A 71,478-nucleotide genomic window follows, 5' to 3' on the forward strand; every position below is an offset into this window, starting at 1 on the left:
TCAGGTATGGTACACAGCATGGCATACATTATAGAGCCTATGGCTGAGGCATAGGGGATGACCTTCATCCTTTCTCTTTCTTCTGTCGTGGTCGAGCTTTGAGTCCTACTCAACTTCACACCTTATAATACAGGAAAGAACTCCTTCTTTGACTAATCCATTTTGAACTCCTTCAAAATCTTATCAAGGTATGTGCTCCGTGAAAGTCTTATCAGGCGTCTTGATCTATCTTTATAGATCTTGATGCCTAATATGTAAGCAGCTTCACCCAGGTATTCCTTTGAATAACTCCTTTCAAATAACCCTTTATGCTTTCCAAAAATTCTAAATCATATACAATAAACAATATGTCATCCACATATATACTATCAGAAATGCTATAGAGCTCCCACTCACTTTCTTGTAAGTACAAGTTTCTTCATAAACTTCATATAAACCCAAAAGTTTTGATCACCTCACCAAAGCATATATTCCAACTCCGAGATGTTTACACTAGTCCATAGATGGATCGCTGGAGCTTGCATACCTTTTTAACATCCTTAGGATCCACAAAACCTTCAGGTTGCATCATATACAACTCTTAAGGAAAGCGCACATCCATCTGCCAGATTTCATAATTGAAAAATGCAGCAATTGCTAACATAATTCTAACAGACTTAAGCATCGCTACAGGTGAGAAAGTCTCATCATAGTCAACCCCTTGAACTTGTCGGAAACCTTTTGCGACAAGTCGAGCTTTATAGACGGTGACATTACCATCAACGTTTGTCTTCTTCTTAAGGATCCATTTATTCTCAATGGCTTGCTGATCATCGGGCAAGTCCACCAAAGTCCATACTTTGTTCTCATACATGGATCCTATCTCGGATTTCATGGCCTCAAGCCATTTGTTGGAATCCGGGCTCATCATAGCTTCTTCATAGTCGTAGGTTCGCCGTTGTCTAACAACATGACTTCCAGGACTGGATTACCGTACCACTCTGGTGCGGAACGTACCCTGGTCGACCTACGAAGTTCAGTAGTAACTTGATCCAAAGTTTCATGATCATCATCATCATTAGCTTCCTCTTCAGTTGGTGTAGGCATCACAGGAACTGCTTTATGTGATGTGCTACTTTCCAATTCGAGAGAAGGTACGATTGCCTCATCAAGCTCTACTTTCCTCCCGATCACTTCTTTCGGGAGAAACTCCTTCTCTAGAAAGGACCCGTTCTTGGCAACAAAGATCTTGCCCTTGGATCTGTGGTAGAAGGTATACCCAATGGTCTCTTTAGGGTATCCAATGAAGAGGCACTTCTCCTCTTTGGGTTCGAGCTTATCAGGCTGAAGCCTCTTGACATAAGTGTCGCATCCCCGAACTTTGAGAAACAACAGATTATGTTTCTTGCCAAACCACAACTTATATCATGTCGTCTCAACGGATTTAGACGGTGCCCTATTTAAAGTGAATGCGGCTGTCTCTAATGCATAACCCCAAAATGAAAGTGGCAAATCGGTAAGAGACATCATAGAACGCACCATATCCAATAGAGTACGATTACGACGTTCGGACACACCATTACGCTCTGGTGTTCCAGGTGGCGTGAGCTGTGAAACAATTCCACATTGTCTTAAACGCATACCAAACTCGTAACTCAAGTATTCACCTCAACGATCAGATCATAGAAATTTAATTTTCTTATTGCGATGATTCTCCACTTCACTCTGAAATTCCTTGAACTTTTTCAAATGTTTCAGACTTGTGTTTCATTAAGTAAATATACCCACATCTACTCAAATCATTTGTGAAGGTAAGAAAATAACGATATCCACCGCGTGCTTCAACACTCATCGGACAGCATACATCGGTATGTATTATTTCCAATAAGTCACTTGCCCGCTCCATTGTTCCGGAAAACGGGGTTTTAGTCATCTTGCCCATGAGTCATGGTTCACCTGTATCAAATGATTCATAATCAAGTGATTCCAAAAGTCCATCAACATGGAGTTTCTTCATGCGCTTTATACCAATATGACCTAAGCGGCAGTGCCACAAGTACCCCCTTATCCAGGACACCGTCAACGAGGCAGCGCATTACCTCCTGTACGAGGACATCGCGGCGAAGGCAGACAGAGGCGGTGGACGTAATCTCCACCGGCGATGTTGACGGCCAAGTGGCGGACTTTGGTGAGGAAGAATAGGACGTGACCACGGCCCGCGAGGAGTAGACTAGGGTCGGTTACTTTTTCTATGTAAATTTACAAAATATTAAAGAAAAATGTTGTGTCCGCTTTCATTTGGTGCACAAGGTTAGATGGTTGTGTCCAATTTGGGTTATACAGTTGGAGATGCCCTTAGAATGGGGCATCAATGTGATACAAACACAATGTCCGGCCTTTATATAATTAGGATGCATACAACCAACCCGAACGCGCACACACAGAAATCACACCGACATCTAGCAAAGTCAAACAAGACGGAAGCTATGTCTTGATGAAAATGGCGTTTTGGAGACCGAGCTCCATGGAGCCCTTTATTTTTAAAAAATTCAAATTCAAACTTTTATGTTTCAAAAAATTCTGAAAAAATATGCGTGTATGTAAGGATGTAACCCACGTGTGTATAAAAATTCATGATGAAATATCTTGAGTTGCGACCTGTACAAAAAAGACAAATTCATGGCCTGGGAGGATGGATAGTATCATGCGTTAAACAGCCCCAGTTTTTTTTGCACAGCCCTCATTTCAACGTATTTTGCCTTGAAAATTTACACACATGTGTGTTATTCCTTCATGTATATCTATGTTTTTTTCAGAATTTTTTGAAACGTAAAAATATGAAATTTGGATTTTGAATTCGGAGGCCTCATTGGAGCTAGGTCACCAAAAGGGATTTCCGTGTCTTGATGGAGTAAAAGGAAAGAAAAACTCCGAAGCGATATAAAATATACAACGGCAACCATATCCGCACTAACTATTTCTTGACATCACCAGTACAGCGAGAAGGATTATTGAACAGCCACACCTTCATGATGGAAACGGCGATCAAACGCCATCCTCGCCGCCGGATCCAGCCAACAAAGGTCAGATCATGGGTTTTCATTTCACCATGAAGAACAAGAGGGCATCAATGGAGTTGGAGATCTGTTCAGATTCCCAGGTGCAAAAAATGCTGGCCTTCAAGCTCTTGTGGTGCTGAACATGGAGGGATCGCATTGCTGGAGTTCCTGCTGAAGAATCCCATGATGGATGATGAAATTCATGTTGTCAAGCTCTGAACAAGAAAAAAGGAGTGGTGCTATCTTGCTTCATGTTTGTCCTTGTGACCTGAGTTGTAATGGCAGGTGTGAGTTTCTGGATGTGAACTGAGGATGAGTGCTGGTTTTAGTTCTCTTTAGTTTTAGTTTTCTAGTTCCTGGAACTGCAGTTTGGTTAGAGGATTTGTTGGTGCTGGTTTTGTCTCTTTATGAAATGGAACAGGGGGCTTAAGCCCCTTCTGACCGGAAAAAAAGATAATTACAGAAAGATCTTCCAAGTCCAAGAAAGAAAGAAAAAAAAGGTGAAAGATCATGCCTGCAAGAGCACCCGTTAATCAAATGACAGCTGAATCTTGCTTCAGGGAAGAACATGTCAATGCCAAATATGGAAATGGGAATAGCAACGCAAGTGGTAATAACTTGACAAAACAACACACTCGCTGAACCTGGCCATGGTTTTGTCAGACAGCCATCCAGAAATGCAACATGCCTTGTGCTACTGTAAACCGGGAAGAGAAAATATTCTTGAGCACAAACTGTGATTTTATGATATGGTTATTAACGCAGATCGGTGCCTCTAGCCTATGATTAGTTAGTTAAACAGTAAAAGTACACTCCAGATTTGGCAGTATGTCTGTCCAATCCATGTGTTGATGGTCAGATTCAGGTTAAAATAAATAGTTCCATCAGGAATGGCTACATTAGCCTGCTCAGAGACACCTCCAACACCCAACATTATGATCAGGTGCCAATAGCAACTTGTAACAGGTTTGTCCATTTGCAATCATCAAGAGACAGGATGCATCATGCAAAGACAGAGCCACATGGCCTGCCTGGTACCCATCATGCACATCATAACATGCATGGACAACAAAAGATGATAAACCCTTCACCTAAACACATGTTTTTTTTATGTAACACATGGATACTGGGAAATATGCAATTGCAGAAAAAGAAAAAGCAATTGCAGGTAAAAGAAAAGAACAATTGCAATATGAAAAGAGATGAGCATCAATAGGAATAATTTGACAAATGTCAACCTTATAGCACTTGTCATGTCAGGAATTAATAATCCTGTTTCAAGACGCAGGAGTTATCATATCTTTCTACTTGAGCAATAAATGATAATCTCCTGAACTGAAATACTAGTGTGGACGAGTGTAACATAAGAAGTGCCGAGTCTGAAACCTTATAGCACTTGTCATGTCAGGAATTAATAATCCTGTTTCAAGACGCAGGAGTTATCATATCTTTCTACTTGAGCAATAAATGATAATCTCCTGAACTGAAATACTAGTGTGGACGAGTGTAACATAAAAAAAACTCTTATTATACCCCCAAATATGGACAACTCACCAAGAATAAACAACTTACACCAAGAGTAAACAATATATATACCATAAAAAAGAATTTCGACAAACCAAATGATTCCATATAGGCTAGAGCTGCCTAGGAAAATCCATCAAAACTATTTGCAGGAAAGCTGCCCGTTTATCGTCAAAACTGTGACCTGTAAGAAGCCAGAGGCTTGACATACCAGTGCAAAATATCACATGTTCTTTCTTCTGGACACTCGGCTGGACACCGGCACCATTGACTCAAAGCTTTCATACCCATCATCGAACACCCTGCTGCGACGCTCAAACGCCCTGCTGTGACGTAACAACTGGCTTGCTGAATCATACCCCATGAGTAAATGAAGTGCCGAGTCTGAAACCTTCTTGCTACTTTGTGTGGCAGCAAGGGATGGTCCAGCTCGATTAGACAAGCTTCTTGTGAAAGATGCTCCATATTCTTCACTTACACTGACAGGATAAGAAGCACTCTCCGTTCTAGCAACTTTTCTGTTGTCAGCCTTGCTTAATTTTTGGGTTAGTTCCTTACTGGCATTTGCATTGGCGTGATTGACAGCAGGAACAGACAATACAATAACCTTGGAGCACTTACCACACTGCATTTTCCCAATCTTTCTTTTTGACATGTAGATATCTGATGGCATTTGAACCAAAAAGAAACAGCTGTTGCAGACGGTATATGGTGAAGCACCTGACAGAGGCCGCAAAATATGCTTTCTCACCACACGCTTCTGTTCCTTGAAGCTTGACTTGAGCGAATCGTGGTCAGGGATTGAGCTACCAGCTTGTGAGGATTGGTAATATGAATTCAACTCCCAAGCATCAAAGTTGTGCGGGATGTGCGCTTGCACATGTCCAAAATGGCAGTGTGCACATGAATGGGGTGGTGAGAAAGGATTTGGCGGGGGGTACCTTGGTGGCTTTCCATGACCATAATAGGAGTCTAGAGTACAAGAACTTGGGATGGAATCAGTATCAACACTTCGAAACTGTTGCTCAACATCATAGGTATTCAGTTGTTGTGGCTGGTATTCCAGGTCTTTCTTCTGATACCTTTTCTCCAAGCCCTTGTTGCTAGAAAGCCTATTTAGCTGATCTCTTAGACCATCCATCTTCTTGAGGCGCTCAAGTTGATCAACAGTCTTGAACTTACTTGATGTTTTTATCGACAAATCCCCTTGACTAGGTGACCCACTTGAGAGAGAACTGGAGGTCCCATCCATTTGTGATTCAATAAAGTTTTGGATTGACCTGAAGTCTTCAGAATCAAGAGAAAGTCCTTGACGAAGTAGACTATCTCTGTACCTGCATGATATCTCTTCTTTTTTCTTAGTGAAGCTGGTTGGTTTGCAATGAATCCTCTCATTTGACAAGCTTGAAAAACCAGCATCAGCTACTGGATTGTCAGCTTGAACACATATAGTGGTGTTGTCATCTTCCGTACGGCCCTGCTTCTGTTCTTCAGTGCCATCATTGGAAGTTACCTCATGTTGATCAAAAATTTGTCCAGATTTGAGATGTTCATCATTGAATGAAGAGATGTCCTCTTCACATAGATTTGCAGTTTCAGTCCCCAGGTACTGTGGATCCTTATCATGCTCATTCTCATGAATTATTTCTGCAACGTCCTTATCTGCAACCACGGCATGCTCATTCGCATGAAAGCAGTCGATCTTATTGTCATCTTCAATACAACCATCTTCCTTCTCTTTAGGGCCTTCAGTTGTTAGCTCGTTTTGTTGGAAGCTTTGTCCAGATTTCAGATGTCCGTCACCAAAGGAAGAGATGCTTCCTTCACATGGCTTTGCACTTCCAGTGTCCAGGTATTGCGCATCCCTATCAATCTCATTCTCATGAATTGTGTCTGGACTGTCTGTGTTTGTAAGCACGAAATGCTCATTCCCATGAACACAGACGATCTTATTATCATCTCCAGTCCAACCCTCTTCCAATTCTTTATTGCCATAAGCTATTAGCTCATTCTTTTCAAAATTTTGTTCAGATTGTACATATTTGCCATCAGCTTCACATGCATTTGCACTTTCATTAACCAGGAATTGTGGATTCTTATCATGCTCCTTCACATGAATTTTCCCTCGAGTGTCTGTGTCTGCAACCCCAATATGATGTTCTGACAGTTCATCTCCATCACTGAAAGCCTTTGCACTTACACTAACCAGGAATTGAGGATCCTTATCATGCTCCTTCACATGAATTTTGTCTTGAATGTCTTTGTCTGCAACCGCAATATGATGTTCTAACGGTTCTTCTGGATCACTGAAATACCTCTCCAGTTCTTCAATCAATCGACCATGAGGATCACTTCGAGGGCTATCATTCATTTTGCCCCCTGACAAAAACCTTTGGCTACCAATTTGATTATGCAGAGCATCATTAAGCCCATTATTGTCTGCTACATCTGAAAAGTCTTCCTCATCATCACTTAATGATAAAGACCTCTCCAATTCCTCAATCAGATCTTCATAAGATTCAAAACATAAACCCCCATATGGTTCCAACCTCTCCTCTCTCCGAGCCACCATGTTAATGGATTTAGCCCCATCATCCTCATACAGTTTGTTTGTCTCAGCTGCCTCATGGCAGTTCATATTTTTATTGCCAGCAGAATTTTTTTGCTCAGACATGCTCTCTATTTCTCCTATCACATTGTTACCGGAATCATCTCCCAGTTCCTCACCTGCAATGCTATGGACAGTTGCAGCTTCGCTGGCAACACTAGCATCGTTTGCATCATCCATAATACAACCCTTTTCCCCATCTGCATCTTCACTTATTTCAACACTCTGTACATTTTCTATTAGTTTCATACTAGAATTAACTGTAGCACCTTTGTCATCTGCCTCTTCGATCATAAACTCGGGGTCTCGGGCATTGCCAACACTCAGGGAACAATTCTCCTCACCGTCAACCTCGCCAGATGCTGCACTCTCTCCAACAGACATAGTCCTTTCTGCGTTAACATTCTCACCGGAGATGGCATGCTTGCCGACAGAGGAAATATTTCCCTCAACCAAATTTTCACTAGGCTGCATATCAGCAGAGACAACTTTCAGTTCATCGGAACAAATAGACTTGCTGGTCTGAGGGGACCCTTCCAAGCTGTGTGGAAAATTGTTCTGTTCACCGGATACCGAATCAGGCTGAGTTACTTGCGCACCTCGATTTTTCGCTGCATCAAATATTCAACGACTATAAAAAAAGTCTGAAAAATAGAGATACTGCTTAGCCAGGCAAGGAGGATAGATCCTATGATTTATACCTCTAAGAATGGTGCCGCAGCCACCACACTGGTAAACCGGAATGGACGGGTACTCCACGAGAAGCTGGAGGCATTTGGGGCACCTGACGAACCGAAGATTCTGAGCTTCCATGGACATGATCTCCTCACCGCCACAGTATATCGGTTACAGAAGGTAGATGCACTTCAGTGAAAAGGTACCAGCATCACCCCCTGATGACAATAATGAACTTCACCACAGTTATCTTCCACTCTCTGGCATCAAAACAATATATTGTTACAAAGAATGGATATACTAATCAAGGAATAAGGATAATGCAGCAAGGAGGAACTCCACCACAATATATTTTCTTTCCCAGAAAAATAGACATCAGACTATTGTTTTTGATAGATTCATTTAGTCAACAACAGCTAGCTCAAGTTCAAGAATATAGATATATGTATAAAGAAAAAAAAACGCCACCTATCGCATCAAAAAACATGGCAGCAAGAAATCACATGGACCACGGATCAACCAAATCGATCAGGGAGCGCTTGCAGATCTAGGAAGGGGAGAAAAAATCTAGAGCCGTACGCAAGAGAGGACCGGGAGGGAGAAAAGAACACGAACCTTGTGCTCGTAAGACCACGGCACCGGAGAAGATCATCTCACGCCGCAATGTCTCGCCCCTCCTCCCGCCTCCCCAGGCGAGAGCGAACTCGGAGGGATCGCGAGGGGGGCGGTGAATCTTGGGCCACGGAGGAGGAGAGAGACGGAGCAAAAGCGAAAGGGGGAAAAGGAGGCTATGGCGTCAGTGATGTCCAGCTGAGCTCAGGGTCGGGCTGTCTGGTGAAAGTTGGAGGAGAGAGAAGGGGGGCGGGGGAGGGAGGAGACCATGGCAGGGGGACCAAGAGAAAGGGAGGAGACGAGGGGGAGGAAATGGTGGTGTGTGATGCTGTGTTTGGGGATGAGACAAGGCACGGTGCTGTCTGCTTGGCGGCATGACCACTTGACCACGCCAGTTTACTCGCTGGAAAATGTGTGTTTGTAATTAATTGCACGTGGACAAGTCAAGAGCTCCAAAAGGACGCGGGTTTTAAGGGGCAGCTAATCTAGAGCATCTATACAACTTTAATGGACTAATTTGGCCTTTTAGGGCTTGTACAATGGTGGCATATGGATACATATGCCTCATGACAAAAGTTAAGGCACCTACATTTACTTTTTCTTTCCAATGCAAGCTACCACCAATGGACCTCATTAAAAAATAGAAAATAAAGACTCTAGTACACATGCATCTCTACTTTTCACTTCAAGTTTTTCAGCTTTTGTCACCGGACCACACTTTTTCTTTTCAAGCCCCCGCCTCCTGGAGAGGATCCCGCTTCCCTATCCGAACCTACTTTACGTCATATCCGATCCTACATGGCATGCGAGGCATCACCTTGAAGCTATGCATTGTACATGCCCTTATAGTACGTCCAAACGGACACGCACCGAACCGCTGTCCTGACGTGTCCGCTTTAAACTCCTATTTATCTGGGTTTACAACCATATCCCTTAAATTGTCCATAGTCATTTCAACAAACATGTTGTATGCGACACCGCCGGAGCATGTAGACAGCACGCACATCAGCGGCATCATGACAAGATCGCGAGGGGAGCGGTGAATCTTGGGCCACGAAAGACGATGCAAGCCAGGCAGCACGCACGCGCCCAGCCCCGGTGCCGTGAGAGGGGGGGTCAGGAGCAGGAACCCGAGGGCCGGGGGGCATGAGATTCGGTTGAGCGAGTGGCGGCGGAGGCCGCGCGCTCATCCAACATGAGAGAGAGAGGGGTGTGGCTGTCGGGTGGGGCCTAGTTGGGTTGGGTGGGTTCTGGCATGACGTGGAGGACGTGTCTTGGGGGGTGTCAGACAGCCAGGGCGTATAGGAGGGAGTGAAGGTCTGGTTGGATGGACTTATTTTTTCTTCTCTCTTCTGTCTGGTCTGTCTGTTCGGACATAGAGGGAGAGTGGGAGGTCAAGTTATAGATGCTCTTACAAGGCGTCGTCTTGGGTCATTCATATCTAGGTGGATGATCCATGTGTCATGGTACTGGTGCTGGGGTAATGATCCTCTTCCCTGCTCCTTGGGGTGGTGGCGTTGCGGGCAACCAATGGCTGAAGGTCAACCCATGAGGACCATGGTGCTGATCTAGGCCATTTTTCGCTGCAACGATGAGGTTGTGGCATCCTTTCCCCCCCTTGGGTGCTTCTCTAACACAACAAACTAGCGGTCCGTGCTCCTTCCCCCGCAACGGCGTTCTCTCCATCGTTGTTGCGAGGCTAGCATGTGTTTTGTTAACGAGGTGGTTCGGTTCTAGGATTCCAATCTACATAGGACTTCTAGGTTGATGGCTTCTTCTCCGCGGCATTTGTCCATCTATACCTTAGCATGACAACTTTCAGACCGCGTGATACAATGTGAGTTTGGCTTCGATGATGGAGCAACGGCACACCTTCAACTTGTGCTGGAGATTGAGTTTGTTTGGCGCTCTTAGGACCTGGTGGTGGGACTAGTGGTTGGAGAAAACGTGTTGAAAATGGCTGCAAGCACAATACCCCACATGTCAATGATTTTGTACGTGGGAACCAGATCTTAGGTGGATGGTTAGGAAGGTAATTGTATCCCTAGAACACAAGCTATTTGGGATCAACCCCTACATTGACACTTTGATGTCTCATGTAGATCAGTCGTCGCGGTATGAGATATTGAAGATATTATGTACTTGAAGGTTTGTGGATTTTACCACCAGGAAAGAATCTTGAGTATTCATAGTGGGCCCCACGGCATGTGGATATTGAGTTGAACTTGATAAAACCTTTCAGAGTCCTCCGTTGAATTGTGGGAGTGACATCATGTAAATATATTTTGTTTAGAAAAAGGGAAACACTTGCCATCATCCGGCGGATCACAGCGGCCGCGTCCGCCACCTTCCCTGCGTGACACGCGTCCAACTGAGAGACCGCTACCATTCAGGAGCTATGTTTCTGAAACATATGCGGTGTTGCAAGGTCCGGCGGAGGCATTTTTGCAACAGAACTTCTCTTGCGAAGTTTTTCTGCAACAAGACCTCAGTTGCAAAAAAAGTTTGCAACAAAATCTCAGTTGCAAAAAACTGCAACAAAACAACTGTTGCAATTTTTTTGCAACAAGACCTGTGTTGAATAGTGAGGACGCGCTCGGCCACCTGATGCGGCAAATCTGACGGCTCGCAACCCGGCTGATCTTTGCCGGCGGACACGTAGCATGCCCCAAACTATAGGAATAGAACAAGACAAGACTGGTTCAACCTTAAATTTCCATACATATACGTTGTGTTGCATACTAGTCGTGAACCATTTAAAGCGGCACACAAACGCGGCATATGGCGGCTTGATGAACGCGAGGTTGTGGCCTCCTTCCTCATGGGTGTCTCTCCAACGCGACAAATTGTTATTTAGCGGTTCATGCTCCTTCCCCGTCATAGTGGTGTTCTCTCCAACGTTGTTGCGATGCTAGCGTAAGTTTTGGTAATGAGGTGGTTTGACTCTGGGATTCCAATCTACACAGGACTTCTACGTTGATGGCTTCTTCTCCGGGGTTTGTCCATCTGGTCCTTAGCACGACGACTTCTAAGCAGCAGGATACAATGTTAGGCCAGCTCCGACGATGGAGCAGCGGCGTGCCTTCAGCTCGTCCTAGAGATTGACTTTTTTTGACATTCCTAGGACCTGCTTGTAATTTCCTTGTTTTCTGGGTGTCTTGCATCGTTTGTAATATTTTCATATAAATATAGTGCCATATTCACAAAAAAACTTAAAATTCAATAACAAATTAGGTCCAAACATTTTTTAGCCTTGTAATCCATGGCTTGAAGGGGTACACATAGTAGGAAGTTGATGCAACATTGGCGACGGAAACAGTGTTGCGGCGTAGTTCCATACGGAATAGAAGAAAAGGGGGAGGGTAAGAAATACAGGGTGAACATGTTGCTATGGGACTGAGATCCGGTGACTATTGTGGGTGAGTCACCGGCGAATAGTACAGTGACTTGCCCCCTCCCTAAACCGTTTGATCTGGAATTAATGGACAGATCGGCATGAATAGCTGCCAGCTACAATGCACATCTACAATACGTGTTGCTATAGTGCTTGATATGGGCTGTTCATTTTGATCAATCGGATGGGTTGCCTCAAGTTAGTCCGTTGCTATGAGGGATGGGTGGTGGCGCATGATGTCTACATGTTGCAACAGTGGAGTTGGAGCTTGGGAAGGGGAAATGGTGATGGTAGTGCACTCGAGGAAAAAATGACTTGCTGGTGGGACCCATGGCCGGAGAAAACATGCTGAAACTGTTCGCAAGTACAATGCCCTACAGGTCAGTGGTTTTGTATGTGAGAACCAAATCTTAGTTGGATGGTTAGGAAAGTTACTGTATCCCACGAACCCAATCTATCTACATTGGCACTTAGTGGATTATTCGTCGCGGTAGGAGATTAACTAGTGATTTATAAAAGGTCCATGTCAATCTCTAAACCATAGGAATATAAGAAGACAAGACTGGTTCAACCTTAAATTTTCATATGGATATGCTGTACTACGTACTAGTTGTGAACCATTCGCGCACAAAGGGTCAAATCTGGTGAGGTAAATAAATAACACATTGTGTATTAATGGATTAAGAGTGGGACAATGTCTTGATCTTCTGCTTATTACTCCCTCTGTCCCATAAGATGTTACTAAAACTGATATACCATATTGTTGGGCACTTTCTATTCGGATGGGGCGGTGGTGGAGGGCCTACATTTACGATTATATACTCTTTTCTAGTTTTGTGGTGCTTACGCCTTGACTAAGTTGCCGCGGAAACACAAATTTGGAGTGATTGATATATAGTACTAGTATACAATTTGTTCATTCGTTATGTTTGTTGCGTTGTTGGTATCCGTTCACGTCTTGACCGTCACCACTCTCTTGAATTTTCATGATTGTGACATTTTTCTACTCATATTTTAGAATTACGAGTGTGACATTTTAACCATCTCATGCATGCCATTTGCTTCAAGAGGGAAGTATCATTGACCAGTTCCATCTCCTTCATGCCAAAAATGTAAAAATAATTAATTAAGATAATCAGCAAGGGCATCGCCAACGCAAGGCGCCTGATTAGATGCTTCATCATCATCAGTAATGAAACAAGAATTTTATTTCTAGCACCTGATTAGAGTCCTTGTTTCGAACGCTTCAATGCCATGTAAGAGGGCTACTCACATACAAAAAACAAATGATAAGTGCCACACATGGGCACAAAGCACTCCGGCCCTAACGTTTTTAAAACTAAAGTTGCCATTCAAAAAGAACAAACAAAAAAAACTGAAACTTGTTGTCCGAAAAGAAGTTACCATGTTTGACAACTAAAGTTGCCATCCTCATGTCACTAAACTTGCCATAAAAAATGTTCGAAGTTGGCATGCGTTTGTGCCACACATATGACACTTATCAGAGTCTAAAAAAATGACTAGTGCCCGGCCACTCGTGAGGCATCGACGTGAACCTAGTTCCTGGAATTGGACATGAATCGAGGAAAATGGCCAGGATCCTGATCCTAGCGCTAGGCCTTAATTAGCGCCTTCATTGTAGATGTTCCGAAGTGATTTATGAAAAACGAATCAAGATGACCATCTAGCTAGTTCATGCCATCGTTTGTGTTGTCTAAGAAAAATACTAACAAAGAGCATGTTTCTTTTTTTCCAAGGGAAGAACATGTCTTGTTGGTCCAAATTTGAACTAAAACCATTACGTGCCAATGCTCGGTGTGCTTGGCAATGTTTATCATGTGATTCTCTCTCTTTCTAATGATTTAGCTATATGCAACCTTGATGCCCCCACAGACTCTTTGAAGTCGTCTTATTACTCCTAAAAGGAATAACTAGTTTTGCGTCAAATAACTAACAATCTGCGATTCTTTCTCTCCAGTAAACAGTCGACCTCCTTTAAAACATAGAACCCATGCAATGTAATATTTGTGCCATCCAATAGAAGAAGGCACGAAAAATCTGAATTGCCTTGTATATGGATAAAATTTGTTCTACTCCAGGGCACGAAGACAAATAGGTACATGATGGACCAGACCACCTGGCCCATATTATCTATTGATGGACCACAACACTTGGCCCACAAAGTCAAATACAACAGACATCAAAATTTGTCTCCTCCTTTTTGTGGCATCTGTGTTTCTTGGAGGCCCATAGTTTTTCTTTATTCCCTACATCTAAAATAATAATATAAAGTGTGCATATTTTTCAAAACCTACCTTGATCAGCCACTAGTTTAAGATTTAGTATGTAACACAAAATCTATGCCATGTTAGAAATCAACAAGTAATAGGCTAAAATAGATCCAAAAATCTATACCAAATTTTTGCGTGGGAACTCTACTACATTGAAAGAAGTGCTTCAAAATTAGGGGCTCTACAGTAAGATGATAACCCATCACACACGGCTCACAAGAAAAGAAAATAAGGTAGAGTTAGAAATGGAGACCTAATCCATGATGCAGAGGACTCTGTCTAATGGCCTCGGCTACAATAGACGCTCGTGTCTCATGTAATAAATCTTGAGAAATGCGTGCATGTACTTCATATTTTTGGATGGGAGAAGTATAAGAGTACTGCAGGGTGCCTTCTCTTCAAGGTACTCCCTCTGTTCCATATTAATTGTCGCACTAGATCAGCGACAACTAATATGGAACGAAGGGAGTAGCATTTTTCAGACAATAAACAGTAAACCTTTCTTACAAACTAATCAATAAAAGCTACAGATTAGGATTGCAAGCAGTTTAGAAGAACACTACGGGGAGAAACTGTTGCTCAATGGATAGAATTGAAGGAAGTGGTTAATATAATATCTCTTACTGATTGCAAGGAGAGTGTGCGTGTTGGAAACTGGGTGCAAAAACAGTCTTCTCTGTCAGGAAGCTATATTTGCAACTCAAAGCAACTGACCTAGTTGGATACAGAGGTACATGGAAGATCAAAATGCCCTTGAAAATCAAGATCTTTCCGTGCCTTTTTCATTAGGAATAGTGTTTTGACAAATCTACTCAAAAGAGGGTGCACTGGCAACAATCAATGCTAATTCTGTGCACTGAGGTCATGCAAAGACAAAATCATTTGTCCCTTGACTTTAATCTTGCCAAGTTCACCTGGAGAGTGGTCTTTAGTGCTCTTAATTTGGTTGGACCTCCTGAAGATATTCAGGGCTTAATTCGTGCTTTGTGGACCCTGTGTTCCTCCTGGCGTTGGACCATTTGGAACACCAGAGATTCGACATATTTTGATAAAAAAAATACCCGATGATCAGGCAATAGTCGCCCCTCTTGTGTTTCAATCTGTACATTTCGTTTGTTTTGCATAAAAAGTTTGCTCTACCATGGTGTAGTGGCACTGTGGCCAAAAATCGATGAGGAGGCTTGTTGTTTTAAAAAATGAATCAATACGTTGGACAAACCTTTGATTCTTAGCCCGAGGTGTCCGATCGGCAAGAAAGAGTCAAACCACCTGATCATTCCAGGTTGGCATGCATGTGTTTTCTAGAGTGAAGTCGGCAGGTTACGCTCAAAAAATAGAGTGAAGTCGGCATGCATGTACGTGGAACAAGATAAAAACGCGCTACTAGTAGAAATCCACCCACGAAATAAAGGACAAAACACGTGTGGTACAACCCTGGGTGATGCAAGTTATGCGGAGGCCGCAATTCTAGTGCGTGCATAGACGTACCGTACGTGACAAATGGCGTACATACATAGCCTCTGTCCGTTGGACTTAGTCTTGCCTTGTCTCCATCGACCGGCTCACACTGAGTCAATTTTTTCCTTAGGATATATAGGACGTGATGTGCTGTGGACATCCATTTTCCTAAGATTTATGGGAGGTAGCAGGTGATTTCCCTGCATTTAGACTCGCGACTACTGATGTAAGTGCACTATTGCAGTGGTGACTTGGCCAATGCTTCTGGAAATAAACAACAAGACAAATTGCTTGGCCTCGCCGATATAAATAGCTCGTCACTAAAGGGCACGCAACCGTGGATAGATAGGCAGGCGCACAAACAATCGTAGTAGTACAAGTTATTGACGAGATGGACGCCGGCGGCGATGCTACCGAGAGCAAGGAGCATTTTGTCCTAGTGCACGGTGCCGGCCACGGCGCCTGGTGCTGGTTCAGGCTCCTGCCCCTGCTCCGGGGCTCCGGCCACCGCGTCTCCTGCGTCGACCTTGCTGGGGCAGCCGGCAGCCGCGTCGACCCCGGCTCTGTCCGGTCGTTCGACGAGTACACCGCGCCGCTCGTCGACCTCCTGTCCGCGCTGCCAGACGGCGAAAAGGTGACGACAGTAACCGTGTACCCACACCCCCTTCTTGTAATTGGATGCTTGCATGCATGCACTAGTTTTTTTTCTTCTTCTTTTTGGTTACTGCACTACTCTTTCAGTCTCAGGGGAACAAAATATAGCTTTAAACTGTACATTCTTTTAAGAATTACCCCCTCTGTAAGCTTTTATAAGCCGTTTTATGATCACACTTATTTTCGGTTGCTCTTTATTAGAAAACCACTTTCTATGACTTCCAACAGACTGATGAGCCGCACAATGGCCTAGTGTAACTTCCCTAAAAAAAACCTTTATAGCAAGGCCGCTTGCCAATTCCGTCGAAATAAGAAATTGTGCGCCTTATGGAAATCATGATAGATGAAAAAATGTGGCTTTGTGGGATAAAAGTGTATAGTATACTGAGAATCAAAGAAATTTACTCACAATAACAAGGAAATCTCGTGTTACTGATTGATACTAGCACAATAACAAAACTAATGGTAGCATATTGATTTCCTCAGGTGATTTTGGTTGGGCACAGCGCAGGAGGGCTAAGTGTGACCCATGCAATGCATTTATTCAGCGACAGGATTAAGCAGGCAATCTTCATAGCAGCAACCATGCTCCCGTTTGGCTACCAAACGGAACAAGACATCAAAGATGTGACTGCCTGAACTCTCTTATCATAAGCTCATTTAAACTCTTATTATGTCCGGTTACAGTAGCAGCTACTATTAGTTCTTCCTTTCAAGAATTTCAGCTGAAATTTAACAGGGCGTACCTGATTTATCCGAGTTCGGGGACGTGTATGACCTAGCATTTGGTCTTGGAATGGATCACCCGCCAACGAGTGCAGCACTGCGGCCAGAGTTCCAGCGCATGATCCTGTCCCAGCAAAGCCCCCAAGAGGTTGGTTAATGGAATTGCAACGCTGAATCATCTGCCAGTGTGTTATATGCCATGGTCGTGGAACTGTAACTACAAGATGTTTGTTCAGGACTCTGCGCTTGCCTCCATCCTACTCCGTCCATGGCCTGCCGCCTTGAGCGCAGCCAGGTTTGGGAGAGGCGGCGGGGACAGCAGCGCGATCGACCAGGTGCGGCGCGTGTACATAACAACGGCAAAGGATTGCATGGTGAAGCCGGAGCAGCAGGAGGCGATGATTCACCGGTGGCCACCGAGCAAGGTTGTGGCCATGGACACCGACCACAGCCCCTTCTTCTCCGCACCGGAGCGTCTCTTTCAGCTCATTGTCAAGTTACCGTGACCACTTGTACACCATGCATGCACGGTCTGGGTGACGCCTAGCTGCTCCTGCTCTTGTATTCTCCACTTCTCCAGTCTTCACTGTGTGATGTTACTTGCATGCCAATTAAGTTATCAACAAGGCTGTAAAGTTCCAGATGTACCACGCGTGAATATATCATGGTCTAAAACCAGAAATTAACACCGCAAAACATCCTCCGATAAGTTAGCACGTCCATAAGGGCCAAATGCCAAACACGATGCAGGGAGGAGAGAAACCAGCTGGTCCACACGCTATATCCTGCCATTTTACATGCAAGATATGCAGAGAGCACCTGGCATGCATCCATTTATAGTAGACCTCAATGGACGACCTGCTTGGTTTTGACATTTGGAACAGGCCGCACAAATGAAGTTGTCCCGGTGATTGGTACAGAGGTAATGATGCACTCAATAGGCAGATGCTGAACGGACATGGCAGGGGAGCATTTGGTGCTTGTTCATGGGGAAGGGCATGGAGGGTGGTGCTGGTTCAAGCTCCGGTGGCTCCTTGAGGGCTCCGGCTACCAAGTGACCTGCATAGACCTTGCCGGAGGCGGCGTAGACCCCACCGACCCCAACACTGTACGGTCATTCGAGCAGTATGACAAGCCGCTCCTGCGCCTCATCTCTGCCTTGCCGGAGGGCGAGAAGGTAGGATCCTGCAGTATTGCTGCTAATTTATAAACTACTTATGGCCACAAAGTGCTGAAGGTTTGTTGCTTTGTTGTGAAGCTGCTTAGGGACATTGTGTCCAAAATGATGAAGAGTTATAGGCGATTCGGTTTACCCTTTGAAACTCATTTTGATCGAATTTCAGGTGATTCTCATTGGGCATGGCAGTGGAGGGCTGAGTGTGATTCACGCAATGCATGAATTCGTTGACAGAATTAAGCAAGCAATATTTGTGGCAGCTGCTATGCTGCCATTTGGACTTCAGACTGATGAAGATAAGAAAGATGTATGTTTTGTTCCTTAAAAAATGTTTTCAGGCTGCACTTTATTTTGTCATGACGCATGAGCCACCTACCAAGTGCTGAGAATGTGTCATAACTAACAAACATATACATACGACAAAACTGAAATCCTTAGTACATATATAACTCAAACAGACATGGTAAAAACCAGGATAAATACGATGGGCAATGTTAACCAGGCACTTGGAATATTTCCTGAGAATTTCAGTTTGTTCTCGTTGTCGTCATTTGCATGATAGAAATGAAATAACAGGTTCAACGATTCTTGGAAAAATTTATAGAACAAATTCCACGTGTTGAAATTATTGAATAAGCTCTGTTGCAAATTTATTGCACATCTGGAAGCTTCCTTTCATGGTTATATACTGACTATGTCCGACTAATGACAGTTTCTGTATATTAATGTGTAACAGGGCTTACCAAGTTTGCCTGAGAATGAGACCGAGTTGACATTCGGTGCAGGAGCAGATGATCCTCCAACTACTGTCGCCTTGAGATTAGAATTCCAGCGTGATCGACTATCACAACAAAGCCCAGAGGAGGTACTATATGCATGAGCCAATGTGCTCATGAAATCCACATCTTTATCAAATTGTACAGATTCTATAATCTGAGCCCAGTATTATGAAATTTATTATAGCTATTTCCTGACAAGATATTGCTATCCCATGCATGTGTCTTGAACAACCTTCTCAAGAACTAAACATCATACACAATTAAGAGGTAACCAATGGTCCGAATTTTACTTACACATGTTTTATGAAAAAATCTTGTTCAGGAGTCAATACTGGCTTCAATGCTGATGCGCCCATGGCCTGCAAGTGCTATTGGTACTGCAAGCTTTGAAGGAGCTGATGAGAGATTGAATCGAATAAAGCGGGTTTTCATAAAGACACAGCGTGACCACATGCTGGACCCTCAGCAGCAAGATTCCATGATCAAGAAGTGGCCACCCAGCGAGGTTTTGGTCATAGATACAGACCACAGCCCCTTCTTCTCTGCACCAGAACAGCTCTTTAACCTAATAGTCAAATCTCTATGATGCAAATATGCAGATTACTGAACTCTCTATAGTGGGTTTGTTCAAATTCTTGTAACATGACATATACTAAGTATCCGAGTTAGGATAACATCTTTGTGAAGCATGTTTCTCAGGGAATCTTCAAGACAAATGGATAAATGGTTTAAGGGTGTAAGTAAAGCTGGTTTAGGGTAAACATTACCATTCAATTTGTAAGCAAATAACTCAAATCAGGCCTACGTAATTCCCATTTTAGATAAGCTTACGTGTTATTCCAAAAGAAAAAGGAAAATAAAAGGACCGAGTCAAAGGTGCTGAAGTGTATATATGGATTGCCATCATTTCGGACTTTTGGTTCCGCTGCCTAGACATGAAGCTTAACATGGTATCAGAGCCTAAGGTCTTGAGTTCAAGTCCTGGCTTTCGCAGTTAATCCAAAAATTGCTACTGCCCCCCTCTATGTCCATGTATAGGCCTCTTGAGCCATACCTCTGAGTCTATTCACATATTGACTTCCCGCGTCAAACGTAAGAGGAAGTGTTGAAGTGTATATGTGGATTGCCTAGCCCTTTCCATCAGTTCGGACTTTTGGTTGCGTTCAGTCTTTATCTTTTCTCAGGAACCAGCATTAGCCACTGATATACAAGCCAACCAAGCAGAATGTTTTACCTTAACCAAGCTTTGCAGTAACACTTTAATTGCTGGATCAGATAACTCATCAGAAGTTACTCTTCAATGGCCACTAGAGCACAGCCTCCTTGCCCCAGCTCACATACAGTGCCTCCTCCCTTTGCTGTAAAATGATAGCATCAACTCCATCTTGTGCCTTTTCCCCTTGCTGACCACGAGTTCTGGTGCCTCACAAAACGAGATGACAAACTCAGCTATCCTATGCAGAGATTCAACCTTTCCTTTTCCAGCGACACGGAGAATTTGCTTCATATAATTCACGATGGGAAATTAGGAATGCAGTCTCACATCATATAAACTGTGGAAAATCGTGGAAAAATTTCATTGAAACTCATGGCGTTCGCATCTCACACTGTTAATCATGGAAAATTTGTTGACGCCTAGGAATAGAACCTATCCAGCAAACTGTTTGATCGAACACAGCAACTCGACCACGCATTCGATCGAACAGGTGCCGTGCTACTGCCCTACACCACGGACAGCCCCTATCCTCAGCATGGTATAACTGCTCACCTGGCATGGGACACCTCCCTGGCGTCGTAGAGGAAGGCGCTATTGTCGAACGTGGAGGTCCGCGGCAGCGGGCGGCGGCGGGTGGCGGCGGCGGCCTCGTCGACGGCAGCAGTTGCTACATGCAGGCGGCGCCGCTCCACCATTCAGTGTTACTCTGCCGCTCTAATGTGAGACCACCGTGCGGGTCCCACACCCTGACCGCTTAAACACACTTCGACGCTGACGGGTGGGCCTCACGTGACAGGAAGGGAAACACACCGCGAAGCTTTGGCTAATCCAACCAACAGAGACGGCGCGCATGGCGACCGCGGCGGCGGCGGCGGTGGCGTCGCTCCGGTACTTCCCCTCCTCCGTCAGGAACCGCAGCTATCCCGGAACTATCGGCGGCGGCGCTGTGCTCACGTTTTCTCCGCGGCGGGGCCGCTGTGGGACGGCGGCCATGGCCGCGCCTTCGCGGGAGGCGGAGCCGGCCTCCTCGCTCGGGGACCTCACCCGCGTAGACTTCCCCATCCTCGACCAGGTCTCCCCTGCCCATCTCCGGCTCGTCTCGTTGTTTGGTTGTTCGTGCCATTCCAGTCCAATTTTGAATTTGATTAGTGAAATACAGTACTATTTACAGTCGCGCATCTAATTATGTTTGTTCCCAATAAATTATGGGATCGCTCTTGATTGCGGCGCGTCTAGTTACTCCTGATTACAACATGTATTGCTGCTGCCTAAAAATATTTCCATTTGTTCATAAGAGGGTCCATGCTTCACCGTACGGAGTTCGAATTGCTGTTCTAAGGCGGTGTGTACGCAATTGAAGCGAGTGGCCATGAGGTTTTTTTCCCAACATGGATGGCAGCATAACCTCCGGCCCATCACCTCCTTCGACATAGGCATAGTGACGGTCCTATTTGACTCTACTGGTGCCGATATGTCAATTTTCTGTCTTTTTTCAGACTGTTTGTGTTTGGCTGTGTGCATCCTAGCTATGCAGAGGCCGGGTGTTTCTCATCATGATTTCCTCTTGATGCTACGTTATGAGTTAATAAAAGCGCTCTTTATCGGAAAAAAAATGTTCATAAGATAGATATGGGCTTTTAGCATATCACCTTGTCTGGTGCAGTTACCACTACGGATAAGCTGATATAAGTTTCACTCAGCTTTCTCTTGATTCGGTCATGCGTGTAAAAGATCCGTTTGTAGGGCCCTCCAGAACAAAGTTGTTTTATTCAATGTGGATTCCGTAACTGCAAAACTATTGTTGGTTTACATGTTGGATTCTTTCGTTATTACTATGTCACAAACTTTACCTTACAGTTTGTTATGTATATACTTTTGGCATTCGAGTGAGGTGGTTTTTATCATTTATGATCATCGGAACTTGCAGGAATTTGATGGTAATAAATTAGTTTACTTCGACAATGGTGCAACATCACAGAAACCCTCTCATGTGATGAAAGCCTTAGACGACTACTACCGATTTTATAATTCGAATGTTCATCGTGGCATTCATGCTCTCAGGTAAATTTTTAATTTGTCCTTTATGTCTTAATTGGGTGTTGTAACTGTAAAATACCCACTAGTACCATGAATTTGGATGCATATTCTCTATCTCTAAGTGTGAGTAAAGCAAGGCTGTGGCCCTGATGTAATATCTGGCTCTAGACCCCTAGAGGCGTTGAGCTGTGCAGGAGAAAACCCTTTTTTTTAGGAACAGAAGATTGCCCTTTTACTCTCCTAGTAGGAATATGTATGTGAATCACCACAGAACACCCCCTACAGCACAAACTATTTTACATAATTACATTTCACTTTTCACCTTGCACGATTTCCTCTGTGATTTCCCCCATATATGACTTGTCTGTTTTGTGAGGTATGGTAGTGCTCACATAATTTTCTTGTATTGGACGATGATGCTATAGGTGTCGAGTTTTGCGATATATGATGATCAACTGCATGCATAGAAAGATATAGCAGTTGATTTGCTTCATAGTATGTTATTGCTAGGCTGCTAGTTTTGTGTCACTCAGTCAAGTAGGTTATCATATGCTTTTAGTGTTTGCGAGCTATGTGCATATGTATACATATGTTTTTGCTCCTACTGACATGTTTTCTTCACTATCATCAGCGCAAAGGCTACTGATGCATATGAGAGTGCAAGAAGGAAAGTTGCAAATTTCATCAATGCGGCTGATAGTAGAGAGATTATTTTTACTCGTAATGCTACAGAAGCTATCAATTTAGTAGCTTATTCATGGGGCCTATCTAACTTAAAACAAGGAGATGAGGTGAATCCTCCATCTTCCCCAGCTGATACTTCGTGCTCTACCTGCCAGTCATAACTTCTTTTTATGCTTCTACTTTGATGCATATCATGAATATTGTTCTTCAAACACTGACCTTTTTCATGTATTTATGCATCCCCATATTATTATTTTCCTCATCTCTTTCTAGCCTATTAATTGATAACGCTTCATATAGTGATTCATAACCTGCCGTTGTTCTAGATAAAATTGTTAAATTTATCTTATAAAAATTTCACCAAATATTGATTTTTATCATGATTCATAAAAATATGCAATTCGTTGTACACTTATTGATAGTAATTCATCTGCTATTTTTGCCGAGCAGATTATTCTTACAGTTGCGGAGCATCATAGTGCGATTGTTCCTTGGCAATTTGTATCCCAAAAAACTGGTGCTGTCCTAAAGTATGTTGGGCTGACTAAAGAAGAGGTTCCAGACATTGAGCAGTTAAAAGGGCTTCTGTCAAGCAAGACAAAGATTGTTGTTGTCCATCATGTTTCAAACGTCCTGGGTAAGAAGGTTTTTCCTTTTCAAATATTTATTTATTTAAGGTTCATGGAAACTATAAATCCCCCCCCCCCCCCCCCCTACATGTATACCATTATGTGGCAAGTGTAAATGAATGCCTTTCTTTATGAAAGGATATTAGGGCTAATGCAAGCCATGGACGTATGTGTCAAAGCGTGGCACAAAGATGGATGTCTATTGTGTGGAAGTGGTAGAGTAGAATTAGAATCAAAACATATCATAGTAAATAACAGAATGGCAACTCAATTAGCTGCATACACTTCTGCACTTTGTAGTTTTACTGTAGGTGAGCATGGTAATTGTAGCATCTGACTTCATTCATTTATTTCCATTGTCTCATGATGACGAGTTACAAATTATGACAAAGGGTAGTTTTATGGCAAATGTTCAATGGTTGGATCCCGTCATTCTAACTTTATTCATGTTATTTCTGTCTTAGAGAGAATAATTAGTGAGAACGACTATATTATATTCCTTCATCATTGCCAGGTTCAATGCTTCCTATTGAGGAGGTCGTATCATGTGCAAACAAAGTTGGAGCTAAAGTTCTTGTAGATGCTTGTCAAAGTGTTCCTCATATGCCAGTTGATGTTCAGAAGCTTGGTGCAGATTTTCTTGTTGCATCCTCGCATAAGGTTTGTGTTATCAATTATCTGCTAGCAACAAATTCATAGTCATCCCAGAACAGCAAAATGACCTTTACAAGTTATGGGCTAAACTTCTCAGATGTGTGGCCCTACAGGCGTCGGATTCTTGCATGGAAAATTTGAGATCTTGTCATCTATGGAGCCTTTCTTAGGTAAGATACTGCAAGGCAGAAGCAATGTTCTCTACTTCAGAGGATAAATTAGTTAGTTAGGTCCTCTTGTTGAAACAGAGCCTTCCTATTTAAGAGAAATATATTTATGTTTATCTTAAAATAATAGTTTCTTTGTAGGTGGTGGTGAAATGATTGCAGATGTGTTCGAAGACAAATCTACATATGCTGAGCCTCCTTCTAGGTGAGGAAGCAAGTTCTCTTTGTTTTGATCTTCCTAGACTAATTCATATCTGTCACTGTATGCTATCAAATTTTGTGAACAAAGACAGTACAGAATAATACAATAGCGAGAATAATAAAACTTACTTCATGTAGAATGGAATGTTACATGTATCTAGAATCACAGTAAATGATGATGTTTCGCAGGTTAGATATGTAGTGTAAGTACCTGTTTAGGTATCCTTAAAGAACACCACATGTGCTGCATACTGGCCTAGAGCCCCATGGAATACACATGTTATTCCTCCTAACAAGGTATCAGAAGAGGAATACACATGTTATCCCTCTTGATTGATCAATGACACTTGCCTCCCTTCGGATGATCCTGGCAACTATCTCTTCCAGACCACCACCTCCATCTCACCTGCCTCCGCTGCCTTACTCTTTCATGCCGCCGCCTCTGCTCTCATTCTGAGCTGCTGTCACCACTTGCTTCCGTAGGACTGGGACAACAGCTCCTGCTCCTCTTGCAGCCTGCCGGGACACAGCCACCCTGCAAGCACCTGCTCTTCCTGCAGGTACAACGCCGCTGCAGGGTCCTCTTCGCTGCCGGTTGGGCCTTCTAGCTGACTGCTATTCCTCCTAATGTCCGTTGACTAGTTAGTGAGAACTCACTCCTCGTGCCTTGTTATAGGAACTGATCAATTGCCAACTAAAATTGGAACAAGAATATCACAAGATAACTTGTACCAGAAATTGAGATAAGTGAAAAACATGATTCATCTATCTTGAAGCAACTAGCTAGAAAGACATGTGTTACTACAGACTACAAAAAATTCATACGAGCATGTTTATAGGACTAATTAGTTTGCTGAATTGCGGCGCTACTCAGTGTATCCCCACAAATTCATACTAGATCAGGGCCTTTTGCGAAATGAATTTAAGTGAGTGGTTAGCAATGCCATCTCAATCTTAACCGTTGGTAACAAATTGAATGGTTCGTGTGACCTTAGAGCAAACGCACCATCACCACCAACTGGTTTGTTTATAGGAGTAAAGATATGTTGCAATTTTAATTTGTTTCTACAGTTCCATTATATGTTTTTTTTTAAGTTCCCTTGACAGTTGTTAAAATTTGCCTCTGCTTCACATTGTTGGCTAGGGCAACTGAGAAAGGTCAACCTTATATTGCACTTAAGATTCTATTTTTGTTAGATTCTAAGTTTTAACTGTATTGTGTTCTGAAAAGATTTGAGGCTGGAACTCCTGCAATTGGAGAAGCTATAGGATTGGGGGTTGCGATAGATTATCTGTCACACTTTGGCATGCAGAGGATCCACGAGTATGAGGTCAGTATAAATTCTTTCATTATTTTACCTCTTTTAATATGTATATTTTAGTCTCCGTGCCTGTTGTTACAATTCTGCTTATTCTGCTCTCCAAAAAAGGGTTGGAGAACTATCTCTATGTAGCGCCTCACTTGTGTTTTTCTGTCTTCCAGAAAGTGTTGGGGTCGTACCTTTATGAGAGCCTTCTCTCCGTTCCAAATGTTCGTATCTATGGTCCGGCGCCTTCTGCAAGTGATCACCGTGCTCCTTTATGTTCTTTCAATGTTGAGAATGTTCATCCAACAGATATTGCCGAAATTCTTGATCTCCAGGTATGCTGATGTTTCAACCACTGAATCAGATGCAAATGCTAGTTCTGTTTTAGCAATAGTTGTACTGCTCCAATGCTAGCTCTGTGCTTCTCTATTAGATTCCATAAAGGAACTTTCCTTGGAATTATCTAATTTTCCAGCATATGCGTTTTCGGTATTACTCGTCTATCTAGGAGCTGCTCTTAATCAGCTATGTTGCTTAATTTCAACTGCAGTCTAAATGGGGGTACATCATATGACATATGGTTGTTAACATTAGGTATAGATTTTTTGTGAGGCAAGTACCAGGCATAGTGAGAGATCTCATTTTCCAGAGGCATAAGTTGCCCCTTGTTGACATAGAAAAAGAACTGCTGATGATAGATTGTTTGGTCAAATTGCTGTCTTGTTGTGGTGGATTTTGTGAAATATGTCTTCTAGTACTAGCAATATAGAACTGATATATGCTGACTATTTTGTTTCAGCATGGCATAGCGATTCGGTCAGGGCATCATTGTGCACAGATTTTGCATCGCACCCTTGGTATCAATGCGAGCGCCCGTGCTAGTCTTCATTTTTATAACACAAAAGAGGAGGTGGATGCCTTCATCCATGGGCTAAAAGCTACTATTGATTTCCTTACTTCCCACCACTAGTGCAGTTCAGTTAGCAAACATTAGCTTCCTCGTTGTCTCTCACTAGTTCAAGTGCGATATAGAAGGCCTACCTGCTCAAACTGTCTGATGTCTTTCAGCTTTTTCGTGTAAACCATGCACGGGCAAGTTTATCTACTCTTGCGCTCTGGAAGTTTCGAGATAAGTATTGTTGGCTATGTAGCTTGGGCGGCTCCGTTTATTTCCCATATATAAACTGTATTATACCTGGACCGTTGGCCAGTTCATCTGTAATTTACGATCTGTCAATAACTCCATAACAGTGAGCACGGTGCATACTTGTGATTTTGAGGCCCGCACTTTACACATGTAATAATAAGAGACTGAATAAAGTTTTGTTTTGCTAATCGGTCTGGGACCTTGTGGTTTATAGTGCACGATTTATAGTGCTGTTGACCTTGTGGTTTGATATTTCGCAAGCTTCTTGTATTACTCAATCGAAAGCAACATTGGCATGTACTCTCTCTGTCTCAAAATGTAAGACGTTTTTTGGCACTTTCTTTGAGAGAGGGAGTACTCACAGCTGTTCCGTTTGGATGCTCCGTACATCCTGAAGAGGTAACGGCTTGCTCTTGGCTTTTGCATCTTGTTTCGGCAGAAATGCCTTCAGTTTGGACATTAGGGTGGCATTTGTTGCCATTGAAGCCCATGACTTGTCTCTCCTTTGCAAGGTTCTGAAGTTTTCTTTGTAACCTATGGTCACAAAACAAAATAATGTGAAGTTTTACTTAGATCCATTTGTGGCAGAAATCCTAAATACGAAACTCTCGTGTCCGAAACCAAATGGCAAAGATCCATGCAGCTTTTGTCTACTCGGGCGCAGCATGGTGCACCTGCATGCGTCCTCTCTTTTTACCCTTCTCTTCCTGCCTCTAATGATTTTCAGGGGCTTTTCTTCTTGATCAGTCTCCTGTCTCCCGGTTTCTGGAGGCTCGGTTGGTGGTGCATGATACCGATGACGGACACTCATAGGTCGGGTGCAGTTTCAGGGATCTGTGTCCTGATTCTTGGCTGGCCGATGCATGCACGCGTACGTTCCCTTTTTCTCATCCGTTCGTTCCATCGGCACGACATCCAGAATAAAGTGATTACATGTTGTGGTCGATTGGATCCCATTCACCTGTGCCGGATCTTGGCAGTGCCAAAAGGAGGGGTCTGCGTGCATCATGAAACGGGAATTGATGACCTGTGGGGTAGCGAAACTGACGAGCATGTGTAACAGTGTCAAAAGAAATGCCAGATCTGTAGCAGTGTCCACGTACTTGCATCTTCAAATGACTCCCTGTTTGTTCATGGACAGCAACGGTTGTGCCCCCGTATCCGAATCATCAAATTCATACAAACCCATGCAACATCGATCAACACAAGTAAAAACAACAACAATAGATACATAGCAAATTCATACATAGACATGGCAAGTTCATACACAAAAAGACTAGGACAGGACATCCGCGGGCAGCAAGTTCATACGACAAATGATGGGAAGGCTAGATACAAGGACTAAATATGATAGATAGGACGATGATGTTCGCCGCTTTGCCTCGCCCGACGGTAGGACATCGTGAAGATGGCATACGGGTCGGAGGAGGTGGTCGATGAGTCGCAGGAGGAGGAGGGGAGCCCAATGAGCCGTCGGGTGGCACAGGTCTTCTCCGCAACGAGATGATGGGTCGCAGCCGCTTGCTCAACTGCGACCCGCTCGGACTCCACGATGCCCTGTCGTGATGCCTTCACATCCTTGCAGCGACAGCGACGGCGTCCGTTTCCATAGTGACCAAGGACCGATGGAGGATGTCACGGAGGATTCGGTCCTCGTTGGAGTCAAAGGGCAGGAGGCGACTGGAGCGCTTGCCTCGCGCCGTGAGCTGTCCGTACCTTAGACTTCGAGAACCGCCGTGGACTCGGAGGAAGAGGCACGAGAACCTAACAGTGCCTGAGAGTGTGGGCAGGCGGTGACGGCCTGGAGCTGCAAGAACTTCATCGGGCCATCGAGGATGGCACGAACCTCAATGAGCCACAATTGCACTCACCTCACCTGGTTGCAGGGTTGATAGTACGTGTAGTATAGTAGATAGGTAAGTGTGGTAGTGTGTTGAACTTCATGATCAGTCAATGATGTGCTAGTGTGTTGAGCTTGAAGATTACTCCATGTGTCGTACGTATTATTTCTGTTCAATAGTACCATTGCTGACCATTGTAGGACATGAACACCGAAGACCTTAATTAGGCGATATTCTGCAACCATCTTTAGTGGTGGTGATGCATGTGCCAGTGTTGGGAACGTAGCATGCAATTTCAAAAAAAAAAATCTACGATCACGCAAGATCTATCTAGGAGATGCATAGCAACGAGAGGGGAGAGTGTGTCCATGTACCTTCATAGACCGAAAGCGGAAGCGTTAGTTTAACGCGGTTGATGTAGTCGAACATCTTCGCGATCCAACCGATCAAGTACCGAACGTACGGCACATCCGAGTTTAGCACACGTTCAGCTCGATGACGTACCTCGAACTCTTGATCCAGCAAAGTGTCGAGGGAGAGTTTTGTCAGCACGACGGCGTGATGACGGTGATGGTGATGTGATCCGCGCAGGGCTTCGCCTAAGCACTACGACAATATGACCGGAGGAGTAAACGGTGGAGGGGGGCACCGCACACGGGTAAGAAACAATTGATGTGCTTTGGGGTGCCCCCCTGCCCCCGTATATAAAGGAGGAGAGGGGAGGAGGCTGGCCCTAGGGGGCACGCCAAGTGGGGGGGAACCCACTAGGACTCCTAGTCCTAGTCGCCCCCCTTCCTTCTTTCGGAGGGGGAAAGGGGGAAGGAGAGGGAGAGGGGAAAGGAAAGGGGGCCCGCGCCCCCTCCCCTTGACCAATTCGGACTGCCCATGGGGGGTGCGCCACCCCTTGTGGGCTGCCCTCTCTCTTTCCCCTTATGGCCCATGTGGCCCATTACTTTCCCCCCCCCCCCCGGGGGGGGGGGGGGTTCGGTAACCCCTCGGTACTCCGATAAATATCTGAAACACTCCAAAACCATTCCGGTGTCCGAATACTATCGTCCAATATATCAATCTTTACCTCTCGACCATTTCGAGACTCCTCGTCATGTCCGTGATCTCATCCGGGACTCCGAACAATCTCCGGTCACCAAAACACATAACTCATAATACAAATCGTCATCGAACGTTAAGTGTGCGGACCCTACGGGTTCGAGAACTATGTAGACATGACCGAGACACATCTCCGATCAATAACCAACAGCGGAACCTGGATGCTCATATTGGTTCCTACATATTCTACGAAGATTTTTATCGGCCAAACCGCAATGACAACATACGTCATTCCCTTTGTCATCGGTATGTTACTTGCCAGAGATTCGATCATTGGTATTCTCATACCTAGTTCAATCTCGTTACCGGCAAGTCTCTTTACTCGTTCTGTAATGCATCATCCCGCAACTAACTCATTAGTCACATTGCTTATAAGGCTTATCATGATGTGCATCACCGAGAGGGCCCGGAGATACCTCTCCGATACTCGGAGTGACAAATCCTAATCTCGGTCTATGCCAACCCAACAAACACATTCGGAGACACCTGTAGAGCATCTTTATAATCACCCAGTTATGTTGTGACATTTGATAGCACACAAGGTGTTCCTTCGGTATTCGGGAGTTGCATAATCTCATAGTTAAAGGAATATGTATAAGTCATGAAGAAGTAATAGCAATAAAACTTAACGATCACTATGCTAAGCTAACGGATGGGTCTTGTCCATAATATCATTATCCTAATAATTTGATCCCGTTCATCAAATGACTACACATGTCTATGGTCAGGAAACTTAACCATCTTTGATTAACGAGGTAGTCAAGTAGAGGCATACTAGGAAACACTTTGTTTTGTCTATGTATTCACACATGCATCAAGTTTCCGGTTAATACAATTCTAGCATGAATAATAAACATTTATCATGATATAAGGAAATATAAATAACAACTTTATTATTGCCTCTAGGGCATATTTCCTTCAGTCTCCCACTTGCACTAGAGTCAATAATCTAGATTACATTGTAATGATTCTAGCACCCATGGAGTCTTGGTTGTGATCATGTTTTTCTCGTGGAAGAGGCTTAGTCAACGGGTCTGCAACATTCAGATCCGTATGTATTTTGCAAATCTCTATGTCTCCCTCTTTGACTTGATCATGGATGGAGTTGAAGTGTCTCTTGATGTGTTTGGTTTCTTGTGAAATTTGGTTTCCTTCGCTAAGGCAATTGCTCCAGTATTGTCACAAAAGATTTTCATTGGACCCGATGCACTAGGTATTACACCTAGATCGGATATTAACTCCTTCATCGAGACTCTTTCATTTGCTGCTTCTGAAGTAGCTATGTACTCTGCTTCACACGTAGATCCCGCCACGACGCTTTGCTTGGAACTGCACCAACTGACAGCTCCACCATTCAATATAAATACGTATCCGGTTTGTGACTTAGAGTCATCCGGATCAGTGTCAAAGCTAGCATCGACGTAACCATTTACGACGAGCTCTTTGTCACCCCCATAAACGAGAAACATATCCTTAGTCCTTTTCAGGTATTTCAGGATGTTCTTGACCGGTTTCCAGTGATTCACTCCTGGATTACTTTGGTACCTCCCTGCTAAACTTATAGCAAGGCACACATCAGGTCTGGTACACAGCATTGCATACATGATAGAACCTATGGCTGAGGCATAGGGAATGACTTTCATTTTCTCTCTATCTTCTGCAGTGGTCGGGCATTGAGTCTGACTCAACTTCACACCTTGTAACACAGGCAAGAACCCTTTCTTTGACTGATCCATTTTGAACTTCTTCAAAACTTTATCAAGGTATGTGCTTTGTGAAAGTCCAATTAAGTGTCTTGATCTATCTCTATAGATCTTGATGCCCAATATATAAGCAGCTTCACTGCGGTCTTTCATTGAAAAACTCTTATTCAAGTATCCTTTTATGCTATCCAGAAATTCTATATCATTTCCAATCAACAATATGTCATCCACATATAATATTAGAAATGCTACAGAGCTCCCACTCATTTTCTTGTAAATACAGGCTTCTCCAAAAGTCTGTATAAAACCATATGCTTTGATCACACTATCAAAGTGTATATTCCAACTCCGAGAGGCTTGCACCAGTCCATAAGCATCTTTAGGATCACACTATCAAAGTGTATATTCCAACTCGCCGGAGCTTGCACACTTTGTTAGCATCTTTAGGATCGACAAAACCTTCTGGTTGCATCATATACAACTCTTCTTTACAAAATCCATTAAGGAATGCAGTTTTGACATCCATTTGCCAAATTTCATAATCATAAATGCGACAATTGCTAACATGATTCGGACAGACTTAAGCATCGCTACGGGTGAGAAGATCTCATCGTAGTCAACTCCTTGAACTTGTCAAAAACCTTTCACAACAAGTCGAGCTTTGTAGGCAGTAATATTACCATCAGCGTCAGTCTTCTTCTTGAAGATCCATTTATTCTCTATGGCTTGCCGATCATCGGGCAAGTCAACCAAAGTCCATACTTTGTTCTCGTACATGGATCCCATCTTAGATTTCATGGCCTCAAGCCATTTCGCGGAATCTAGGCTCATCGTCGCTTCCTCATAGTTCGTAGGTTCGTCATGGTCTAGTAACATGACTTCCAGAACAGGATTACCATACCACTCTGGTGCGGAACGTACTCTGGTTGACCTACGAGGTTCGGTAGTAACTTGATCTGAAGTTTCATGATCATCATCATTAGCTTCCTCACTAATTGGTGTAGGCATCACGAGAACGGTTTTTCGTGATGACCTACTTTTCAATTCAAGAGAAGGTACAATTACCTCATCAAGTTCTACTTTCCTCCCACTCACTTCTTTCCAGAGAAACTCATTCTCTAGAAAGGATCCATTCTTAGCAACAAATATCTTGCCTTCTGATCTGTGATAGAAGGTGTACCCAACAGTTTGTTTTGGGTACCATATGAAGACGCACTTCTCCGATTTGGGTTAGAGCTTATCAAGCTGAAGCTTTTTCACATAAGCATCGCAAGCCCAAATTTAAAGAAACGACAACTTAGGTTTCTTGCCAAACCACAGTTCATATGGTGTCGTCTCAACGGATTTAGATGGTGCCCTATTAAACGTGAATGCAGCCGTCTCTAATGCATAACCCCAAAACAATAGTGATAAATTGGTAAGAGACATCATAGATCGCGCCATTTCTAATAAAGTACGGTTACGACGTTCGGACACACCATTACGCTATGGTGTTCCAGGTGGCGTGAGTTGCGAAACTATTCCACATTGTTTTAAATGAAGACCAAACTCGTAACTCAAATATTCGCCTCCGCGATCAGATCGTAGAAACTTTATTTTCTTGTTACGATGATTTTCCACTTCACTCTGAAATTCTTTGAACTTTTCAAATGTTTCAGACTTGTGTTTCATTAAGTAGATATACCCATATATGCTCAAATCATCTGTGAAGGTCAGAAAATAACGATACCCGCCGCGAGCCTCAACACTCATCGGACCGCATACATCAGTATGTATTATTTCCAATAAGTCAGTGGCTCGCTCCATTGTTCCAGAGAACAGAGTTTTAGTCATCTTGTCCATGAGGCATGGTTCGCAAGCATCAAGTTATTCATAATCAAGTGATTCCAAAAGCCCATCCGCATGGAGTTTCTTCATGCGCTTTACACTAATATGACCTAGACGGCAGTGCCACAAATATGTTGCACTATCATTATTAACTTTGCATCTTTTGTCATCAATATTATGAATATGTGTATCACCACGATCGAGATTCAACAAAAATAGACCACTCAACAAGGGTGCATGACCATAAAAGATATTACTCATATAAATAGAACAACCATTATTCTCTGATTTAAATGAGTAACCGTCTTGCATCAAACAAGATCCAGATATAATGTTCATGCTCAATGCTGGCACCAAATAACAATTATTCAGGTCTAAAACTAATCCCAAAGGTAGAAGTAGAGGTAGCGTGCCGACGGCGATCACATCGACCTTCGAACCATTTCCGACGCGCATCGTCACCTCGTCCTTAGCCAATCTTCGTTTAATCCGTAGCCCCTGTTTCGAGTTGCAAATATGAGCAACAGAACCAGTATCAAATACCCAGGTGCTACTACGAGCAATAGTAAGGTACACATCAATAACATGTATATAAAATATACCTTTCACTTTGCCATCCTTCTTATCCACCAAATACTTGGGGCAGTTCCGCTTCCAGTGACCAGTCCCTTTGCAGTAGAAGCACTCAGTTTCAGGCTTAGGTCCAGACTTTGGCTTCTTCCCGGGAGCAGCAACTTGCTTGCTATTCTTCTTCAAGTCCCTTCTTTCCTCTGCCCTTTTTCTTGCAACTAGTGGTCTTGTTAACCATCAACACTTGATGCTCCTTCTTGATTTCTACCTCCGCAGCCTTGAGCATTGCGAAGAGCTCGGGAATCGTCTTGTTCATCCCTTACATATTATAGTTCATCACGAAGCCTTTATAGCTTGATGGCAGTGATTGAAGAACTCTGTCAGTGACACTATCATCCGGAAGACTAACTCCCAGCTGAGTTAAGTGGTTATGGTACCCAGACATTCTGAGTATGAGTTCACTGACAGAACTGTTCTCCTCCATCTTGCAGCTATATAACTTGTTGGAGACTTCATATCTCTCAACTCGGGCATTTGCTTGAAATATTAACTTCAACTCCTGGAACATCTCATATGCTCCATGATGTTCAAAACGTCTTTGAAGTCCCGATTCTAAGCCATAAAGTATGGCACACTGAACTATCGAGTAGTCATTAGATTTAGCTTGCCAGACGTTCATAACGTCAGCAGTTGCTCCTGCAGCAGGCCTTGCACCTAGCGGTGCATCATGGACGTAATTCTTCTATGCAGCAATGAGGATAATCCTCAAGTTACGGACCTAGTCCATGTAGTTGCTACCATCATCTTTCAACTTAGCTTTCTCTAGGAATGCATTAAAATTCAAGGGAACGGTAGCACGGGCCATTGATCTACAACATAGATATGCAAAAACTATCAGGACTAAGTTCATGATAAATTTAAGTTCAATTAATCATACTACTTAAGAACTCCCACTTAGATAGACATCCCTCGAGTCATCTAAATGATCACGTGATCCATATTAACTAAACCAGGTCCGATCATCACGTGTGATGGAGTAGTTTTTAGTGGTGAACATCTCTATGTTGATCATATCTACTATACGATTCACGTTCGACCTTTCGGTCTCAGTGTTCCGAGGCCATGTCTGTGCATGCTAGGCTCGTCAGGTTTAACCCGAGTATTCCGCACGTGCAAACTGTCTTGCACCCATTGTATGTGAACGTAGAGCTTATCACACCCGATCATCACGTGGTGTCTCGGCACGACGAACTGTCGCAACGGTGCATACTCAAGGAGAACACTTATACCTTGAAATTTTAGCGAGGGATCATCTTATAATGTTACCGCCGTACTAAGCAAAATAAGATGCATAAAAGATAAACATCACATGCAATCAAAATATGTGACATGATATGGCCATCATCATCTTGTGCCTTTGATCTCCATCTCCAAAGCACCGTCATGATCTCCATCGTCACCGGCTTGACACCTTGATCTCCATCATAGCGTCGTTGTCGTCTCGCCAACTATTGCTTCTACAACTATGGCTAACGCATAGTGATAAAGTAAAGCAATTACATGGCAATTGCATTTCATACAATAAAGCGACAACCATAAGGCTCCTGCCAGTTGCCAATAACTTCTACAAAATATGATCATCTCATACAATAACGTATATCATCATATCTTGACCATATCACATCACAACATGCCCTGCAAAAACAAGTTAGACGCCCTCTACTTTGTTGTTGCAAGTTTTACGTGGCTGCTACGGGCTTCTAATAAGAACCGTTCTTACCTACGCATCAAAACCACAACGATATTTCGTCAAGTGTGCTGTTTTAACCTTCAACAAGGACCGCCATAGTCAAATTCGATTCAACTAAAGTTGGAGAAACAGACACCCGCCAGCTACCTTTATGCAAAACAAGTTGCATGTCTGTTGGTGGAACCTGTCTCATGAACATGGTCATGTAAGGTTGGTCCGGGCCGCTTCATCCAACAATAGCGCTGAATCAAATAAGACGTTGGTGGTAAGCAATATGACTATGATCGCCCACAACTCTTTGTGTTCTACTCGTGCATATCATCTACGCATTGACCTGGCTTGGATACCACTGTTGGGGAACGTAGCATGCAATTTCAAAAAAAAAATCCTACGATCACGCAAGATCTATCTAGGAGATGCATAGCAACGAGAGGGGAGAGTGTGTCCATGTACCCTCGTAGACCGAAAGCGGAAGCGTTAGTTTAACGGGGTTGATGTAGTCGAACGTCTTCGTGATCCAACCGATCAAGTACCAAACGTACGACACCTCCGAGTTCAGCACACGTTCAGCTCGATGACGTCCCTCGAACTCTTGATCTAGCAAAGTGTCGAGGGAGAGTTTCGTCAGCACGACGGCGTGGTGACCGTGATGGTGATGTGATCCGCGCAGGGCTTCGCCTAAGTACTACGGAAATATGACCGGGGGAGTAAATGGTAGAGGGGGCACCACACACAGCTAAGAAACAATTGATATGCTTTGGGGTGCCCCCTGCCCCCGTATATAAAGGAGGAGAGGGGAGGAGGCCGGCCCTAGGGGGCGCGCCAAGTGGGGGGAAACCCACTAGGACTCCTAGTCCTAGTCGGCCCCCTTCCTTCTTTCGGAGGGGGAAAGGGGGAAGGAGAGGGAGAGGGAGAAGGAAAGGGGGGTCGCGCCCCCTCTCTCCCCTTATGGCCCATGTGGCCCATTACTTTCCTCGACGGGTTCGGGTAACCCCTCGGTACTCCGATAATCCGAAACCATTCCGGTGTCCAAATACTATCGTCCAATATATCAATCTGTACCTCTCGACCATTTCAAGACTCCTCGTCATGTCTGTGATCTCATCCGGGACTCCAACAATCTCTGGTCACCAAAACACATAACTCATAATACAAATCGTCATCGAACGTTAAGCGTGTGGACCCTACGGGTTCGAGAACTATGTAGACATGACCGAGACACATCTCCGATCAATAACGAATAGTGGAACCTGGATGGTCATATTGGTTCCTACATATTCTACGAAGATCTTTATCGATCAAATCGCAATGACAATATACGTCATTCCCTTTGTCATCGGTATGTTACTTGTCAGAGATTCGATCGTCGGTATTCTCATACCTAGTTCAATATCGTTACCGGCTAGTCTCTTTACTCGTTCCGTAATGCATCATCCCACAACTAACTCATTAGTCACATTGTTTGCAAGGCTTATCATGATGTGCATTACCGAGAGGGCCCAGAGATACCTCTTCGATACTCGGAGTGACAAATCCTAATCTCGATCTATGCCAACCCAACAAACACATTCGGAGACACCTGTAGAGCATCTTTATAATAACCCAGTTATGTTGTGACATTTGATAGCACACAAGGTGTTCCTCCGGTATTCGGGAGTTGCATAATCTCATAGTTAAAGGAATATGTATAAGTCATGAAGAAGTAATAGCAATAAAACTTAACGATCACTATGCTAAGCTAACGGATGGGTCTTGTCCATAATATCATTATCCTAATAATTTGATCCCGTTCATCAAATGACTACACATGTCTATGGTCAGGAAACTTAACCATCTTTGATTAACGAGCTAGTCAAGTAGAGGCATACTAGGGAAACGGTGTTTTGTCTATGTATTCACACATGCATCAAGTTTCCGGTTAATACAATTCTAGCATGAATAATAAACATTTTGAAAGTGCAATTAATCCATGGGTGGTTTTGGTAATTCTTAACAACATATAGCTCATTGAACTAATACTCTTTCAAGATGATCATTTCAGAAAGTTCAATGATTGGCATGGCATGGACTAGAGATGTGGACCCCTCAAAATGCGAAGGACACATATTGGGAAAAGCTCAAGACTCTACATTTTCATTTTAGTGATCCAAGATCACAATGAGTCCATAGGAAAAGCCAATACTATTAAAAGGGGATGAGGTGTTGCTTAATGGCTTGCTTGCTCAAAATGTTGAGTGATATGCTCCAAAAGCCCTCGACCACTTTCTCAATTCCACATATGCCCTAAACCTAAAGTCAAACTTGGCCCCACCGATTTGATCTATTCGGCGCCACCGAGTTCATTTGACCTAGCCATAGCCAGAAACCCTAATCAGTTCGGTCTCACCGATAGGGATCTCGGTCTCACCGATAGGGATCTCGGTCTCACCGAGATGGGATTGCAAACTCTCTATTTCCTTCGTAACGTTTCGGTCTAACCGAAATGAGCGATCGGTCCCACCGAGTTCGCAATGCAAACTCTCTATTTCATTTTTGTAACGTTTCGGTCTCACCGAAATGAGCGATTGGTCCCACCGAGTTTGCCTGACCAACTCTTTGTTTGCCTATTACTGAAATCGGTCTCATCGAGTTCATGTGATTGGTCTCACCGAGATCAAGTTATGCCCTAACCCTAGCACATCGGTCCCACCGAGTTGATCATGTCGGTCCCACCGAAAAGCCTAACGTTCACATTTTGAACTGAATCGGTCTAACCGAGTTTCACTATTCGGTCCCACCGAGTTTGGTAAATTATGTGTAACGGTTAGATTTTGTGTGGAGGCTATATATACCCCTCCACCCTTCCTCCATTCATGGAGAGAGCCATCAAAACGTGCCTACACTTCCACTACTCATTTTCCGAGAGAGAACCACCTACTGATGTGTTGAGACCAAGACATTCCAATCCAACCACAAGAATCTTGATCTCTAGCCTTCCTCAAGTTGCTTTTCACTCAAATCATCTTTCCACCATATCCAAATCCGTGAGAGAGAGAGTTGAGTGTTGGGAGACTATCATTTGAAGCACAAGAGCAAGGAGTTCATCATCAACACACCATCTATTATCTTTTGGAGAGTGGTGTCTCCTAGATTGGTTAGGTGTCACTTGGGAGCCTCCGTCAAGATTGTGGAGTTGAACCAAGGAGTTTGTGCGGGCAAGGAGATCGCCTACTTCGTGAAGATCTACCGTAGTGAGGCAAGTCCTTCGTGGGCGATGGCCATGGTGGGATAGACAAGTTTGCTTCTTCGTGGACCCTTCATGGGTGGATGTAGCGACCTGACCTCAGACAGTCAAGTCTCTGTGCTTCAGTGTCATCCTTGGATCGGTAATGCTGACACACACAGTACTTGAATGGATTTATAACAGAGTAGCAATCACACACTTATTACATTGAATGTCTCAAAAGAGAACTTATTACAATAAATATGGCTTAAGGCCATCTAAATAAGATAACAGCGGAAGGCTTGGAAGATAAAGTGAGTCCATCAACTCCAACGGCATAGCTGAGTGCATGACAAACGACCTAGCGCACCTTACTCTTCGCCTGAAAAGTCTGCAACATGATACGTTGCAGCCCGAAAATGGGTCAGCACATGGAATATGCTGGCAATATAACACAGTAGAGCAATGAACAGATAAATGCTATCATTACATGCATATATGGCTGGTGGAGGCTCTAAGGTTGTATTGTTTTTGCGAAAAGCCAATTTTTTCCTACAACAAAGGAATAAATTTTTATTTAACTATCATGGTGGTTGAAACATCATTGAGAAGGTTCCTCCAACTAAATCCCAATTAAAGTAGTCATTATCAACCCAACAAATTAATTTAGAGTGATGATGCCAAATCAATAATTCAAGTACCATATACTCAAGATGTCCATAACCGGGGACACGGCTAACCATGATTAGTTTATACACTCTGCAGAGGTTTGCGCACTTTTCCCCACAAGACTCGATCTCCTCCGTTTGATTTCTCGCACTACATGGTGTTTGAGAAATGGATGACCGAGACACAGTCTTTCAGAAGCATTAACTCTTTACTCTGGGTAGACAGTTACACCTACTTTCCCCTACATCTGCTAGCCTACCACTGAAAGAGGTCACGCAACATACTCAACTATGCCAGAGCCCATAATGGCTTGTGGCTGCACACGGAAGTTTCTAGCATGAATAATCTTATGATCCCTTTGAGCCTGGGTGGCGGACCGTAGGATGATCACACAGGTACTCCGGGATATCCTAGGACAACACTGGATTCTCCAGGTGCCCACAAGCAATCCACCCAGATATGTATTAAAGTTGCCACCTTAAGTTGAACCATTAATTAACAACTCACATCTGTCATGGATTCACTCAACCCCAATTCACGTCTACGAGCATAGCATGGCAATATAAGCATAACGTATAAGTAACTCCATGGGTTTGATAATAAACAGGGCAATAGGTTCTACCTCATCATCTACTTCCCAAATACCCACATGTTAAGAGATCCTACTCATGCAATGTGTGAGGGTTTAACTAATGCATAAAAACTGGGTATGAAAGGGGTATGATCAAAGTGTTACTTGCCTTGCTGACGATCCGCAAAACCTAGTGACTCGTAGTAGCACGCTTCGCACTCCGGGAATTCTATCGCAAACAAACAATAACATACATAAGCAATCAAGCAAAGATGCACGGGGAAAACTCAAATAAGAAGATCTAACCAGAAAGTTCAACTGAAGAACTCCGGTTTGCAAAAAGAATCAAATCAAACGGAGCAACGAAACTCAAACTACAAAAGAAACAAGATCCAATTACTAATCTGGACTAAAGTCAAATTTTACAGTACCAAAATCTTGTTCAAGTTCGTTAAACAGAAAGAGGGCTTCGAGACGAAGATCTATGCGCTTGTTTCACCTGATTTGGATAAACGAGCGAAAAGATATACTAGATCGAAGATCAGGGCAGAAATCGCGATCGGAAATAATCGCGGAAAAACCCTGGAAAAAGAAAAACTGACGAACAGGCTAACGAATGAACGTTCACTGTCTGCGGCTAACAGATGAATAGCGTTCGTTAAAACGAACGTACGGACGAACATCCACTATTTAACTAAACCAAAGAAAACCGAGCAAAAACCGATCTAAATAAAAAAACGATCTTAGGGTTTCTAAAAAAAGAACGGGTTTTCTCGCGAAAACCGGCGGTGGCGGCGGTTACTACCTCGGCGGCGGGGTCGGGTCCAGCGGGGCGGCGAGGCGGCGGCGGACAGCGGCGGCGGACGGCGGCGGATCGGGCGGCGGCGAGGCGACTTGGGCCTCGGGGTCGCGGACCTCGGCTTATAAAGCCAGCCGGGCCAGGAGTCCTAGTCGGACACGGCCCGGTTAGGTCGGTGCAACTTTTTTAAAAAAAAAATTGACGCGGAAAAACAAATAAAAGAAATACTAAACGGAGTCCAAAAATCCTGAAATAAATTTTCATGGTCCTCTAATAATATTGCGGACAAAGTGAACATTTATTTGGGACTCTAATGCAATTTTGAAAAACGCACATTTTTCCTAATTCAAATAAAATTGCAATAAAATCCAAATAAAATTTATTTATTTGATTTTAATATTTTCCCTCCAATATTTCATTTATTTTGGAGAAGTCATATTATCTCCTCTCATATATTTTAATATGAAATATTTTCGGAGAGAAAAATAATTAAAACCAAAATGATCCTTGTTTCGATATTTGATAGAATTCAAATATGAAGAACATGAAATCCCCAACTCTCTTCGTGGGTCCTTGAGTTGCTTAGGATTTCAAGGATCGCGAAATGAAATGCGATAAAATATGCTATGCAAGAATGACCTATGTATAACATTCCAAATTAAAAATTTGGGATGTTACAAACCTACCCCCTTAAGATGAATCTCGTCCTCGACATTCGGGTTGGCTAGAAAATAGGTGTGGGTGGTCTTTGCGTAGATCATCCTCTCGTTCCCAGGTGGCTTCATCCTCGGTATGGTGGCTCCACTGAACTTTGCAAAACTTGATAACCTTGCTGCGAGTAACTCGGCTGGCAAACTCGAGAATCCTGACAGGTTTCTCCTCATATGTCAAATCACTATCTAACTGGATTGCTTCCAGGGGCACTGTGTCTCTCAGAGGAATATCGACCATCTCTGCATGACACTTCTTTAACTGGGAAACGTGAAGCACATCATGAACTCCTGACAATCCTTCGGGTAACTCCAACTTGTAGGCAACCTCTCCCATGCGTTCCAAAACTCGGTATGGTCCTACAAATCTCGAGGCTAACTTTCCCTTAACTCCAAAATGTTTAACTCCTCATAGTGGTGACACACGGAGATATCCTCTGTCTCCGATTCATAGACTACCTCCTTGCATTTTGAGTCTGCATAGCTCTTCTGTCTGGACTGAGCTACCTTCAGTCTATCTCGAATTAGCTTAACCTTCTTTTCTGACTCTTTAATCAAATCCGGTCCAAACAACTGACGGTCTCCAACTTCATCCCACATCAATGGTGTTCGGCATCTTCTTCCATACAAGGCTTCGAACGGTGCCATTTTCAAACTGGCCTGGTAGCTATTGTTGTACGAGAATTCCGCGTAGGGCAAGTGTCATCCCAACTAGATCCATAATCTAGTGCACAAGCTCTCAGCATGTCCTCCAGAATCTGATGGACTCTCTCAGTCTGTCCATCTGACTGCGGATGAAAGGCTGTACTGAACTCTAGCCTGGTACCCAAAGTCTGATGCAGCTGGTGCCAAAACCTTGAAGTAAACTGTGTTCCTCTATCTGATACGATGGTCCTCGAAACTCCGTGCAGACATACGATCCTGGTCATATATATCTTGGCCAACTTCGCACTTGTATAGGTGGTCTTCACTGGGATAAAGTGAGCTACTTTGGTCAGACGATCTACTACTACCCAGATAGAATCATATCCTGATCGGGTCCTGGGTAATCCGGTGATAAAATCCATGCCAAGCTTGTCCCACTTCCATTCGGGTATCAGCATAGGCTGTAGTAATCCTGCTGTCTTCTGATGTTCGACCTTCACTCTCTGACATATGTCACATACGGCTACATACTCAGCAATGTCTTTCTTCATACCAGTCCACCAGAAACGCTCCTTCAAATACAAATACATCTTGGTGTTTCTGGGGTGTATCGAGTATGGCGAGTCATGAGCTTCCTGAAGTATCAACTTCCTGATCTCTGCATTATTGGGCACATATACACGGTCCTCGAACCACAAGGTGTCGTGCTCATGCTCACGAAAACCTTTAGCTTTTCCTTCACTCATCTTCTCCTTTATCTCGGCAATTTCTTTTCTGAGCTTCTCGAATCTTTCCCAATAACGTTGATTGAACCTCCAATGCTGCAACAAAACCTCTAGGGACTATCTCCAAACGAAGCTCCCTGAGATCTTCTGCTAACTCCTTTGGCAATCCTCCGCTTACGAGGGTATTGACATAACTCTTCCGGCTCAAAGCATCTGCTACGACATTGGCCTTTCCTGGATGATAGGCAACTTCATATCATAATCCTTTATGAGCTCCAACCATCTCCTCTGCCTGAGGTTCAGCTCCTTCTGAGTGAAAATGTACTCCAAACTCTTATGATCCGTGTACACATCACAACAGTTTCCAATGAGATAATGTCTCCAGGTCTTGAGCGCATGCACCACAGCTGCTAACTCCAAATCATGGGTGGCATAATTCAACTCGTGCGGTCGAAGTTGACGTGAGGCATACGAAACAACTCTTCCGTCTTGCATAAGTACTCCTCCAAGTCCTAAGCGAGAGTCGTCGCAATACACTTGGAAATCCTTGCGTATATCCGGCAGAATCAGCACAGAGGCTGTAGTCAAACGTTTCTTCAACTCCTGGAAACTTGCTTTGCATTCTTCATTCCAATGGAACTTAGTATCTTTCTTCAACAACGCCGTCATAGGCTTTGCAATCTTGGAAAAATTCTCAATAAATCTCTGGTAGTATCCCGCGAGTCTCAGAAAACTGCGGATCTCTCCAACTGAGGTGGGTGCCAACCACTCAGTGACAGACTGAACCTTAGTAGGATCCACTACTATACCTTCTCCTGATATAACATATCCAAGAAATCCAACTTCCTTCAACCAAAACTCACATTTGCTAAACTTGGCATATAACTGATGTTCCCTGAGCTTCTCGAGAACTAAGCGCAAATGTTCCTTGTGTTCCTCTTCATTCTTCGAGTATACCAAGATATCATCAATGAACACCACAACAAACTTATCCAAGAATTCCATGAACACCTTGTTCATCATACTCATGAAATAGGCAGGGGCGTTAGTCAATCCAAATGACATAACCGTATACTCATATAGCCCATACCTTGTGGTAAAAGCTGTCTTAGGTATATCCTTTCCCCTAATCTTCAGCTGGTGATATCCTGATCGCAGGTCGATCTTCGAAAACACTTTAGCTCCTTGCAGCTGGTCAAACAGATCATTAATCATCGGCAGTGGGTACTTGTTCTTGATCGTCACTTCGTTCAACGCACGATAATCAACAACCATCCTTAACGATCCATCCTTCTTCTCAACCAAGATCACTAGGGCTCCCCATGGTGATGAACTTCGTCGAATGTACCCTTTCTCCAATAACTCCTTAATCTGCTTCTTAATCTCCTCCAGATCATTTGCGGGCATCCGGTATGGTCTCTTCGATATCGGTCCGGTGCCTGGCAACAACTCTATCAAAAACTCGATGTCTCGATCCGGCGGCATTCCTGGTAGCTCCTCTGGAAATACATCTTGGTAATCTTTCACTACAGGCACTTCCTCCTGAACAACTCCTGTAAGAGAATTTACTTGGGTCCTCCTCGGCGCATGCCTGGATACATACTTGATCCTTTTTCCCTCCGGGGTGGTGAGTAAAATCGACTTACTGGTGCAATCGATGTTTCCCCCATACAACGATAGCCAATCCATTCCTAGTATCACATCCAATCCTTGTGACTCCAAAATTATCAGGTCTGAGGGGAAAACATGGCTTCCAATGGTCAATGGCATCTGAAAACATCCTTGACTTGCCATATACTCCGCTCCTGGTGAGCTTACTAACATAGGTGTCCTAAGTACTTTAGTGGGCAACTTATACTTATCCACGAATCCCCTTGAAATGTATGAATGCGATGCACCAGTATCAAAAAGAACAATTGCGGTAAATGACTTAACCAAAAACTTACCGATAACTGCATCAGGCTGTTCTTCAACCTCCTCCATGTTCATGTGGTTCACTTGTGCCCTGTTGAAAGGGTTGGGCTTCTTCCCAGAGCTTCCATTGCCATTCTCATTCTTCGCTTCAGGGCACTCAATGGCATAGTGTCCAGTCTTCCCGCACTTGAAACAAGTAATGTGACTTAGATCCTTCTTGGCGAGTGTGACTGGGTTGGAGCGGTTCTGATTACTGCTTGCTCCACTCCCATTCCCATTCTTGGGGCCACTGTGGTTATGCGTACTTCCTCCATTGTGGGTGTGGCCTCCATGGTTATGGGTAAATCCTCCCGAGTTCGGGGTGAAACGAGACTTCTGCTGAGCTCCTGAGTTGTACTTCCCCTGTCCATACTTCCTTTTGCGGCTCTCAATCTGCTGCTGCTTCCCTTCAATCATAAGAGTCTTGTCTACCAACTCCTGGTAGTTGTTGAATGTTGCCACCATCAACTGCATGCTCATCTCATCATTCAGCCCTTCCATAAACTTCTCCTGCTTCGCGGCATCTGTGGCCACATCATCAGGGCATAACGAGATAGCTTACTAAACTCATCTACATACTGAGCCACGGTACGATTTCCCTGGTGCAAGTTGCGAAACTCGCGCTTCTTCATGCTCATAGCTCCAGTTGAGACATGGGCTGTGCGGAATGCTTGCTGAAACTGATCCCAAGTGATGTTGGCTATTGGGAAAGTGGCTGTGTAATTCTCCCACCATGAGGCTGCTGGTCCATCCAACTGATGTGCGGCAAAACGCACCTTGTCTGCATCTGTGCGACCTGCGGTGGTCAACTCCCTTCCAATCATGCGTAGCCAGTCATCCGCAACTATTGGCTCGGTGCTACTGGAAAACACCGGCGGCTGCAACCTCAAGAAACGGGCTAAGTTGTCAACTGGAGGCGGGTTGTTGTTGTTGCCTTGGTTCTGGACTAATATCTGCATCAAGGCATTCTGCTGCTGGATCAACTGGGTGATCTCTGGTGGGAAGACAAATCCGATGTCACGTCTCGGAGGCATCTGATGGGTTTAGAGGGGATAGATTAGAGTAGAATGAGGTCTAGTGAGAAAGCACTACCCATATGCACATGAGACAAACACAATCATATCATATCACTCAATCAATCAAGCAAGGGCATACAATCGGTCTAGAACTATCGTGACAAAAGTGCTCGGACTACTACTATATACATGGGGAAAGACTACTAATCATATGGTGGTCATCTAGAAATATTGATCGGTGGAAGACTCCATGATGTCTGCTCCAGCTTCGTCTTCATAATCATCATCACTATCATCAGGGTCGGAGTCGGTGTCGTCGATGATGATGTAGTCTTCGGAACGAATTTCCTTAGGTTCGTCGTCTTCTCCTCCTGGCGCGGGGTCTCCCATAAAAACTCCTAGCTTCCTTGCCAGGTCGTCATTCTTCTCCACGAGTATCGTCATTTCCTCCACATATCCATCGCGTGTAGACTTGAGTTCCTCTTCTAGCTCTGTGATCCTGGTCATCGCCTTCTTCAAATCCATCATGCCTGCGCACATTTGGTTCTCCTGGCGTCGAATGTGTTGGTTTAACTCCTGGATGAAAGCTGCAATGGACCTGTCCTTCCTTGTGTTGATCATCTCCCATTGCTCGTCTCGGCGCCCACATATCTGGTAGATGGTGTCCTTAAGATCCTTGTGATAAACTTCGCCGATGCGTCCCATGGCGATGTGGGCTGCCATGCTCTTACCTAAACTCTAGGTTGGGGCATCAAAGGAAAACTCTATGGGCTCAGTAACTGGCGTGAATGTCCTTCCTGGAACTTGAACTCGGATCATCCAACGCTCCTCTTCTGGTAAAGTGGCGGTGTAGGTCCCGGTGAAGCTTGGTATTCCGATGTTCAGGTACCTAGTGACTTCCTCCAAGTGTCTCCCAAAAGGTGTGTCTTCATCTGGTTGTGCAAACTTGTTCCTTGAGTCCGCCATCCTAAAAAGTGGAGAATGGAGAGGAGTCAGAAATGAGTAGAGAAGAGTGACCTATGGCTCATCTTAGTGGTCGTGTCCTACATTCAGCGTGTGCTCTGATACCATCTTATAGCGACCCGACCTCAGACGGTCAAGTCTCTGTGCTTCAGTGTCATCCCTGGATCGGTAATGCTGACACACACAGTACTTGAATGGATTTATAACAGAGTAGCAATCACACACTTATTACATCGAATGTCTCAAAAGAGAACTTATTACAATAAATATGGCTTAAGGCCATCTAAATAAGATAACAACGGAAGGCTTGGAAGATAAAGTGAGTCCATCAACTCCAACCGCATAGCTGAGTGCATGACAAACGACCTAGTGCACCTTACTCTTCGTCTGAAAAGTCTGCAACATGATACGTTGCAGCCCGAAAACGGGTCAGCACATGGAATATGCTGGCAATATAACACGGTAGAGCAATGAACAGATAAATGCTATCACTACATGCATATATGGCTGGTGGAGGCTCTAAGGTTGTATTGTTTTTGCGAAAAGCCAATTTTTCCCTACAACAAAGGAATAAATTTTTATTTAACTATCATGGTGGTTGAAACATCATTGAGAAGGTTCCTCCAACTCAATCCCAATTAAAGTAGTCATTATCAACCCAACAAATTAATTTAGAGTGATGAGATCAAATCAATAATTCAAGTACCAGATACTCAAGATGTCCATAACCAGGGACGCTAACCATGATTAGTTTATACACTCTGCAGAGGTTTGCGCACTTTGCCCCACAAGACTCGATCTCCTCCATTTGATTTCTCGCACTACATGGTGTTTGAGAAATGGATGACCGAGACACAGTCTTTCAGAAGCAAGCATTAACTCTTTACTCTGGGTAGACAGTTACACCTACTTTCCCCTACATCTACTAGCCTACCACTGAAAGAGGTCACGCAACATACTCAACTATGCCAGAGCCCATAATGGCTTGTGGTTGCACACGGAAGTTTCTAGCATGAATAATCTTATGATCCCTTTGAGCCTGGGTGGCGGACCGTAGGATGATCACACAGGTACTCCGGGATATCCTAGGACAACACTGGATTCTCCAGGTGCCCACAAGCAATCCACCCAGATATGTATTAAAGTTGCCACCTTAAGTTGAACCATTAATTAGCAACTCACATCTGTCATGGATTCACTCAACCCCAATTCACGTCTACGAGCATAGCATGGCAATATAAGCATAACGTATAAGTAACTCCCAGGGGTTTGATAATAAACAGGGCCATAGGTTCTACCTCATCATCTACTTCCCAAATACCCACATGTTAAGAGATCCTACTCATGCAATGTGTGAGGGTTGAACTAATGCATAAAAACTGGGTATGAAAGGGGTATGATCAAAGTGTTACTTGCCTTGCTGACGATCCGCAAAACCTAGTGACTCGTAGTAGCACGCTTCGCACTCCGGGAATTCTATCGCAAACAAACAATAACATACATAAGCAATCAAGCAAAGATGCACGGGGAAAACTCAAATAAGAAGATCTAACCAGAAAGTTCAACTGAAGAACTCCGGTTTGCAAAAAGAATCAAATCAAACGGAGCAACGAAACTCAAACTACAAAAGAAACAAGATCCGATTACTAATCTGGACTAAAGTCAAATTTTACAGTACCAAAATCTTGTTCAAGTTCGTTAAACAGAAAGAGGGCTTCGAGACAAAGATCTATGCGCTTGTTTCACCTGATTTGGACAAACGAGCGAAAAGATATACTAGATCGAAGATCAGGGCAGAAATCACAATCGGAAATAATCACGGAAAACCCTGGAAAAAGAAAAACTGAGGAACGACCGTTCACTGTCTGCGGCTAACGGATGAACATCGTTCGTTGAAACGAACGTACGGACGAACGTCCACTATTTAACTAAACCGAAGAAAACCGAGCAAAAACCGATCTAAACAAAAAAACAATCTTAGGGTTTCTAAAAAACGAACGGTTTTTCTCGCGAAAACCGGCGGCGGCGGCGGTTACTAACTCGGCGGCGGGGTCGGGTCCGGCGGGGCGGCGGGTCGGCGGCGGCGGCGGGGCGAGGCGAGGCGGCGGCGGACGGCGGCGGCGGCGGATCGGGCGGCGGCGAGGCGACTTGGGCCTCGGGGTCGCGGGCCTCGGCTTATAAAGCCGGCCGGGCCAGGAGTCCTAGTCGGAACGGCCCGGTTAGGTCGGTGCAACTTTTTTTTTAAAAAACCTGACGCGGAAAAACAAATAAAAGAAATACTAAACGGAGTCCAAAAATCCTGAAATAAATTTTCATGGTCCTCTAATAATATTGCGGACAAAGTGAACATTTATTTGGACCTCTAATGCAATTTTGAAAAACGCACATTTTTCCTAATTCAAATAAAATTGCAATAAAATCCAAATAAAATTTATTTATTTGATTTTAATATTTTCCCTCCAATATTTCATTTATTTTGGAGAAGCCATATTATCTCCTCTAATATATTTTAATATGAAATATTTTCGGAGAGAAAAATAATTAAAACCAAAGTGATCCTTGTTTCGATATTTGATAGAATTCAAATATGAAGAACATGAAATCCCCAACTCTCTTCGTGGGTCCTTGAGTTGCTTAGGATTTCGAGGACCGCGGAACGAAATGCGATAAAATATGCTATACAAGAATGACTTATGTATAACATTCCAAATTAAAAATTTGGGATGTTACAGTGGAGCCCTCCGTGGACTCGGGCAACCATTACCCTTCGTGGGTTGAAGTCTCCATCAATGTGGATGTACGATAGCACCACCTATCGAAACCACGCCAAAAATCTTCGTGTCTACATTGCGTTTTCTCCCTTCAAACTCCTCCCCTTTACCTTCATATGCATTGATTTACATTCCGCTGCTATACTCTTAGAATTGCATGTGTAGGTTGATTGCTTGACTTGTGCTAAGTTGCTAAAATCTGCCAAGACTTAAAATTGGGAAAAGGCTAGATTTTTATTTGGTCAAGTAGTCTAATCACCCCCCTCTAGACATACTTTCGATCCTACACATTTATCATGATATAATGAAATATAAATAACAACTTTATTATTGCCTCTAGGGCATATTTCCTTCAGCCAGCTGCTACCGACAGCTACTAAGGCGGCCACTAAGGCTACAAAAGGCAGCGATTAGGGGGTTTGGGAAGGGGTACGCGATGAAATGACAGTCTTTCTTGTCCATGTTTGTGCTTAACAGGATATGTGAGATCATCTCCAGTGAGGTTAGGATTGACAAGGGCTTCAAGGAGGTGCACCTCAACGTTGTTGCCAAGCAGGTCTTTGAGTTCTGTGGAATAGAGGTGACCTCAACCTAGGTCTACAATCACCTCAGTAAGTGGACAACCAGACGTGTCTGAGCTCAGAGACCTTAGTGGTGCACAATGGGATCGGGAATTCACGATCTTGTTGGAGGAAGAGCATTACCAAGCACATATTGTGGTTAGCTAATTAACATACTACTCTGTTTCACTTGTTTTCCTCCTCTAACATGCCAATCACAGCTGACATTGTTGTGTTTCTTTCTTAGGACCACCCCAAGGACGCTGAGTTCCTCAACACTCCCATACGAAATTACTCTTAGATGGAGACTAACTTCTCCTGGGGTCTGGCTACCAGCAAGCAGGCCATGGGCTCCGGTGAGCCTCTTGGTTCGCCTATGCCTGAGTATCCAGACACCCAGGAGCTGGAGACCATCATCCTTGATGGCAAATCACTATCCTGCTCATGGGAGGAAGAGGAAGAGGAGAAATTTGATGGAGGAGGAGCTTAGTATCTTTAGCAGCATGACCGATGCGGTGAAGGAGGTGTCATCCACCATCAGGAAGAGCAATCATATTGATGTCCACCCTTCCCTCTAGAGCGTTGGCATGGAGCGGGTGGCTTCATCGGGAGGCTTGGATGGTGACTCTTGGCCACCTGCCGGACAAAAGGGTGCAGGGTCTTGGGTTTGTTGGATGGAAGCGCATCATATGGCCCTCTGGATTAGGACCTGGCTGGGCAAGTCCTACTTCTAGTTCTATGGTCTGGTGGTGGTGATGGCATGCATGATGATGATGATGATGACGATGATGTACATTCTGTGGTAGCTAGGGCTTTAAAACACTCGCTAGTCTATATGTTTTGATGAGGTGGTATATATTAACCCCTTATGTTGATGGTGAACTTGCGGTGGTAGGATCACACCCTCTTTTGGATGTGGTGGCAAGATGACACTGTAGTAGTTAGGATGAACTTATGTTGCTTTTTTGGGTATATGATCATGTATGCCTATGTTGCTTCTGTTTCATATGTTGTGTCGCTTTGCCTGCTGCTAGAATTTTTTGTATTCTATAGTGGTATATGAAGTGATATGTGCTGTACTCAGGGATGGTTCCAGGATACATGCCATGAACAAGTGAGCGGTTATAAAGAAAGCCGCTACAAAAGATTTAAGAGTAGGCAGGACGCAGAGGATGACTACTCCAAGTTCATGCTCAAAGAGAAGAGCTATCCCGGTGTAGGCAAGGGTGCAGGTCATATAGGTTTGTGTGGGATGAATAACTTGATAATCTTCATTCAGTTCGTCGCCATTGTGGTATTACTTTGGTTAGGGAGGTAGTAGATGGTAAGCTCACCACATAGGGGTACAAGGTTACTACATCGAGCCGAACGTGTGTAACCAAACATCGTGTAGTGCATGATCCCAGCTGAAAATCACGAAATGTGGGCAACAAAATATTGTGGGGAATTTGCTGCCCTAATGTTGGCAACCAAACATGCTGCAAAACATGGCATGGAGCCTGTTTTTACTCAGCCAGGCTGAACTAAGTCACAAATGCAAGGAGGCAAAAAATGATGCAGACAAGCAGATAGACCCTTGGCTATCTTAGAAACCAACATGTATGACATGACGCAACCTCCATTCATAGCGGAATGGACAGTTATCCATGCCAATAAGCATTCCATGAATAGCTGGAGATTCACGGGGGTGCACTACACATTGCACTCGAGAACGTATCCCGTGAAACGGACTAATTTGTGCACCTAGTTTACCACGTGATTTTGGGCCATTGGATGAAAACATGAGGAGTGTGGTTTGGCTAGAAGGTGGATTGTTGGCACATTCGCAAAATCGTCCTTCTGGTTTTTTGAATTCAACCTACACTTCGCATCTTATTCTCTTATTTTTTTGGTCTAGATACAAAAGGTTTATATATTTTTAACAAAATGTCTGATTTTGGATCCCTTTTGGCTATAATATTTCTTTCTATATCTTTGGAACAAGACCAATATTTACTACATTTTTTATTTGACTAGAAACTTATAAATATTGCAGTCAAGTTCGAAAACAAAAAAAGATAGAAAAATATATCCAACATTAATCTTGTTTCGAACATCTCAGCAAAACAAAGATGATGGTCAATCAGATCTACATTCGGATATACAGGTCAACATATATGGTCATTTCTATGTTTGAAGAAAGAAATTGCATGTGCATTTAGTAATGAGAGAGGAAAATTATGGAGTGTGGGTTGATTTTGATATTGCGTGAGGGATTTTTTTGCTAATGTGCCAACAATCCATTTACCAGCTAGACTGCATCCATCGAATATCCATCCAATGGTCCAAAATAACTTGTTGCACCCCGTGCATAGATTCCTTCGGTGCACTAGATATGCTCACCATCCACCAACGGATGCTCCCTAGTCATAATTAATCAACAAACAATCCGCCACGGTGCAAGGCGCCAACAGAGACGGGGGAGGGTCTCCCCCAAGCTGGCTACCCGCTGTGACCCTACCAAAAGGTGCTAGCCCAATACGCCACGCCATTGCCAACTTCAACTATTGTGACACTATTAACAACTATACCCTACCCCTAAAAAAACTATAACCATACGAGGAGGTGAGCGACCCCGACGTTGCCATTTCTCATCTGGTCTTTGCTGGCGGTGACCCTTAACAACGGCGAGGGAGGGAAAATGCGAAAGAAGAATGATAGTAATTGGCTCGTCCTAGGAGATGAGGTTGTGATGAGGGGACGATGTTTCTGTGCTAGGGAGCGTCTGCTTGCAAAATAAATCAAATATCTTTTTTTAAATGGCTTCAAAGACGGACAAGTTTTTTAGGTGTGTGCAAAATTTCGTGGCAATTTGACATTGAAGCCATGGACAAAAAAAACCGTCATTTTGAGAAAGATTCAAACTTTTTTTTGGAGCGATGATTTTTTTCCCGTCCCAAGCCCAATGTAAAAAAATCACCATGAAATTCTGCACACCCTTAGAAAACTTATTCATCTTTGATGAAAAAAATTCAGATTTTTTATTTTAGTTACTTTTTTCTTTGATTTTACTGTTTACTTGGGAGCATCTTCTCGTGATCAGCTATGAATTACCATTGTGATGGTCCACCTTTACGAGTCTGCAGAGATACACAATCAATGATATTGACATTAACATACTAAAATAAAAATATATGAAACCGTACTCCATCTATGTCTAAATACATTGTATATTGGATTTTTTTTCAAAGTTAAACTTTATAAAGTCTGATCATATTTATAGAAAAATATGAACATTTACGATATTGAATATATACCCTATGAATATTTCATGTGAATCTGTATTGTACTAAATGTTAAAATTTTCTAAGTTGTTCAATTTTTTAATAACTTAAGATAAGATAAACCTTGTATGCACCTGTATTTATAGTTTAGGAAGGATGGAGTATATGTAAATCTACGGAGGAGACGATTTCTCATACACGTTTCGGTGGTGGGAGTGTGTAACAGTCAAGGTGTTTTGAAAAAAGAAAGAAAAGATAATCGAGAGCAAAATAGACGTGTCTTCTCTTGTGTTGTGTTGGCAGGTGAGGTGCATGTGGTCACTGTGGCGGTGTACGGCCGGGCAGGAGGCGGTTCTCTCCCGGGGAGCACGCCCGCATTGCTACAGCTCGGCGCTCGGGCCCATGGGCTCCATGCCATTGACCTCCCTCTACGCAATCTCAGTGGACTGGCTCTCTTTTTTGGGGAAACAGTGGACTGACTCCTCGAACGAAATCAAATGAAATCAATCACCGGCATGCACCACCCCGGCCCGACTTTGATCTCTTTCCTTGTTCGAAATCTGTTCGTGGGTTGCTAATTTATCCCCTTCGTCTTGCCTTACAAAAACCTCACCCCTAATTTCTTAGCGTCTTCCAATCAACCTGTAGTTGAATGGTTAAAGGGACAGTGGTATCTTCAGTTCATCAGAGTTCAAGTTCTAATGCTCGCATTATTTCTAAATTTATTTCAGGATTTTCGGCGATGCATTTTCAGTGGGAGGAGATTTTCCCGTCGACGACGAGGCACCTACAGTGACTTCGTAAATCTCAAGATGATATGTCGGCTCAGTCTCTCAAAGGTGCTCATAGCGGTAGGGTGTGCGTGTATGCGTTTGTAGGGGTGAGTGTATGTGCGTATGTATGAGCGCTTGCGTCTATACTGTGTTAAAAAAACCTTGCCCTTCATACCAGATTGTGCCTACTCGCTGGTACTTTCCCTACCTTGCCAATTTTGTTGCTTGATATATTTTCTCAATCAAAACAAAAATCAATTTGGCGAATTATAGTTCATGGTTGAACTTAAAGTTACAAGACTACTCACTTTTGACGTATAAATGTATTCCCTAGTTTCTTTCATCAGATCGGTCTTTTAGTTGCATTGCCTAGAGCATGCACTTCTACATGATATCAGAGCCAAGAGGTCTTAAATTCAAGACCCAGCTGTATTAAATTGCAGTCCACTTTCGGCCCATGTTTAAGTCTGAGAGAGCCACACGTGAGGGAGAGTGTTGAACTTAAAGTTACAAGATTACTCACTGTTGGCGTATAAATGTATTGCCTAGTCTCTTTTATCATATCGGTCTTTGGTCGCATTGGCTAGAGCATGCACTTCCACATGGTATCGGAGTCAAGAGGTCTTGAGTTCAAGACCCGGCTGTCGCAATTAAATTGCAGCCCACTTTCGGCCCACATTTAGGCCTGAGAGAGCCACACGTGAGGGGGTGTTGATGTATATATGTATAAATGTATTGCCTAGTCTCTTCCGTCAGATTGGTCTTTTGGTTGCATTGCCTAGAGCATGCACTGGCCATCACCCGAATCTGAGCCGCCCTATGTGCCTACAAGAGATTACTCACACATGGATGAGAGGGACATGATGGAGTCGATGGTGAACTTTTCCCCTTCTTAGGGGCTAAGGTTTACCCTCCGATAAGGGACCAACAGAGGCGGCGGCTCCACCTCGAAAAAAATTCCGTAAAAAAGACGAGGGTTTGGAGGGTATAAGTAGTGTTGCGGACAAAAGAGAGCACCAGGGAAGGTACCATGTGCATATGCGCCCCATGTCAACCTGGTGTGGTTTTGGCCCAGGGTGCCTAGGGAGGGGTCACCTACGTGTTGTGGGGCACCGTTGGGTCTGTTCTTTAGCTATAGTGCTTCTCCAGGCATCCTAAGATCCTTCGGGTTTTTTCAGAATTTTCTGAGAGGGAGGAGGAAGAGGTGGGGGCCTATCCTCCTTCTCTCCTTATGGCGTTGGAGTGCCGGGAGGGGGGGGGGGGGTGGGGAACCATCATTACCGGCATTGTCTCCATCAACTTAAGTGTCTTCATCAACATCTCCATCACCTTCCACCCTCTCTATTTAGCAGTCAGAGTCCACTATCCACAGCCCGCTGTAATCCCTCACTTGAACATGGTGTTTGATGCTATTAGTTATTATTCAATGATTTCTTGCATCTTCTATATGTGCGAGTAGATCATTTTTATCCTATGGTTAATTGGTGATCTATTATGATTGATTTGAGTTGTATATCGATGTGTTTTTGTCCTTAGGTGCACATCATATGAGCGTGCACATATGTGGATCACACATTAGGGTTAGTTGTATGTTAGAGAAAACTATGCATAGGCCGGCCGGAGTGCCATATATTACCGTGGCTAAATGTAGGGACTAATACATATGGGATAAGGGGGCCGATTTATCTTAATGCTATGGTTGGGTTTTACCTTAATAAATACTTAGTATTTGCGGATGCCTTCCAGGGTTACAATCATTAGCACGGATGATTTCATGTATGGATAGTTTGTTAGCACAGGCCTCTCCGACATATTAAACTACAATCAGTGGCGGAGCCAGGATTGGAGCAAGCGCAGGGTCAAAAAATTTATTTCGTCGTGACACAAAAACTTAACGTCCATCAGGCTATAGCTACCTCAAATATGGCTCAATTGCACCAAAAAATTAGAATTTAAACTCAGTGCTTTATGATACAACAAAATTATAAAAGCACGAAAAACTACGAACAGTATGTTATAAAAAGAGTACCAAATCAATGGTTTGCTTCATCGGTGTCTTCCATAGCCTGATCAATGCTGGAGGAAGAGCCAACACCTTAAAGAAATCAAAAGCAACATTTCATAAGAGAAGACATAAACATCAAGTGAAACAATTAACATTGATACAAAGCTGAAAACTTACTACTACGATGAGGTAAAGTTCCTTTGCGAGATCTATAGGATTGAAAAATATCACTTCATATTTTGTTTCTACAAAATGAAATGAAATTGATATCAACATGTAACGTCCCAATAATTAAGCTACAGTAATCTCCCGCTAATGAAGCCTTGTCACCACTATTACTGTTGCTAATCTCACTCTGATTCAAAATCGATTCAAATTCAAATTTAAATTAAAGTGGGAGGTTGACTACTCGAGAAGGCGAGAGAGACTAGGAGGTGAGAGCTCCACCGCCGGCTGCTAGCCCGGCACCGGCGGCCACCATCACCGCCACTGCCCGCGTGGGGGTGGCGTCCACTCGCTTGCCGTGTAACCACTCCGGGCACGGCAACCACCATCGTCGGAGCTCCACCGTGTAGCTAGAGGATCGCCACGGCCATCGGGGCTTTCATCGATCCACCAAGCGTCGCTGTCCGCTCCAGGCTTGGTTTCTTCCTTGGGTGAGTTGAGTCACAACCTTTGATGCATGCCTGTGGTCTCGCCTTGATGCATTAAACCCTAGTTTCTTCGTAAACCCTAGTTTCCTTTTCTGCCATTGCCGCCGCCTCCGTTTCGCGTTCCTTGGCTGGCTCTCCTGTTGTGTCTCCATGGCTGTGCCTGGCCCTGGTTCTGTAGACGGCCGTCGCTTCGAGAATGCTATGCTGGCCAAGTATGGGTGCAGCTCCGTCGAGTCTGTGGCCGGCCACAGCCACCCCGCCGGCGTTCCTGCCGTCATTCTCAACGACGGCATCATGCTTACTCCTCGGGCCTTCGCTTCCTTGCTTGTCAGCTGGTTCGGTGGCTTTGCCAACAGCTACCGTGTCAGATCACGCCAGCCTGGCGTCTTCCTCTTCCAGGTCGCTCATGAGTACGTGGCCAAGGAGATCGTGCTCCGCGGTCCCTGGAGATCTGGTGTCATACGGGTTAGTATGTCGCTCGCTAGCTTATCCGCTTCTGCATGTCTTGGTGCGTTGAGCTTGCCTCGCGCCTCGCGTTCTGTTGCGCGTTGTCGTGCTTGGTTGGATAACTCTTCCAAGCCATCGCTCCTTGGCCCTGGTTTGCGTCTCCCCAATCTAACCCTTGCTAATGGGCACTCGATTGCCCCTCCGCATGCCCAGGTTTCCGGGGATCTCGATGTTGGCTTGCATGCAGTGTGCCCTGCCGCGCCCGTGGGTAATCAAGTGCTTGCCAGCTTTCCCCCCTTAAACGCTTCTGCCCTGCAGGCACCACCCTCCTCTGACCAATCCCAGGCCATTCAAAGCTCCATCAACGCCGGGCCTGCTAGCAATGCTTCGGATGACTCCCCTCCCGCCTCCTTATCTGTGCATGGCTATACTCCCTACAAGGATGTGCTGCTCTCTAATATAGATAGGCGGCCCCCTTTTCCTGCCTTGTGCGTTGCGCCAAATCCACTTTTTAGATACGGGAAGCCTAAAGATTTGCACAAACGCTGCTTCCGCTGTCTCTCGTATAGCCATCGCCGGCGGGATTGCCGGGATCCGGCTGTTTGCTGGTTGTGCTGTCTTGTTGGCCACCTTAGCTTTCAATGCTCTTTGCGGTTCACGCGCCCTTCCTCCAAGCGCTGTCCCGAGACCATTTATACGCCAGCCCATGTGAGCCACTCTCCATCGCTCGCCTCCGCCTCCTCTGCCTGCAACTCTGAGCTCGCCCCTCCTTCCAGCTCCATCCCATTGTTGCTTGCTGCCATGGAGCCAGTGGTGCATGGCCGCCCCTCCTGTTTAGATGTCCACTATCCAATGGTCGACGACCAGAACTCACTTGTCTGCCTCGTCAATATCTCGCCTCCTAGACCTGCCTTCCTGCCGTGGCTTAAGCGCGTCCTTCGCGTTCGTCTAGGCATTATGGCTGTTCGGTTCGCCGGCAGCGCGGTCGGCACCGTCTTCGTGGTGTTCCAGCGGGAATCCGAGCAGGTGGCTGCCATGAGGGCTAGCCCTATCTGCTTGGACAACCGCTCCATCTGGATTCTTCCGCACAATGCGGGAGACAATGCCTTCTCCTTCTCCTACCGTCATGTGGTGAGCCTTTCTTTGGAGAAGATGCCGCTCGAGCTGTGGCACAGGCGGGGGGTGGCGGCCAGCGTCGCCGGCTTCGCAAACCTGTTCAGGCTTGAGCACGCCTGCCTCCATGGCAGTGAGTTCTCATGCATCTTCGTGCTTGTCAAGGTTGAAGCTCTGCACCACATCCCGCACCACTTCGCCTTCCATCACGTCGATGGCAATGGCATCTACGCTGACATCATCATTAATGAGATTTGGGACGTCGCTCGCTCGCTTGGCGCCCCCACTGCTCCCCCGCACCCGGCCGGCCAGGTTGGAGAGGAGGGTGCCGGCGGCTCCCGCCATCCTACGATGCCGCGGCGTGGCCACGCTCACCCGCGGTCCTCTCTGGACGCTACGGATGGTGGGGAGGGCATGGCAGACCGAGCGTTCAGGGCGTTCCTTCACCCGCACATGGCGACTGTGGGTGACAACCTTGCCATGCTCAAGATCACCGTCCAGCCCAAGCTCATAAAGCATGCTACTTTCGCCATCCCTTGTATGGCGCAGCTCGAGTATGAGGATGAGGTGTGCCATTGCCTTCACTCCTCGCCGCTGGCGGCTGAAGTGCGCTCCCCGCACGCCATGGTCTCCTTCAACATCGATGAGCTGAGCTTCTCCTTCTCGCTTGATCTCAACGGCTGCCGGGTGGTCCGCGGCTCCATTCCGGTGCGGCTAGTGGTGGTGGACGACGGATACTTTCCTTGCTTCAATTACCTCTCTGGGTTCTTGGCCCGGGAAAGCTCCAGGTCGCTCCTCTTCAAATTCCTGCCTAAGCTTCTGGATGGCACCGTGTGCTCTCGCACGCTGCCCCTGCTCCCCTCTGTGGAATGCAAGTATCCACCAAAGCCCAATGTTCCGGCCGGCCTGCTGCTTGCAGTCGGCCCGCTGCTCTCTTCCCGGGGCGAGCCCCTCCTTCCAGCCACAGCCCATTTTCCTGCCCAAGCCCATCTACAAGCCAACCAAATCCTCACCACGCGGCCCATCTGCTCTCGGCCTGCCAACCGCATCCCACGCCCGGAACCTGGCATCCTCCCATGTGGTCAAAACCTCCCCGGTGGTTGTGACCGACCTCAAGCATGGCGCATGTGCCGCCCTCCCCCTAATGTTGCCACAGTCTTCTGCAGCTGCCGTGACCCGCCGCTCGCTCCTGCCGCCGGCGACCTCTGTGCCTTCCCACCCACTCTAAGCCTGTTTCCCGCCCCTCGGGTGGCCCTCCCGCCCGCTGACGCCCCAGCTAGGGAGGATTTTGATCTGAATCTGGCACCTGCTGCCCTGCCGGGATCGGGCGGGGTGCTCGCCGGTTCGGATCCCGTGGGGCGCAGCCAGGCGGCTCCGGCTACATTGGTTTCTGCTTCGCTTGAGGATGCCCCAACTCCTCGGCGCAGTCCGCGCATCAGGCGCGCCTACGATGGAGTCCGCATGGGCTCTATCGAGCGCGCATCCAAGCGGAAGGCGGCGGCGCCAGATTCTGGCTCTGGTTCGGGTGGCAGCGCCACCCATCGCTCCGGCTCTTCCTCGGTGCGCCGTAAGAAGGCGAAAGCAGTGGCTGGTCTCCTTGAGCAGCCGTTGGCGGTGACGCCGGCGCCGTTGACAAGGGGGAAGCTAAAGCTCATCGCTGCGCAATGTGATCTCAATGCGGCTGCTATCTTCGACCAGGTTCAGGCTCGCACTGCATCTACTGAGGCGGCGACCTCATCTGTCTCCAACAGCTCTTCTGCTTTGTCAGTGCGTATCTCCAACGATCTAGATGTGTAGTTTCTCAGTAGATGCTGTCAGCTGCATTCGGGCTAGGGCCTGTTATCTTAGGTGTCTTTTTATTCGGGGCTGGGTGCTGTTAAGTTTCTTTGTCTGTCAGGTTGTTAGTTTTCTGCATTCAGTCTACTACTTAGTCTTAGGTTCTGTCAGGGTCTATGTTTCAGAGCTTGTTCGAGTCTGTATCCCGTCTGTCACCAGGCTTATCAATCATCTTGTGCCAGTTCTGCTTTGCATTATGATGGTCATGCATGTGTGTCTCTGTTTTTCCTATATGGGTTGTGCACTCTTCTTCCCCCCATGAAGATCCTGAACTGGAATGTTCGCGGTCTTGGCGACAATGACAAGTGTTCTTTGGTTCGTGATTCAATAACCTCTTGCTGCCCCAGTATTGTTTGTCTGCAGGAAACTAAGTTGTCAACCATCCCCTTCTTCAAGCTGCGTTCCTTTTTGCCCGCAAACTTCAATGGGCATGCTTTCATACCTTCTGATGGTACTGCCAGGGGTATCTTGGTCGCCTGGGATACAAATTGTTTTCAAGGGCAAGTCGTTGCCCTGCATCAGTATCATGTCATGATTCGGATGTCCTCTTCAACTTCGGCCAATTCTTTTCTGCTTACTGCAGTTTATGCACCTTGTGTGAGCATTGAAAGGGTTCAATTTTTTGAGGCTGTTAACAGTGTTGCAGCAGAGGCAGACGCTCTGTGGATAGTTCTAGGGGATTTTAACATGTATCGTTTTGTGCATGAAAAATCACGTGGACGGATCAACTGGAATCTCATGGAAGTGTTCAATGCTTGGATGAGAGAGCACAGGCTGGATGATATCCACGTTGACAACAAAATGTTTACTTGGTCCAACCAGCGATCTTCCCCCACGCTGGTCAAGTTGGACCGTGTGCTGGTAAATGCAGCCTGGGGTTTATGTTTCCTACAAACCTCGGCCTCTGCTGTGCCTGCCACCACCTCAGATCACACCCCCATACTTGTCTAGTCCTAGGTTGATGCGGCTAGGAGCAGCTTATTTAGGATGGAGAATCACTGGCTTCATATGGAGGAGCCCAAAAATATCATACATGATTGTTGGTCCAGGGGCTGCCGTGCTTCCCTTTCCTCTGCATCACTCATTAACTTCAAAATGAGACGGATTCGGGCGCTCTACGACAATGGTGTAGACGTCGGCCTAGCCTTAAGATGCTCATTGATAATAACAAGCATGTTGTCAGCTTCGTCAATGCAGTTGAGGAAAGAAGACCTTTGTCATTGATGGAGGTGGTTCTCAGGGAGTTTGCCACTGCCAAGGCTGAGCAACTTATTTTGTGGCAGGCTGCCATGTGGAGGCGGAGGGCCAAGTTAAGATGGTGTGTATCAGGTGACGAGAATTGCAAGTTCTTCCATGTAGCTGCCTGTCAAGCACGACGTAACAAAATCCGGGTTCTTGTTGATGACGGTGTGCATTTTTACCAGAACAGTCACAAGCTTAGTTTGGCAACTGCTTACTTTGCCAATATCTTGGGCCAACCTGCTCCTTCGTTGCCAACAGTGTCACTTTCTGAGTTATACAATCCTGTTGATTTGTCTGAGTTAGCCAATGCTTTTTCCTGGGCTGAGCTGGTCTGGGCCATTGACATGTCGCCTAATAATATAGAAGTCCAGGGCCTGATGGGTTTACAAACGAATTCTATAAAGCTTTTAAGCTGCTGATCAAGGATGACCTACTCAAGTTCTTTGGGGATTTCCATGCAAACCAAGCTACTTTGGATGGCATTAATGTTGCATATATAACCTTGCTGCCTAAGGTCGATGCACCTACGGAGATGAGGGACTTCAGGCCAATCTCCCTAGTGCACAGTGCTCCTAAACTAGTGTCCAAGGTTCTAACATGCCGATTGCAGGGAAGAATTCCTGAGCTGGTGCATTCCTTGCAGTCGGGGTTCCTGAAAGGCTGCTCGATTGTGGAAAACTTTGCTCTGGCTGCTGAAATGATACAGACAGCGCATAAAAGGAGGTTGCCGGTGATTGCCTTGAAGCTGGACTTCGGAAAGCATTCGACTCTGTTAGTTGGGACTGCCTTATACAGGTTTTACATGCAAGGGGCTTCCCTTCGCGGTGGACGCAGTGGATCCATACGCTCCTCTCTACCGGACGCTCCAGGGTGCTCATCGACGGTGAACCGGGCAATCCCATCTTGGCAAAGAGAGGTTTTCGGCAGGGGGATTCCTTGTCGCCGTACCTCTTCATCCTCGTTGCTGATGTGCTCCAACGTTTATGCTGCTGGCATTTTCAGAATGGCAGATTGGTACACCCTCTTGGCTCAGATGGTTTCTTCCCAGTCCTGCAATATGCGGACGACACTCTGATTCTTTTTCAAGGGGAAGTGGAACAAGCTAGAGTTATCAAGAGCATCCTCACTGCATTCTCGGAGTTCTCGGGGCTGACTATTAATTACCAAAAGAGCACCTTGGTGCCTGTCTGTGTGCCCCAGGATGTGGCCATGGAAACCGCCCAAATTTTTGGATGCTCAGTATCTTCCTTTCCATGTACATATTTGGGGCTGCCTCTCTTGTTGCATAAGATCAAGCATGGTATGCTGCTCCCGGTCATTCAGAAGGTTGATCGTCGTCTCTCCGGTTGGCTGGCCACTTTCCTTTCTTGGGGTGGTCGGCTAACTCTCATCAATTCTGTCCTGGCTGGCATACCAAGTTACTTCATGACTTGTTTTCCATGGCCCAAGGAGTCTCTCAGTAAACTAGATGCCCTCCTTAGGGCTTTCTTCTGGCAGGGCAAAAATAAAGCCAAGGGAGGTCACTGCCTCATGGCTTGGGATGTGGTTACTCTGCCTCGTGTCAATGGTGGTCTGGGCGTAAGGAACCTGGAGGCCCACAATCAAGCCTTGCTATGTAAGTTTGTGGCCAAAATTCTTCAATCTTCTGATATCCGTTGTTTTAGTTGGTTTGCCTCCCAATACTGCAAGGATTCCCTCCCGCTAAAGGGACATCACAAGGATACTGCTATATGGAAGGGTTTCAAGAGTTGCATCCCTATGGTTATATCTTCCTCACAATGCTCTGTTGGCATTGGCCGGCATGTTTCTTTCTGGCATGACCATTGGCCGATTGATGGCAGTTTGAGGCAAGCCCTCCCAGTTCTGTTCTCCTTTGCTCGTAACCAGGACTGCTCTGTTCAATCTCAGTTTATAAATGGGAGTTGGAATGTGCATTTGCACCCCAACCTCTCTCAGACAACTACTCAGGAGTTGCAGCTACTCAATGAGCTTGTTGTTCACCTCACCCCGGATGTTGCAAGTTTGGATACACGGGTCCCCGCGCTTGGAGGAAACAGCTTAAGTACGAGCTACTTTTATAAGTTGCTTACCTTCCGTGGAATTCTTTGGGCTCCTGCTTCATGGATTTGGGACACTATTATTCCCATCAAGTACAGAGTTTTCTTGTGGCTGGCTTGCTGGGGGCGTCTGAACACCAAGGCCAACATGGTTCGAAAAGGATGGTCAGGTATCGCTCCAACCGCTGGCTGCGACACTTGCCCGGCTGTGGAGACAGCTGATCATTTGGTTCTCCGCTGTCATCCCGTTCATGCCCTTTGGTGTAGGCTATTGCTGGAGTCGTTGGCATGTGACTCACCCAACATTCAGCACCTTGTTTCTCAGGCGACGAATCATCTTCAGTTCAAGGCCAAATGGAATGTTGCATTCGCGGCATGCGCTGTCACTCTTTGGCAGGCTAGAAACGACCGGGTTTTTAATGACAAGAGTTGGTCAGAGCCATATATCAGATTCCACGCAGCTAATCTGATTCGTCTATGGAAACACATGGCCACCAAGCAGCAGGACATAGATGACTTGCAGACATGGGTTAGCTTGCTCTGTGGCTAGGTTTTAGGTCGTGTTTATCCTCCTTTTTCCTTTTTCTTTCCTCCCTCCTCCTCTCTCTTTTATCCTAGGCTGCTTGTGGCCTTGCACCTGGGTGCACATCACAAGCTTTGTAGCCAAACCATATGGGCTCATGCCCTTTTTGAAATATAAGGTCGGCCACGCGCCACCTTTTTACTTCAATTTTTTTAAAGTGAAACAATAAAAGTTTTCAAATGTCAAAACTAAAATGTTCTAATTGTGACAAATAATTCATAGGTAATAATGGTGGAGAAACCACATTTTTATAAAATATTTAAATGCACTAAAATAAGTAAAACTATGGCTTAAACCAATAATTAAATGCCTTTTATAAATTATAAAATATTAATACATTTTATTTAGGGGTCCAACTTTTTGTGGAAGTGTGTTAAATGGTTATACTAATTTTGGAGTTTGTTTTGTATTTTCATTAAACTAAAATAAATTAAAATGAAAAAGAAAACAAATAAATAATAAAAACCAAAAAAATTAAAAGGGGCCCTCCCCCCGCCACTGGGCCTCGGCCCAGCCACACGCCCCGGCCGGCCCAGCGGAGCCGGCCCCTACTTAACCCCCCATCGGGCCAACCCTAACCCTAACCCCCACATCTCTCCCTCTCGCCCCCTTGAGCCCGGCGCCCGCGCCTCGAGCGCCCGACGCCGTCGCCGGCGCCACACCACCGTTGCCTTGTCGCCGTCGTCGCCTCCCTGCCTCTCCCTCGCCGTCCGACCCCAAGCCTCGCCGCCCCCTCTCCCCGACAGTGAGGGTGAGCTCACCCCTACTTCTCCCGTGCCCCTCTCCCTATCGCCGGTGACGCCCACTCACCCGCCGCGGCCGCGCCCAGTGCGTGAGCACGCATGCCCCCGCGCCCTCTCCTGCTCCGCCACGGCCGCCCCGCGCACGCGACGCCCCTTGCACGTGGCCATCCGCTCCCGTGCCCCTTGCTGGCCTGCCCCCCTTCGCCCGTGGCCGTCAGCTCCCACGCCCCCTGCTGGCCTGCTACTACCTCTGTTGCAGTCGCTGCTGCCGCCCATGTTGGCCCCACCAGCACATGCACACGCGCACGCGCATGACTGCGCCCTGCCGCGCCGGGTCGCGCAAGCCTGTGCCCCGGCCCCGTCCCGACGCGCTCGCGCCTCACCTGGCCCGCGCTCGCGCGTGGCCTCACACTCACCATGCCTACGCGCGTCGGTCCTAAATCCGGCATATCTCGTAGTAGGGGTCCTAAGCTAGGGGTCTTGGAGCGATGGTAACACGGACACAAGATTTTACCCAGGTTCGGGCTCTCTCGAAGAGATAATACCCTACGTCCTACTTTTGATTGTATTCATATGGGGTGTAGTACAGAGTACATGCATCTACCATGAGATTGTTCTAATGAATCTTAGATCCTCTATTGACTAGCCTGGCCTCTGTTTATATAATGTACCGGAGGCCTAGGGCTTAGGAGTCCTCATCTTGTGCGCCAGGTCTTGTGGAATCTCCTTTGTATGCGGCATGGGCTGCCCGAAGTGGCCTAGTAGTGAACTGATACGTCTCCGACGTATCTATAATTTATGAAGTATTCATGCCATGTTTGTAACAATTTTATATGGTTTTGGTATGATTTGATTAGAACTAACTAGGACTGACGTTGTTTTCAGCAGAACTACCGTGGTGTCGTTTTTTGTGCAGAAATAAAAGTTCTCGGAATGTGCTGAAAATTTACGTTGAATATTTTTGAAAAATATAAAAAATACTAGAGCGAAAAGATACCAGAGAGGAGTCCCGGGGTAACCACATAGGGTGGGGGGGTGCCCTCATCCCCCTAGGGCGCGCCCCCCTATCTTGTCGTCGCGTCATGGGTCCCCTTGACTTGTCCCCGACGCCAAACACTCCTATAAATTGAGGAAACTCCAGAACAAAACCTAGATCGGGAGTTTCACTAGCGCAAGCCTCCGTAGCCATGAAAAATCAATCTAGGCCCTCTCTGTCACCCTACCGGAGGGGGCCATCATCACCGGAGCCCATGGAGGAGGATCCCAGAGGGGGCCATCATCGCCATGGAGGCCAAGGACCAGAGGGAGAACCTCTCCCCATCTAGGGGGAGGCCACTAAGGAGGAAGCACAAGGTGAAGAACCTCTCCCCCTCTCTCTTGGTGGCGCCGGAGTGCCGCCGGGGGAACTACCGCCGCGGTGATCATCTTCAGCAACATCACCATCTTCATCACCATCATCATCTCTTTTACGCGGTACACTCTCCCGCACCCCGCTATAATCCCCTACTTGAACATGGTGCTTTGTGCCACATATTATGATCCAATGATGTGTTGCCATCCTATGATGTTGTGAGTAGATTTCTTTTGTCCTTTGGGTTGATTGATGATCTAGATTGGTTTGAGTTGTATGTTTTATTTTGGTGCTGTCCTATGGTGCCTTCCATGCTGCGCACACATGAGGGATTCCCGCTGTAGGGTGTTGCAATACGTTCCTGATTCACTTATAGTGGGTTGCTAGAGTGACAGAACCTTAAACCCGAGGAAGGGGGTTGTTGCGTATGGGATAAAGGGGACTTGATACTTTAATGCTATGGTTGGGTTTTACCTTAATGATCTTTAGTAGTTGCGGAAGCTTGCTAGACTTCCAATCATAAGTGCATATGATCCAAGAAGAGAAAGTATGTTAGCTTATGCCTCTCCCTCATATGAAATTGCAATGACGACTACCGATCTTGTTAACAATTGCCTAGGATAATTCCGCACACCGACCCATCATTAATCCACACTCGATATTTATAATACATAGTAATATATTCTAACTTTATGTTAACAACACCTACTTTTATATTTTAGTTCTACGATATCATGCAAAGTTATCCTCTTCATATCCACAACGTAGTTTTATTCTCGTTTCTAGATGGAAGAAAACGTTCGGTGTACGTAGAGTCGTATCAGTGGCAGATATGACTTGAGAGAATATTGATCTTACCTTTAGCTCCTTGTGAGTTCGACACTCCATACTTATCACTTCCACCTTTGGAAATTGCTACGACGATTCCTTGCACTTGGGGATGATCAAGCTCTTTTCTGGCGTCGTTGCCGGGGAGCAATAGCGTGGGGTTGATATTCTCGTGTGTGCTTGTTTGCTTTCTTCACTAAGTAGTTTTTGTTTTCCCTTTTGTTTTTGTTTAGTTGTGGGTGAAACAAACAAAAAAAATTAAAAAATTAAAATACAAAAAATTTACTTGCCTCTTATGCTAAAAACTTTTTCAAAAAAAAAGAGAAGTGATTGGAAGGTTGTGCATTGGAGAAGTGAGGGTCAACCTTGAACACTTGTGTTCATGCTCATGGAAACAATGTAGAATTTTTCATGGAAGTTTCTCAAAAATAAGTATCCCCTTGTATATATCCATTGTATTATAAAAATAATGTGTCAAGGTTTGGCTTTAGGATGTTTGAATTACTTATTTGGTGTGTGCAGCAGAAAAAACAGAAACTTTTCCTGTAGTATTTGAATTTTCATTTTTACTGGAGCGTGATAAAATCTTGAAATTTTTACACAGTACTTCTCTGCAAATTGTTTAGGTTGTCCTAATTTTTTAGAAATTTTGGAGTTACAGAAGTATACGAAAGTTTTAGATTGCTACAGACTGTCCTGTTTTTGACGGATTCTGTTTTCTATGTGTTGTCCGCTTATTTTGATGAATCTATGGGTAGTATCGGGGGGTATGAACCATTGTGAAGTTGGAATATAGTAGATATAATGCTAATATGAAATTGGAATGAGTTTACTACAGTACCTAAAGGTAGTAATTTGCTTTATTATACTAACGGATCTCACAAAGTTTTTGTTAAGTTTTGTGTGGATGAAGTGTTCGAAGAACGAGGAGTTACCGATATGAGAAGAATAAGGAGAGGCAAGAGTTCAAGCTTGGGGATGCCCAAGTCACCCCAAGTAAATATTTCAAGGATACTCAAGCATCTAAGCTTGGGGATGCCCCGGTTGGCATCCCATCTTTCTTCTTCAACAATTAACGGTATACCTCGGTTTTTGTTTTGTTCACCGATAACCCACAAGTATAGGGGATTGCAACAGTTTTCGAGGGTAGAGTATTCAGCCAAAATTTATTGATTCGACACAAGGGGAGCCAAAGAATATTCTCAAGTATTAGCAGCTGAGTTGTCAATTCAACCACACTTGAAAAACTTAACATCTGCAGCAAAGTATTTAGTAGCAAAGTAGTATGGAAGTAACGGTAACAGTGGCAAAAGTAACAGTAGCAGTTTTGTAGTAATTGTAATAGTGGCAACAGAAAAGTAACTAAGCAAAGATCAATATGTGAAAAACTCGTAGGCAATGGATCAATGATGGATAATTATGTCGGATGCGATTCCTCATGCAACAGTTATAACATAGGGTGACACAGAACTAGCTCCAGTTCATCAATGTAATGTAGGCATGTATTCTGAATATAGTCATACATGCTTATGGAAAAGAACTTGCATGACATCTTTTGTCCTACCCTCCCGTGGCAGCGGGGTCCTATTGGAAACTAAGGGATATTAAGGCCTCCTTTTAATAGAGTACCGGACCAAAGCATTAACACTTAGTGAATACATGAACTCCTCAAACTACGGTCATCACCGGGAGTGGTCCCGATTATTCTCACTTCGGGGTTACCGGATCATAACACATAGTAGGTGACTATTGACTTGCAAGATAGGATCAAGAACTCACATATATTCATGAAAACATAATAGGTTCAGATCTGAAATCATGGCACTCGGGCCCTAGTGACAAGCATTAAGCATAGCAAAGTCATAGCAACATCAATCTTAGAACATAATGGATACTAGGGATCAAACCCTAACAAAACTAACTCGATTACATGATAAATCTCATCCAACCCATCACCGTCCAGCAAGCCTACGATGGAATTACTCACGCACGGCGATGAAATTGGTGATGGAGGAAGGTTGATGATGACGGCGGCGACGGATTCCCCTCTCCGGAGCCCCGAACGAACTCCAGATCAGCCCTCCCGAGAGAGATTAGGGCTTGGCGGCGGCTCTGTATCGTAAAACATGATGAATTCTTCTCTTTGATTTTTTTCTCCCCAAACGTGAATATATAGAGTTGGAGTTGAAGTAGGTGGAGCCTCACGGGGCCCACGAGGCAGGGGTGCGCGCCCCCCTGTTGGGGAACGTAGTAATTTCAAAATTTTCCTACGCACACACAGGATCATGGTGATGCATAGCAACAAGAGGGAAGAGTGTTGTCCACGTACCCTTGTAGACCGAAAGCGGAAGCGTTAGCGCAACGCGGTTGATGTAGTCGTACGTCTTCACGGTCCGACCGATCAAGTACCGAACGTACGACACCTCCGAGTTCAGCACACGTTCAGCTCGATGACGCCCCGCGAACTCCGATCCAGCAGAGCTTCACGGGAGAGTTTCGTCAGCACGACGGCGTGATGATGTCGCTACCGACGCAGGGCTTCGCCTAAGCACCACTACGATATGACCGTGGTGGAATATGGTGGAGGGGGGCACCGCACACGGCCGGGAGAGACCAACAGATCAACTTGTGTCTCTAGAGGTGCCCCCTGCCCCTGTATATAAAGGAGCAAGGGGGGAGGCCAGCCGGCCCTTGGGGCGCGCCAAGGAGGGGGGAGTCCTCCTCCTAGTAGGAGTAGGACTCACCTTTCCTAGTCAAACTAGGAAGAGGGAAGGGGGGAGGAAAGAGAGGGAGAGGGAGAGGGAAAGAGGGGCCGCGCCCCCCTCCCCTAGTCCAATTCAGACTCCTCATGGGAGGGGGCGCACCACCTCCTGAGCTGCTGCCCTCTCTCTCCCCTTAGGCCCACTAAGGCCCAATACTTCCCCGCGGGGTTCCGGTAACCCCTCTGGCACTCCGGTTTTCTCCGAAATCACCCGGAACACTTCCGGTGTACGAATATAGTCGTCCAATATATCGATCTGTACGTCTCGACCATTTCGAGACTCCTCGTCATGTCCGTGATCATATCCGGGACTCAGAACTACCTTCGGTACATCAAAACACAAAAACTCATAATACCGATCGTCACCGAACTTTAAGCGTGCGGACCCTATGGGTTCGAGAACTATGTAGACATGACCGAGACACGTCTCCGGTCAATAACCAATAGCAGAACATGGATGCTCATATTGGCTCCCACATATTCTACGAAGATCTTTATCGGTCAAACCGCATAACAACATACGTTGTCCCCTTTGTCATCGGTATGTTACTTGCCCGAGGTTCGATCGTCGGTATCTCAATACCTAGTTCAATCTCGTTACCAGCAAGTCTATTTACTCGTTCCCTAATACATCATCCCGCAACTAACTCATTAGTTACAATGCTTGCAAAGCTTATAGTGACGTGTATTACCGAGTGGGCCCAGAGATACCTCTCCGACAATCGGAGTGACAAATCCTAATCTCGAAATACGCCAACTCAACAAGTACCTTCGGAGACACCTGTAGAGCACCTTTATAATCACCCAGTTACGTTGTGACGTTTGGTAGCACACAAAGTGTTCCTCCGGTAAATGGGAGTTGCATAATCTTATAGTCATAGGAACATGTATAAGTCATGAAGAAAGCAATAGCAACATACTAAATGATCAAGTGCTAAGCTAACGGAATGGGTCAAGTCAATCACATCATTCTCCTAATGATGTGATCCCGTTAATCAAATGACAACTCATGTCTATGGCTAGGAAACATAACCATCTTTGATCAACGAGCTAGTCAAGTAGAGGCATACTAGTGACACTTTGTTTGTCTATGTATTCACACATGTATCATGTTTCCGGTTAATACAATTCTAGCATGAATAATAAACATTTATCATGATATAAGGAAATAAATAATAACTTTATTATTGCCTCTAGGGCATAGTTCCTTCAGTCTCCCACTTGCACTAGAGTCAATAATCTAGATTACACAGTAATGATTCTAACACCCATGGAGCCTTGGTGCTGATCATGTTTTGCTCGAGGAAGAGGCTTAGTCAACGGGTCTGCAACATTCGGATCCGTATGTATCTTGCAAATCTCTATGTCTCCCACCTGGACTTGATCCCGGATGGAGTTGAAGTGTCTCTTGATGTGCTTGGTTCTCTTGTGAAATCTGGATTCCTTTGCCAAGGCAATTGCAC

The 71,478-nt window shown here is 45.0% G+C and overlaps 4 protein-coding genes and 1 long non-coding RNA gene across 6 annotated transcripts; 3 read left to right on the forward strand and 2 right to left on the reverse strand.

Moving 5' to 3' along the window:
• Window positions 1-4,545: 4,545 nt before the first annotated feature.
• On the reverse strand, window positions 4,546-8,847 carry LOC109757818 (uncharacterized). 2 transcript variants are annotated; one of them, XM_020316654.4, is made up of 3 exons: window positions 8,461-8,847; window positions 7,872-8,105; window positions 4,546-7,781 (listed from the first exon to the last, which is right to left on the reverse strand). In XM_020316654.4, the coding sequence occupies exons 2-3, from the start codon at window positions 7,987-7,989 to the stop codon at window positions 4,786-4,788; spliced, it is 3,114 nt and encodes a 1,037-aa protein (XP_020172243.1). In that variant the 5' UTR covers window positions 7,990-8,105; window positions 8,461-8,847; the 3' UTR covers window positions 4,546-4,785. The 2 variants fall into 2 exon arrangements, with proteins under 2 accessions (XP_020172243.1, XP_020172244.1); XM_020316655.4 differs by having other exon boundaries at window positions 7,872-8,063; window positions 8,461-8,826.
• Window positions 8,848-13,680: 4,833 nt separating this feature from the next.
• On the forward strand, window positions 13,681-17,640 carry LOC109757832 (methylesterase 17). The gene is made up of 4 exons (XM_020316666.4): window positions 13,681-16,234; window positions 16,741-16,881; window positions 16,994-17,128; window positions 17,217-17,640. Exons 1-4 carry the CDS (start codon window positions 15,992-15,994, stop codon window positions 17,484-17,486), a joined length of 789 nt encoding a protein of 262 aa, XP_020172255.1. The 5' UTR covers window positions 13,681-15,991; the 3' UTR covers window positions 17,487-17,640.
• Window positions 17,641-17,746: 106 nt separating this feature from the next.
• Window positions 17,747-19,639, forward strand: LOC109757823 (methylesterase 17). Its single transcript, XM_020316660.4, has 4 exons — window positions 17,747-18,157; window positions 18,324-18,464; window positions 18,894-19,022; window positions 19,259-19,639. Exons 1-4 carry the CDS (start codon window positions 17,939-17,941, stop codon window positions 19,520-19,522), a joined length of 753 nt encoding a protein of 250 aa, XP_020172249.1. The 5' UTR covers window positions 17,747-17,938; the 3' UTR covers window positions 19,523-19,639.
• LOC109757824 (uncharacterized) lies at window positions 19,103-20,870 on the reverse strand. The gene is made up of 3 exons (XR_005753764.2): window positions 20,705-20,870; window positions 20,171-20,437; window positions 19,103-19,478 (listed from the first exon to the last, which is right to left on the reverse strand). It is a non-coding gene; the product is annotated as an uncharacterized lncRNA (long non-coding RNA).
• A 48-nt stretch (window positions 20,871-20,918) lies between these two features.
• On the forward strand, window positions 20,919-27,166 carry LOC109757822 (cysteine desulfurase 1, chloroplastic). Its single transcript, XM_020316659.3, has 10 exons — window positions 20,919-21,224; window positions 22,080-22,213; window positions 22,821-22,980; window positions 23,324-23,510; window positions 24,017-24,162; window positions 24,254-24,326; window positions 24,465-24,528; window positions 25,756-25,855; window positions 26,008-26,166; window positions 26,631-27,166. The coding sequence occupies exons 1-10, from the start codon at window positions 21,003-21,005 to the stop codon at window positions 26,799-26,801; spliced, it is 1,416 nt and encodes a 471-aa protein (XP_020172248.1). The 5' UTR covers window positions 20,919-21,002; the 3' UTR covers window positions 26,802-27,166.
• The last annotated feature ends 44,312 nt before the right edge of the window (window positions 27,167-71,478 follow it).

The sequence above is a fragment of the Aegilops tauschii genome, chromosome 4, assembly GCF_002575655.3.
Source record: "Aegilops tauschii subsp. strangulata cultivar AL8/78 chromosome 4, Aet v6.0, whole genome shotgun sequence".
Taxonomy (NCBI): Eukaryota; Viridiplantae; Streptophyta; class Magnoliopsida; order Poales; family Poaceae; genus Aegilops; species Aegilops tauschii.

Coding starts and splice junctions, on each gene's coding strand:
- LOC109757818 (XM_020316654.4), bottom strand. CDS start 7,989: ATGTCCATGGAAGCTCAGAATCTTCGGTTCGTCAGGTGCCCCAAATGC. Junction 7,782..7,871: donor CTGCGGCACCATTCTTAGAG/GTATAAATCATA, acceptor TATTTGATGCAG/CGAAAAATCGAGGTGCGCAA.
- LOC109757832 (XM_020316666.4), top strand. CDS start 15,992: ATGGACGCCGGCGGCGATGCTACCGAGAGCAAGGAGCATTTTGTCCTA. Junction 16,882..16,993: donor CGGAACAAGACATCAAAGAT/GTGACTGCCTGA, acceptor GAAATTTAACAG/GGCGTACCTGATTTATCCGA. Junction 17,129..17,216: donor CCCAGCAAAGCCCCCAAGAG/GTTGGTTAATGG, acceptor ATGTTTGTTCAG/GACTCTGCGCTTGCCTCCAT.
- LOC109757823 (XM_020316660.4), top strand. CDS start 17,939: ATGGCAGGGGAGCATTTGGTGCTTGTTCATGGGGAAGGGCATGGAGGG. Junction 18,158..18,323: donor CCTTGCCGGAGGGCGAGAAG/GTAGGATCCTGC, acceptor ATCGAATTTCAG/GTGATTCTCATTGGGCATGG. Junction 19,023..19,258: donor CACAACAAAGCCCAGAGGAG/GTACTATATGCA, acceptor AATCTTGTTCAG/GAGTCAATACTGGCTTCAAT.
- LOC109757822 (XM_020316659.3), top strand. CDS start 21,003: ATGGCGACCGCGGCGGCGGCGGCGGTGGCGTCGCTCCGGTACTTCCCC. Junction 24,327..24,464: donor ATCTATGGAGCCTTTCTTAG/GTAAGATACTGC, acceptor GTTTCTTTGTAG/GTGGTGGTGAAATGATTGCA. Junction 24,529..25,755: donor TATGCTGAGCCTCCTTCTAG/GTGAGGAAGCAA, acceptor TGTTCTGAAAAG/ATTTGAGGCTGGAACTCCTG.